Source organism: Malus domestica, chromosome 16 (genome assembly GCF_042453785.1).
Source record: "Malus domestica chromosome 16, GDT2T_hap1".
In the NCBI taxonomy this organism is placed as follows: Eukaryota; Viridiplantae; Streptophyta; class Magnoliopsida; order Rosales; family Rosaceae; genus Malus; species Malus domestica.
The window spans coordinates 34,604,214-34,676,302 of record NC_091676.1 but is presented as its reverse complement, the minus strand read 5'-3'; the positions used below and the strand labels follow the sequence as shown (position 1 = coordinate 34,676,302).

At 38.0% G+C, this 72,089-nt stretch overlaps 1 protein-coding gene and 1 non-coding gene across 2 annotated transcripts; one reads left to right on the top strand and one right to left on the bottom strand.

The window, feature by feature from the left end:
- Positions 1–23,473: 23,473 nt before the first annotated feature.
- Positions 23,474–24,151, bottom strand: LOC139193129 (uncharacterized). The gene has a single exon (XM_070816103.1). It carries the CDS (start codon positions 24,149–24,151, stop codon positions 23,474–23,476), a length of 678 nt encoding a protein of 225 aa, XP_070672204.1.
- A 14,752-nt stretch (positions 24,152–38,903) lies between these two features.
- On the top strand, positions 38,904–39,010 carry LOC114822370 (small nucleolar RNA R71). Its single transcript, XR_003770446.1, has one exon. It is a non-coding gene; the product is annotated as a small nucleolar RNA R71 (small nucleolar RNA).
- Positions 39,011–72,089: the final 33,079 nt, after the last annotated feature.

Sequence of the window (72,089 nt, the reverse complement as noted above, 5' to 3'; positions counted from 1 at the left end):
CGTCTGTATAGCCTTCCACTCGCAACTCTGATGCTCCTCCATATACGAGGAACATGTCCTTTGTTCTTCTTAAGTACTTAAGGACCGTCTTGACAACTGTCCAGTGTTCTGATCCTGGGTTAGATTGATATCGACTAGTAATGCTCACAGCATATGCGATATCAGGCCTTGTGCATATCATGGCATACATGAGACTCCCTATGGCAGAAGCATAAGGAATACAACTCATTTGCCGTATCTCTTCAGGAGTCTTAGGTTCCATGGATTTAGAAAGATGAATTCCATGTCCAACAGGAAGAAAACCTTTCTTAGATTGTTCCATCTGGAACCTACTTAACACCTTATCAATGTACATAGATTGGGATAATCCAATTAATTTTCTGGATCTATCACGATAGAGCTTTATCCCAAGTACATAAGATGCATCTCCTAAATCTTTCATGTGGAAGGTTTTGGACAACCACACTTTTACAGAAGAAAGTACTGCAGTGTCATTCCCGAATAGTAATATGTCATCTACATATAACACTAGGAATACTACTGCTTCCCCAACGACCTTTTGATAAACACAATTGTCGTCTTCGTTTTGGGCAAAACCAAACGTTTTGATTTCAGTGTCGAAACGAATATTCCAGCTCCTGGAGGCTTGCTTAAGTCCATAAATGGACCTTTGAAGCTTGCATACCTTAGGCTTTTCAGACTTGGACACGAAACCCTCGGGTTGAGTCATATAGAGCTCTTCCTCTAGGTAGCCATTCAGAAAGGCTGTCTTCACGTCCATTTGCCATATCTCATAATCATGGTACGCAGCTATAGCAAGCAAAATCCGAATGGACTTAATCATGGCTACAGGAGAGAAGGTTTCTTCATAGTCAATCCCTTCTCGTTGCCTGTAACCCTTGGCTACGAGTCTAGCCTTATAAGTCTCCACGTTCCCATCAACGCCTATCTTCCTCTTGAAGACCCATTTGTTTCCAACAAGTACAATACCTTCTGGAGGGTCTACAAGAGTCCAGACCTGATTTTGATACATGGAATCCATCTCGGATTTCATGGCCTCTTACCATCTCTTTGAATCAATGTCGGACATTGCTTCAGTGTAGTCCCTAGGGTCCTCCTTTGTTTCATTGTCACCCAGAAGGTACAATTCATCAAAGTCATTGTCTAAGCCATACCTCTTAGGTGGCTTATTAACCCGTTCAGATCTACGTGGAGCTAGGGGTTCAGGAACAGGGTTGTCAATATGTCTAGTGCTCGTTTGTGGTTCATTATTAATCTCATTAATTTCCATATGTTTGCTTATAGTTCCTTTGAGAACAAATTGTTCTTCAAGAAACATAGCATTTCTGGCGACAAAGACTTTCTGGTCGTCAGGATGGTAGAACTCATATCCCATAGTTTCTTTAGGATATCCCACAAAATAACATCTTACTGATCTCGCTTCAAGCTTAGTAGCTTCAAGCTTCTTGACATATGCTTCACAACCCCAAATCTTAACATGTTTAAGACTTGGCTTTCTTCCATGCCATATCTCATAGGGCGTTTGTGGAACTGACTTGGAAGGTACTCTATTAAGCAAGTAAGCTGCTGTATATAGAGCATATCCCCAGAATGTTACTGGTAGATCAGCAGAACTCATCATAGAATGAACCATGTTCATCAAGGTTCGATTTCTCCTTTCAGAAACTCCATTAAGTTGTGGAGTTCCTGGAGGAGTCCACTGTGATATTATTCCACACTCTTTGAGATAATCTAGGAACTCATTACTCAGATATTCATCCCCTCGATCTGATCTTAGGGTCTTTATCTGTTTCCCAGTTTGCTTCTCAACTTCATTCTTGAATTCTTTGAACCTTTCAAAGGATTCTGACTTGTACTTCATAAGATACACATAGCCAAACCGAGAGTGATCGTCGGTGGATGTGATATAGTAGGAGAAGCCTCCTCTCGACATAGTAGACATAGGTCCACATACGTCAGTGTGGATTAACCCTAGAATTTCAGTGGCACGCTCTCCTTTTCCAGTAAATGGAGATTTGGTCATCTTCCCTTTCAAGCAACATTCACAAGTACCCATCCGGTCATTACCTAATGGGTGGATGTATCCGTCTTTCGACATCTTGTGAATCTTTTCAAGGTTCACATGTCCAAGTTTAAGATGCCACATCTTTTCTTGGTTAACTTCTTCTCTAGCCCTTTTGGGTTTTGAGGTATTCCTGCTTGCAATACAGTGCATCCCACTATTCGTCTCTAGGTGAAAAAGTCCCTCTATCATATTACCATGAGAGATAATACGACCGTTCAAGTATAAAGTGCAACTCATTTTGTCAAACAATACTGAGTGCCCATCTCGTAAAAGCTTAGAGATGGAAATCAAATTCTTTATACATGAAGGAAAATATAAACAATTTTTAAGTTCCAGGACTTCCCCAGAGGGTAGGTTAAGCATGTAGGTGCCTGTTGCTTTTGCAGAGATTTTAGTGCCGTTTCCAACTCGCACAACCATCTCTCCATTGCTCAGTGGCTTGCTCCCCACTAGTCCCTGCATCGTATTACAGATATGTTGACTAGCGCCTGAATCAAATATCCAGGAACTGGAGCTCACTGTAAAAGAACTCTCTATGACAGAAATAGTCTCTTCAAAAGTTCGTGTCATAAGGCTCGCAATGTGCACCCTGTATTTCTTCTTCCAACGTTCATCCTTTCCACAATGAAAGCATGTTCCTTTGGATTTCTTTGCCTTCTTCTTATGCAACCTTTTCCTTATCATTGCATTCTCACTCCCACTGTCCCTTTTGAAACCTTTTTCAAATTTACAGCACATGTCAATCATCTCTTTCAAAGAATGATCGAATCTATTCACTTTATAGTTTACAATAAACTTAGTGAAATCATCCGAGAGAGATGCAAGGAAAAAATCTTGGGCCATTTTCCCATCAATGGAAGTTCCTAAACTTTTAAGATTTCTAAATATCTTTTCCACCTTTTGTCCATGTTTATGAACCGATGCCCCCTTTGCCATCTTGGCATTCATTAGACTACAAACATTTGAGAATCGTACATTACTAGTCTCAATGTCATGCATCTTATGCAAACTTTCAACCATGGCACAAGAAGTGTCCATGTGCTTATGTAGCTTCATAAGCTCCTCACTAAGTGAAGTAAGGATTAAGCATTTGGCTTGTAAGTCATCCTCATAGTGTCTAACATAATTTTGACACTCCTCCTTTGAAGCTAATTTCGTAGGAGGTACATGAGGAGGGGATTGCTTAAGCACATACAATATGTCTTTCACCTTTGAGACATTCTCAATATGGCGATACCAAGCAAGGAAACGTTGGCCCTTAAGGCCCTTTTTGTCAAGTATAATGGTGGGTATAATTTTAGGCATGTCGTTCACTACATAACATAACAGAAATCGTATTAGATTGTTTGTTTAAAACTATTTGATTGGGTCTTTGAATCAAATAGTACCACCCACTATTTTTGGCAAATTCCACATCCCTCAATAGAATTCGAGAGTTATATTGAACTCTTAGCGGGTTATGGGAGACTCACCATTACCAAGCCCACCTCACGATGATACGATATTGGTTAGCAAAAATAATGATGAGAGAATAACGCATTATTCATTTACAACTTTTGTAATTACCCATCCGATTGGCCTCTAGAGAATGTTGCCTCACGATGATACGATATCGGCTCCATTGCACTTAGTTAAGTTATTCCCACCATGCTTAGTTTGTGAAGGGGTTCAAGAATAGCCTCACAATGATATGATATCGGCTATCCTCGTTGCCTACACTCACCTCATCATATGTATATGGATTCCTCCTGGATGTAAGCACATGCTTTGTACTCCCCCATGATAGGGTGAAGCCGGTGCATGAGTCACAAACGCTTGGAGCCCACCACGGTGGAAGGCCTACGAAGAGATGTTCAAAACATCTCTCGCTTATCAACTTAATATTTGTTTTGAGGGAGTTGTTTTGGGCTACATCAAAACATTTTAATCACATTAAAAGAACTTGGGCCTATCACAACTATTGGTCCAAGTCAATATGAATTAGTAGCATATAATACTCCCACTGTTTCGTTGAAACAAGCGAGACTATATGGAACTACTAACGAATGCATTGCATCCTCATATGGACTATATAGTCATATTAGGTTTTAGGATGATTATGAACCGATTGATTTGATCCAACACGAGCCTTGTGTTGGACCTTGGGTTTAAGGTAGATAGTTGTTGATTTTAGTTACGCGTTTAATCTAATTAAACCGTTATTTCCTATTGGGCGTTGGACCCAACTATTCCATTTTGCATACATATAAACAAAAAGGAATACATGAAATAATAATAAGGGCTTATGCCCTTTTACAACATAAATCAAATGATGGACTTATGTCCATTTACAACAAATTGAATTAATCAAATTACATTCAAATCTACACTACTAAAACCCAAACATTCATAATGTATATCGGCCAATCACATAGCTCAATTATAGTGGCCTTTGGTTCATAATCACCCTTTTCTTAATCAATCAAATTAACTAAGAAAACAACTTTAAACAATTGGTTTTTGGATCCATAGAATTGATTTAAATGGAACTAAATGAAATGAAAATCCAATTCTCATTTAAAGAGACAAAACAATTTTGTTCTCATCCTTTTGGGCCAAAAGGAAACTATGACCACAACATTTGGGCCACAACGTAAAAACGTAAACTTTTTGGGCTAAAATGCAAATACACAAAAGTATCTAAAACTTTATGTAATTGCACAAAAGGCCCCAAAAATAACCCCACTTGGGGTGGCCGGCCATTTGGGAAAAATTTGAAAAAAAAATCTAAAAAATTTTGCTAGTGGTTTTTGGTGGGTGAGGAAAAGGATGAAAGTGATGATTTGTTTGAAAAAATAAAGTCTATGACTAATTATGACAAATATTAAAATCATTTCATCACATCTCACCAATAACCTCAATCATCAAAATTTAAACCAAAACTTTATGAAAAACATAAAACTTTTGAATCAAAACTTCAAAACTTTATGTTCTTGGCAAGAACTTCAAGAACATTGAAGAACACTCATGAAAACTCATAATAGCTCCATGAATGTTTTCACTTACCAAAACTCAAATTTTCACCATTCAAAAGAGGGCTAACATCCTAGGGTACTTAGGGGTTCCAAAAGTCACTTTAAAACCATTTTAACAAGACAAACATGAACCCAAAAAATCACCCTTTGGATTTGGCCGAATTTCCCAAAACACATGGCACCAAATTTTAGTTCCAATATTCATGCTTAAATGAAATACATCTACAACATTTGAGATGCTAAATTTTCTAGCAAAATTTATAAATTCAAAAGCAAGAACAAAGCTTGTAACATTTACAATATTTAAATCACAAAATATGAAAGTCACAAAACCCAAAAGGATTCACCATAAACTAGGCCTAGGCTCTGATACCACTTGGAGGAAAAATTTTGTCCTAGCTAAGAACAAGTATGAACATTTGAATACATATGCATACTATTAACTCATTAATATAGGCATGCATCCAAAAACAATTCAATAAAACCCATGACTTTCAAAGCCTAGTATATGGTGAACCAAAATAAACTCTTTAACAACATTAAAGAGAAAGAAGAATTTAGTGATTCTTTACCCTTGAAGCTCATCCTTGTTTACACAAGGGATTCACCCAAGTGGAGGGCCTTCAAGTCACCTCCAAGCTCCTTGAATCCTTCTTGTGTTTTCCTCCCTTTAGTGCTCCTTTGATGATTTGAGGAAAAAGGATTTGTTCTCCAAAACACCAAAAGCTTGATGTCTCTAAGTCTCTTCACCAAGGTTGTATCTTGTGAAGATGATATGGATGATTAAAAGAAGAAGAGATTGCTAGATGTTTCTTCCTTTAATGGCCGGCCTCTTGGAAGAAAATGGAGAACATGTTTTCACCCAATTTCAACTAGAAAACCCTTGAAGCTATAAAGTTGAATTTATACTTCATTTCTTTGGTGAGTGGCAAACTTGCAATTAAGCAAACTTTGCCCATCCAACCCTAATGGCCGGCCTCCTTGGTGTTATTGGGCTATTTGCCCATTTTGTTTTAGTTGTCATACAACTTAAACATAATGGGCCTTTTGGACCAAAACGCTTTTGGGCCCCGAAACCCAAAACCAACATATAAGCCCAATGCGAACCTTTCGTATAATTAATTAACTAATTAATTAATCTTGACCATTCTTCAATTAAACCATTTAATTGCTTATCCATTTCATTTGATTTCTTCACATACATCCTTACTTGGTGTACGATCCATTAGGTTCTAATTAGCGAGGCAGTGGGCGATGTTACTCTTAACTATCGATTGTGAATTGAAACCACATTTCAATTCTCCCTTTTATTGATTAGTATTTGCTAACCATTAGGGCTTCCACAAACCATGGTTGACACCTAGCAGCATGTCATGGTTACCCAAGCTAAGTAGAATTGGTTGGAGAACCTATCCAGTTACAACTACAATGCAATACGGTCATTCTCTAATACAATACTCTTAATCACATTGTTTAAGTGATAGTTTGTTTCATGTCTACTATCCAATGTGATACTTTCTTATATGATTCCCTTGAATATGATTTGGAACATCCTTCCTTTAGTCATATTCATTTGCTTTGGCCAAAGACTTTAGAATCATATCTTAGAGTATTCTCCCTCCACCATGGAAGGTTAGAGATCCCTTGTTGTACATTCATATGCCTACATGACTAGATAGCTTGACCCCAACAATGCCGTGGACACTCCGAGGGAATGCCATTGACAGGATCAAAGATCAAGGACCTAACCATTAGACATCTATGATGCCTCAGGTCAAATGACTACTTTGCATATTGCAACCTTAGAGTTCTTACATGACATGTATGTTCGAACTCTGATTTGATCGTAGTTCAGTGTACTCGATTACTCTTTCGAGCACCTATGTGTCTGTCTTAGTGTCCAACACCAAATCACTTGAGACTAGTCATACTCACGCTTGAGTCAACATAACACATACTAACCTTAGCGGATTGTCAATGCCCAATTGGCAATCCTATGGCTAGGAACGTTTTAGGAATGAACATAAGAGAAAGGTCTCGATAATCTAACTCACTTAGATCACTTATCTCCTAGAACAAATACATTCCTTGGATTCACTTATTGCTTAAACACATGATACAATAAACAGTGATTAACAATAAGATTTGCCCTCCATTAAACATATAAAAGTTTAACATAATAAGTATTCCAAAAAGCTATTACATCAAATGAGTGGCTTTGTGGGCATACTTCCAACATAGGGAAGGGCAAGGTTCGCTATGCAATCGTTGCAGTTGACTACTTCACAAAGTGGGCCGAAGTAGAACCATTGGCAACCATTACTGAGGCAAAAATAGAAGACTTCGTATGGAAAAACATCCTTTGCAGATTCGACATTCACAATGCAATAGTCACTGACAACGGGTGACAGTTCGACAACAATAAGTTTAGGATGTTCTACTCTAAGTTCAACATCAACTTATGTTTTGCCTCCCCAGCTTATCCCCAGTCTAATGGACAAGTTGAAGATATCAACAAAATAATCAAGCGAACTTTGAAAGCCAGCTTGGACAAGGCTAAATGTTGTTGGCCAGAATTTGTACCTCAAGTTCCTTGGTTATACCGCACTTTGTATCGGACATCAACATGAGAAACCCCATTCTCACTTGCTTTTGGTACAGAGGCAGTTGTCCCAGTTGAGCTTGAGCAAGCAACATTTCGAGTCCAGAACTACGTGTAAAGCAACAATGACAAACAACTTACCCTCAACTTAGATCTAGTCGAGGAACATAGAAACCAGGCTTACTTGAGGAATGTCGCCTACAAGCAGCGCATCTCCAATTACTATGACTTAAGGGTCAAACCTCGTTCTTTCAAAGTGGGGGACTAGGTATTGAAGAAAAGATTACTCTGCGACAGAGTCCCGAGTGAAGAAACACTTAGTCTAAACTGGGATGGACCGTTTGAAGTTGTTAGCATCAGTCGCCCTGGCTCCTACAAGCTTAGAAGCTCCGATGGCAAAACCTTTGGCCATCTATGGAACGCTGATCACTTGAAGTACTATTACAAGTAAACTCACATTGTACATGTGTTAAGCTTCAGCTATTCGGCATCGTATGTAACGAAGACTATTTGGCATGAATTCAATAAAGAGGTGATTTAGACAACTCGGTCTTAATCCTCTTATATTCCTAGCAATGAAACACTCAGGTTCAAAGCTTCAACATGAATGCTTCCAGCATGAAACAAAGTCTAAGTATATGTCAACAAGACTATACAAATAAACGAACAGCTTCACAGTATATTCGTTCAATCATACATTGCAACACATTCATACATAAGCCAACTGTGCTTTGAAAGGGTTCAACATACTTTGTGTTATTCGACACTTGCTACAATATGCCTAGACACCTTGCCCTTATTCTTACCAACCAGGTGATGAAATGTAAAGAAGATCTTCATGCCACCAACCAGGTGATGACATGTACAACCCGTACTCTCATTCATGCCACCAACCAGGTGATGAAATGTACAACCCGTACTCTAATATCATTTGGCAACTTGCCACTCATGCCACCAACCAAGTGAAGAAGGAACTCATCTTCATGCCACTAACCAGGTGATGAAATGTACAACCCGTACTTTTCTTCATGCCACCAACTAGGTGATGAAATGTACAGCCCGTACTTTAATATCATTTAGCAACTTGCCATTCATGCCACCAACCAGGTGAAGAAGGAACTCATCCTTGTGCCACCAACCAGATGATGAAATGTGATGAAAGGTGATGAAGGAACTCACCTTCGTACCACCAACCAAGTGATGAAAGCAACTCACCATTCATTCCACCTACCAGATGACGAATGGTACAACTTGTACATGTGAACTTCTAGCATTCACAAATAATAAAAAACCCTCAAGCTTGACAACTCAACTAGGGCAACACTTATGCCCAACAAGAGTTATAGTCACCAACAAAGTCTTATTGTAAGCCAACAACAACTTCAGTACATGGTATACGAAGATTAAGTTGTTCAGCCCTCTTGCATCTGCTTCAAACATTTCCCCTCTGTAATAATGCAAACACTACAACTCGTAGAAAGCTTCACACACTCTTGATCAAGATAGTGTGAAGCAAAACCAATTTATGGTGCCAATAAGAGCTTCATCAATGGAGGGCAACCACAATTCTCAAAAGCTTCACACACTCTTGATCAAGACAGTGTGAAGCAAAACCAATTTATGGTGCCAACAAGAGCTTCTTCAGTGGAGGGTAACCACAATTCTCAAAAGTTTCACACACTTTCGATCAAGATAGTGTGAAGCAAAACCAATTTATGGTGCCAACAAAAGCTTCATCAAAAGAGGGCAACCATAATTCTCAAAAGTTTCACACACTCTTGATCAAGCCAGTGTGAAGCAAAACCAATTTATGGTGCCAACAAGAGCTTCATCAATAGAGGGCAACCACAATTCTCAAAGCTTCACACACTCTTGATCAAGACAGTGTGAAGCAAAACCAAGTTATGGTGCCAACAAAAGCCTCATCAAAGGAGTTCAACCAAAATTCTCAAAAGCTTCACACACTCTTGATCAAGACAGTGTGAAGCAAAACCAATTTACGGTGCCAACAAAAGCTTCATCAATGAAGGGCAATTACAACTTGTAGAAAGCTTCACACACTCTTGATCAAGAATGTTCGAAGAAAATTCAATTTATATGGTTCATCCAAACCTTCAACTACTACAAGGTATGGCTTATATCACAATCTCTTGCTCAACAGTGTGGAAGCAAAATTTGTATATGTTGTCTCTCACACATTTTCAAATTTCTAGTTTCCCATAAAAAAAAAAAGGAAATTAAACAAAGCTTCATCAATGGAGGACAACTACAAATTCTCAAAAGCTTCACACTATCTTGATCAAGATAGTGTGAAGCAAAATCAATTCATGGTACCCAACAAAGCTTCACCACAAAAGTTTCACTAACAAAAGCTTCATCAATGGAGGACAACTACAAATTCTCAAAAGCTTCACATTATCTTAATCAAGATAGTATGAAGCAAAATCAATTCATGGTACCCAACAAAGCTTTACCACAAAAGCTTCATGATAGGAGCATATTTATGCGACTGAGTTAGCTTGTTCTTATGGACTGGATAACACATGCATGGAGCAAGGTGGATGGACGAAATTGAAGACTAAAGAGGCTAGGAATGTGTTAAAGAGAAAGAAGAAGTAGTGTAAAAAGGATAAAGAGCTTAGCCACAAAGGGGTGTCACTCCACCATTCACCTTTCCATCATTACCGTGCACCACCATTGCACTCCTTTGGATTCCTATGCGGTGCATCATCATCCATGTTCCCTCCATTGACTCATTTGTTGCATTATTCCACTTCTTTTCCTTTGTCTACCATGTGCACAATATCCTTTCACCTCCTTGCACCCATTGATTCACCACTTACTCGCCTTTCCACCCATGCCATGCATCATCACCCTTGTCCCCTTCATTATTTCAGATTTCATGCATCATTACATTGAATCATTGCACTCAATTGCTACACCATTCCTTGTTCCCTCCATCATTTCAGATTCATGCATCATTACATTGAATCATTGCACTCAATTGCTACACCATTCCTTATTCTTTCCATCATTTCAGATTTCATGCATCATTGCACTCAATTGCTACACTACTCCATGTTCCTCTCTATTGCCATGCACATCCTCTATAAAAGGAAGTGTGTGTAACATAAATTGAGTTCATACTTGGTTAGATCATTCACTCCTATTTCAACACAACCTTCATCCAAACACATCCATTCATCTTCACATCCATTCCTCCATACAAACAAACCTTCAAACACTCACCAACACCTTGTGCCGTAGCAAAGGAAGGGAAGGAAAGTGCTTGGACGTGCTTGCTGTCCAACTTGGATCGTTGAAGCGTTTAGGTATTTTCTTTCTTTTGTTTCTAATGTTTAAATTCATTTCCTTTTGTTTTGTTGTAAATATGAGTGGCTAAACCCCTCTTGGCTAGGGGTGATTTCAAAGCCATGACTACGTTTATTGCAATATAATTTGATAAATTCCAGTTATGAACTCTTGAATCGTGAATGCAATTGGCTTAACTATTTGATTGATAACTTATTTGTATTTGTTAATTAAGGGTCGACACTTAATTGGCATGCATAAATCCGTTGCTAGAATATAAGGAAGTTTCACATAATCGTTACAAACTTATATTCACATGTAGTGAAGGTCGCTTATAAACGATCGCGTTAAGTTCAATTCCTAGCATAAGCGACATGATGTCATAGTTGCAAGTGATTTATCAATGCTTATGATTTTCATTAAATGTAATGATCTTTGATTGTATCTCTATTATGATGTCATGTAGGGAACTTTTGAAGAATGTTTTGGGTTGTCAAATGATGTCATCCAATCCAATGAAACAAGGAAAATCTGAGAGTTAACTAGTGATGTCAGGGTTAATTTGGAGCATTGTCATTCATAATTCAATGTAGTAACTAGAAATTAAGTTATTTGTATACATGTCATGTGTGGAGAAAAAGCCTCTAGCTATCCCATCCATCATCTTATTTCTCAAATTTGTTTTACAATCTGTCTAGTTTTTCATACTTGTTTGTTTGTTTCAACTTCGTCCAAAACTCAATCCCCCTTTACTTTAGAGTGTCTAATTAGTTAGAATCTGTTTTAATTTGTGTTTTTAAATGTTTTGATTCAAGTAAAAGTCAATTTTCGTCCAAAGTCATTCCTAGAGTCTAGTTTAAGTTTATTTAGTTGTTTTAAGCTGTTTTGAGTATTTTAAGTTTGCTTTGAGTCTTGTGAGTCTTGTTAAGTATTTTTAAGTTTAGTTTTATGTTTTTGAGTCAGTTTAGAGGTTACTAGCAAGCCCTCCTAATCCCCGGTCTAGAACGATCCCTACTTATACTTATACTACAGTTGTCAAAAGAGGGTTAAATTTGTGTGTTAAGTTAATTTTCGCATCACTTCACTAACAAAAGCTTCATCAATGGAGGACAACTACAAATTCTCAAAAGCTTCACACTATCTTGATCAAGATAGTGTGAAGCAAAATCAATTCATGGTACCCAACAAAAGCTTCAACTCCAAAGCTTCACCTACAAAAGCTTCACCCATAAAAGCTTCACCCATAAAAGCTTCACCCATAAAAGCTTCACCCACCACAAAAGCTTCACCCACCACAAAAGCTTCACCCATAAAAGCTTCACCCATAAAAGCTTCACCAACAAAAGCTTCACCCACAAAAGCTTCCCCCACCACAAAAGCTTCACCCATAAAAGTTTCACCGACAAAAGCTTCCCCACCATAAAAGCTTCAACTCTAAAGCTTCACCCACAAAGCTTCAACTCTAAAGCTTCACCTACAAAAGCCTCACGCACAATATCTTCACCTACAAAAGCTTCACCCATAAAAGCTTCACCCATCACAAAAGCTTCACCTACCACAAAAGCTTCACCTACAAAAGCTTCACCCATAAAAACTTCACCATCAAAAGTTTCACCCACCACAAAAGTTTTACCCACAAAAGCTTCACCTACAAAGCTTCAACACAAAAGCTTCACCTACAAAAGCTTCACACTATCTTGATCAAGATAGTGTGAAGCAAAATCAATTCATGGTACCCAACAAAGCTTTAACCTCAAAGCTTCACCTACAAAACTTCACCTATAATGCTTAATATATATATATATATATTTTTTTTTTCTTTGAAAATTCAAAAATTCAGAAATTCAAAAATTCAAAAATTCAAAAAAAAAAAAAAAAAAAAAAATTGCCTAGGCCTCATCTTCTTTGGGCCTAACAACTTTCATAACAAATATATATGAAGGATGAGTTTTGGGCTACCACTTAAAAAGGAAAATGGTGAAGTTTTGTTACTTTGGAAACTTGGCTACTAGCAAGACACCTCCTTCGTCAACTCCCTTGACCGGACACTTGGGGGACTCCTACCATATGCTACTGCACCTTGATACTCGGAAGTCTCACGACCACTCAGTGACTTGGATTTTTTCAAGTCTCCAACCGAGAAGTTTTCCTCACTCGGGAAATTAAGGGAGCACTACCTCAACCTACATGCTTCACTCACAAAGCTTCAACATACAAGCATCAACAAAAGGAAAAATTCAAAGAACTTAGTGAAGAAGGCCTTGGTGTATTTAATACAATACGTTGAAATGAATAAAGCTTGTTTATTGATATCTCCAATAAGTTACAAATATGTACATATACATGAATCAAAATAAACAAACAAGAGGGAGCCTTCACAAAGGTTGCTCAGGAGAAGTCTCAGCAGTCAGTAGAGCCTCAGAAAGAGGAGGCACCAGAGGGTGATTATTCAGAGCCTCAGTATTAGGCAGAACCCCAGACGGAAGAGGCATCGAAGGTTGATCATTTAGAGCTTCATTACGAGGTACAGCCCCAGAAGATGAAGGCAATAAATGCATTTGGAACAAACCCACAAACCTCTGATGATCAAGTAAAATCTGACCATCAGATTCTTGCAGTTGGTCGAGCTTCCTCTTCATGTTTGTAGCATAGTCATGTGCGAGCCTGTGCAACTGTTTATTCTCATGCTTAAGCCCTTTGATCTTCTGTTTGAGATTTATCACTTCAGCCGCCAATGATTCAACTTAGCGGGTTCGAGCAAATAGGTGTTGGGCCATATTAGACACAGAACCTGCACACTGAACACTGAGAGCCAGAGAAACCTTAACAGCCAACTCATCAAACCGTTTGGAAAGTAGTATGTTATCTTTGGGAGTGAGAAGGTTCTTGGCCACCACCGCAGCGGTCATATCATTCTTCATCACAGAGTCCCCAACGGTAAGAGAACCAGTAAGGGATAAGAAGGATGGGCGCCATATGTTGTCTTGAGAAGGCATGGATGCCTCTTCACCAAAGTTCAAGTCAAAACGACGGTCGGATGGGCCAGACATTCTCAGAAATGATGAAGGGGAAATGAGGTGCAATAAATCTTTGAAGTAACGGGAAAATTCCTACAAGCAATAACTCTCTGAATGTACTTCTTGCACACAATTGGTGCTCTTATAAAAGAAAGGGCAATAGTATCGTTGGTTCAAAAATCGAAGAGGCACTACTCTCCGGATTCCGAAGAGGCATCGCTTTCCACACGCAACATTAGCTCCTCGGGTACCACAGTTAACTTTACCAAAGATCTCTGACAAAGTTTAGACACATAAATTTTGAAGGTCCAACTACCCTACTATTACCCACAAGGGTAAAGGAACACCACCACTGCTTGATAACTAGAAAGTCAAAATGTGTGTCAACCTCCGTGCTCTGTGGCAAGGCAGATTGGCAAAAATGCCCAACCTTTACTCACATTAGAGAAAACATTCCCAACAGGATTACGTGCTCAAAATTTGAAGAGGCACCACCCTCCGAATCTCGAGAGCCAGACTCCCAACATGATTACTTTCTCAAAAATCGAAGAGACACTGCTCTTCAAATCTCAAGAGTCAGAATCCCAACAGGATTGCTTTCTTAAAAATCGAAGAGGCACCGTTCTCTAAATCTCAAGAGCTAGATCCTCGACAGGATTGCTTGTTCGAAAACCGAAGAGTCACCACTCTCCGAACTTTGAGAGACAGATTTCCTTGGATAAAGCTTGTTTGCAATCTTCACATGAAACATCAGCTTTCCAGATACCATAGACCACTTTTTCAAAGTGCTCTGACAAAGTTAAAACACGTGAAGCTTGCAGCTCCTACTACATTGCTATGACCAAGAAGGGTAAATGAATATCACTACTACTTGTTGTTAGGGAGACTTCTATATATGTCGACCTCCATCCTCCACAGCCAGGCAAACCTGCAAATAAAAAAAATGCTCAACTTTTCTTCACATCCGAGAGGGCACTCTCAGCAGAGTCTCTCGAAATACTCAGCTTCTTTTCCCCCTGATAATACCTCTGCAAAGAAGCCACACTAGAGCAAGAGTATCTCATATCATCAGGGTTAAAAGCAAGAGTCTTCCATATCATACTTTTTCTCTATCTTTTCCTTTGGCCTTGTCCTTACCTGCAAGACAAGGAGAAAAAGAGCAATCAGTCAGCACTTGGAATCAAGCTTCCAGTCAAGAACTGACTACCTGGAACCCCTTGCCTGATTACTTACCTGACATTATTCTCAAGTACTCATCTTCAACATCTTATGCTTCCAGAGAAGATACCATATCTGCTTAAGGAACAGATAGGTTAAGTGAGAAGGATACAAGGAAGCATGTGGAGACAAGCGTAATAGAACACGTGCCGATACATCCACTACTTTATCAACAGCAAAAGTATCCCATATCATCAGGGTTGAACGTATTCTAGATTTGATGGACTTGTTTTGACCCTCAAATTCTTGAGTCGGCCTTATACTCTGGAGGAAACCAGAAAACCTTCCAGCCCAGTTCAAGAATAAGCTTGTGGAAAGTTACTTTTTCAAAAGCAAAAGTATCTCATATCATCTCTTCTCCATTTGCTTCTCCTTATCCTTGTTGTTGTTTACGACACAAGGAGAATGAGAACAATCATGCGGGAGCCGAAGTTGAACCTCCGATCCAGGTTGCTTGCTTGGAAGTCTGATTGCTTACCTTGTCTGTTACCTCATTCGGCAAATCTCCTAGCTCGGCGACTTGGGGGACTCCTTGTGTATCTTCATCGGTTAAAGATACCACCCATGGATGAAGGAAAAGTATTTCCAGAGAAGATACTACATCTACATATGAGACAGATAAGGCAAGTGAAAATGATACCACACTTCGGTACTTAGAAGTTTTGTGATTACTCAATGGCTTGGATCTTGCAAGTCCCCAACCGAGGAGCTTCCCTCACTCAGGAACTTAGGGGATCACTATTTGTACCATACTTGACCAATCCCGAAACTACTGAGCACCGGTCAACGTTATACTGTCAAGGATCCAAAAGAGTCTAGGAGGTCAATCACAGCACGACACGTGTCGACATCAAAGGCCAATCATAGCACGACACGTGTCAACATCAAAAGCAATCACAACACGACACGTGTCAATGTCAGAATGAAATTAGAAACTCTCTTCTATAAATAGAGATCATTCTCTCACAATATTTCCTAATGTCAGTGGTACTAAATCATTCACTAGTACTCATTAAAGGAGAGCTTGAACCTATGTACTTGTGTAAACCCTTCATAATTAATGAGAACTCTTCTACTCCGTGGACGTATCCAATATGGGTGAACCACGTATATCTTATGTTTGTTTCCCTGTCTCTATCCATTTGCATACTTATCCACACTAGTGACCGGAGCAATCTACCGAAGGTCACAAACTTAACACTTTCTGTTGTACCAAAGTCCTCACTGATTTTATGCATCAACAAAATTCGTATTTAAGTTAAGTAGGTTATAAAATCAATCATCTCAATTTCTACTTTACAATAATTAATTGGAATTTGGTTTGTTTTGAATTATTTAATAATCCCTGTGGAGAACAACCTTGCGAGATTCGTTTATACTACAACAACCTTGTGATTCTTGCAAGTATAATAGGAGTTTTTAACCCATTCACATTCAACAGCGATAATCAAACTAGGCTCTGATACCACATGTAAGACATATATTCAACACAGTCCATAGATCACATATATGCTATTGAATCACGAAACACAAGAACAATATTACAATACAAGAACAGAGAGGAAACATACCTGTAGAACTCGAGGCAGAAGAAGAAGCCATTGCAGCCTTGGAACTATTAGCGTTATCCTCTTTAGCAAAACACAATTGCTCTCCAAATAATAGGTCTTTGGCACGAAATGAGCAGATAGATTGCAAGAGCAGTGGCCAATGTTCATATATATATATATACACATATCGAATGTCTTCCAAACTTATTCTCCTATTAGAATCAGCATGGGAAACAATCTCCCAAAAGATATCAACAAAAGTGAGGACTCCAAACCAAATACATGGTTAAGTCCGAATCTTGCGACAATTCTCAATACCAGTAATCCCAAAAAGAACAGGATTACTTCAAGCTTATCAAATAAGACTTTTCCATATTGAATTCATACACTATAACCGGTTCAATATGTCAAACTCATAATCATACTCCAACAGGCAATTGATGTTAAAGTCATGGATACTTTAATTGTCGACGTGGTATTTGGTCTACTTATATTAGTAGATTTCTGATAGCGATTTTACCACTTGTAAAACAAAGGGTTAAACCATAGAAAATTCTTGCAAGAGAACAAGTGTTTGTAGTATAGAATGGCTCAAGTAAGGTCGATCTCCTCAGGGACCGATATAAACAATTTACGAGTTTTTGTGTATTTACTTATTTAACTCTAAGAATTACACTAATTTGACGAAACTAAAAACTACTGGATGTGAATTAAACAAATATCTAAAATGGGAATTTGCTTATAGGAACAATGATTCAACTTAACAAAACAATTAAAAATATAAACTCAAGATAATACAATTAATTTAAGAAAATTAGATTGACAAGGTGCTAGAGTTCAACCTTTACCAACAACACTCCTACGTGGCTCTTCCAATTGCTTAAATAATTGAAAATACCTATTCTTTGAAGGTTGGATTTTCCTTATGTATGTTTTACTTGTGACATTCAAGCTAAAACGCATACCACTACATGCAATTTATCCATGACATTTGGATTAAATATAAACATGAATGATTCATTAATCTTGATGAAAATCCTTTTGTTAAACCATGTAATCCCTAAGAGTATGATATTTACCTTAGGAGAAATTACAATCCTCAATCACAAGAAGCATAACCAATTTTAATGTGACATTCGTTCAAAATTGCATCTAATGACTTTTCTAAACATCCTAATGGTGATCAAGCATCAAGGTACATAGATAGTTTAATTTAGTGATTGAAAATATCAAAGCAAGCATGTAACAACACTTAAGCAATTGAAAGAGAAATCTATGTATTCATGTTGCGGCTCATGGCCTCACTCTAGCAAAATAAATTAGTTACACATACTTGTATTAATACATAAGAAATTATCCATAAAACAAAATAACAAAGAAAGAAAACACCCAATTTAGCAAGACGAGCTCTCCGTTGCTCTTGACTTCTTTTCCTTTCTCCCGTGCTCCTAACTTCCTCTGCTCTTCCTCTCTCTGCGCATTGCCCTCTGCTTTTTTTCTTTTTCCGTGCGCAATGCACTCCTCTCTCCTCACTGCTCGGTCTCGCCTGTCTGCTCTCCTATGCTCCCTTATATTATTTCCCCTTTTTCCTTTCTGCCGTGCTATCCCCACTGTCCTCTGTCCTCTCTTTCTTCTTTTTATTCTTTCTTTTCGTCAGTCCTCATCTTTGCCGTGCCTTTTGTCTGTCAGTCACTCTTATTTTTTTTTTCTTTTATTCTTCTTCTGTCACTCTATGTGCCTTCTTTGTCAGTCTCCATTATGTTATTTCCTCTTTTCCTTTCTGCTGTGCTATCCTTGATGTTCCTGCTTCTTGTATTCTTTTTTCTTTTTTTTTCTTCTACTCCTCTCTGTCTGACCGCTCTGTCTTTCCACCCCACTGTCCCTGTCCCGTGTGCCTTTCTTCATCTTTTCTTATCTTTTTAATTCTTTCTTTTTTTCTTTTCCTTCCACTTTTCTTGTCTGCCATCTTTTGCTTTAAACAATAAGGCAATGATCCTTTCAAAACATCACCCCGTGGAGACAAGCTCCACTTCCATTTCTCTTATTTGTTTTTATTAATTCCTTTTCTCCATTTTGCTTGAAAGTGATCCTAAAATAAATTTAACTGCACATTAACACAAGATAAGGTAAAATGCCACAATTTTAACACAAAAACATTACAAAGACTTTAGAAATGGATGGTATAAATGCATGAAATATATGAGTGATCAAATACCCCCAAACTTACATTTTTTCTAGTCCTCGAGCAAAATAAAGAAAACAAAACACAACCTAAACCTTCCAACGTTTGCCTCAGGGATTTCCAACGCACATTACATGTTAAAAATCATTATTCCCACATATTTTAGTTATCTTCACACTTGAGCACATACTTAATCACAGTCACCACTTATAAGTTCACATTTAACCAATTAAAATGATGTTTTTAATGTAGTAACATGCCTTAGAGAATTTGCTCAATTCCTTACAAGATACTCTCTATTTTCACACATTTTCTGACTACACACCCTACACTTGTTATATGTGAGAAGATTGATGTAAACATGAAAACGAACACTCACATATATGTATAACAAAGAAAGCGATTTTTTGGAGTTATTAAGCATGTTTTAGATATGATCTCATGAATGGAATGCTACTACTTAGATGCAAGAACCAGTGACACCATATGCTCATACCAATTCCAAACTCCACATATTGAAATGCATGACACTCAAGATGAAGTTAAGGGTTGTAATGAGGTTTAAGGGTAATGGCTAACAAAGAAAGGATAGGGATAACAAACGTTCTTAAAGCGATAGCAAGCAAAGCAATGAAATAGACACTTGGAAATCACTTTAGAATGCAGAATCAATTTTTAATTACAAAGGGAAGATTGATGCAACACTTAGGGTCGAATTCAATGCTTTGGACCCTTTCTTCAACAAACAACACTTTAGAGCTCTTTCTCATATATTTTTCTTCTTTTCATTCTATTTTTCACGAATTTTTCTTTTCTACCCGTGCGTTATGAATGATTTTGGCATACACACACACAAGAATCACTTCCCCCACACTTGTTTTTCTGCAAGAGTTCAACAAAAGGAATTCCTTCTAAATTATGCTTTACTATGCTTCAAGAACAAGGGTATGGATGGTCCTAATCTAGGCTAGGTGAGGATAGTGTGGGTAACAAAGAACATAGGTTACACAAGGCTCAACGGGGTTAAACTTAAACACATAATGAACAGGATAGGCTTTTTGGCTCTTGGCTCACTAAACAACTTCATCTTGAATATGTGTTATGCAAATCAATAACATGCTTTAAATGAAATAGGCATGAGTTCTAGCATTTGGAACTAAATGATGAAACGCCTTCTAAGTAGCAACCAAGCAAAGAATAATGAGATCATGCAACGACTTAGAAAACAAGGATAGACAGATTATTAACTCTCCAAATAAACGTTTAGGCTCTCTCACAAGGTTGTAGCATTCATTTGAGTTCCTTCTTTCAAGCATGTTACAAAAACTGATTTTTCCTTTTATGATTGCATGTGAATTCATAAATTATAACCACAACCAAGCATACACCAAAGAGTAAAAAAAAATTTCATCCATGTTTTTAACTCTCTTTAACAGTCATGTAATTAAAAATCAAATCCTCATCATTGTGTTGGAAGGTACCCTAAGGCACAAATAAACATACAAAAACAATTATTCAAATTTTTATGAGATTTTCGGATTTTTATGTCAAAACACACTGAAACACTCCAAAACAGCTTAAAAACACTTAAAACAGCAAGGAACAACACTAGAAGTAATGGGTGATAAACTCCTACGAATTTCATGCAAAACAATGGTTACCCCCCCCACATTTAAATCAAACATTGTCCTCAATGTTTCAAGCATAAACTCCCACAAAAAAACAACGAATAAACATGACAAATATGGCAAAGTAAAAATTAGACAGAGTAGAGTTTAAGAACGCAAATCTGGTTTTGGAGATAGATGATCTTGTTATCTTTCCACAGCTTTGATCTCGAACTGGTTTGGAATTCTGAGCGAGGAATATGAAAGTTCCTTGGTTTCAAATCAGACTCCTTCTGCTGGGTTGATTTGATTGTGCAGTCTGCATTCTTCTCTGCTTGTTTCTTCTGCACGGTGGGCAGGCACGAGGTAGAGGTGTTGGTCTGTTTCTTTCTTCAATCTTTCCAAGTGCCCACCTCTTGCTTTCTTTCTCCTTGTCCCTAGCTGAGGATGAATTGGCAAATTGTCTCCACATGCTTCGAGGTATCATTTTCACTTCCCTTATCTGTTCCCCAGGCATATGTGGTAGACGAAGAGGAAGCAGAAAATGATGAAGATGAGTACTCGAGAGCAAGGCTAGGTAAGCAATTAGGAAGGGGTTCCAGGCAGTCGGTTCCAGATCGGAAGATTGATACCAAGTGCTGGCTGATTGCTCTCTTTCTCCTTGTTCTAAAACAACGACAAGGAGAAGGACAGGGAGAAAGCATGATATGAGATACTCTTGCTTTCAACCTTCATGATATGAAATACTTTTGCTTTGGATGGGTTGTTTGCAAAGGTACCCCAAGGAATAAGGAACACTGAGTGACTCGAGAGGGTTTGTTGGAAAGGCATTCTCGGAGATGATGGAAGGTTATGTATGTCTACCTTGCCATGGAGGGTGAAGGTCGACATTTATAGGAAATAATAACCGGTACTGTTCTTTCACTCTTGTCGGCAACCGTTGGATGATTGAACAGTAAACTTCACGTGCTTTCTACTTTACCAGAAATCGTCGACAGATTGCCCATGATTTCCGTAAGCTGAGTGTGCATGTGACAGATGCTGACACGTCTGGATAAAGCAGATGCCTCTTTGATATCTGGAATCGGTGCTTCAACAAACTGCCCGTGATTTTCGCAAAGCTGAGTGTGCATGTGAGAGATGCTGACACGTCTGGAAAAGCAGATGCCTCTCCGATTTCTGAGCTCCGTCGAGTGCAGAGGTTGCATGTGACGAGTGTGGACAAATCTGGAACAAAGGATGGCCCGTGGTTTCTGAACAAGCCCAACTTTTGAGAAAGCTAGCGCCTCTTCGATTTTTGAATTGGCCTCTTTGAATTCTGAGCTCGCCTCTTCGATATCTGAAATCCCGTCGGGTGTTGATTTTTATAGAGGCACGCAGTTCATTTCAAAGCACACTTGAATTTGCGCTTGTATAAACTCCCTTCTTGCACTTCTAATATCTTGACTTGTCTGATCTCTTCTTTCTTCAACACCTTTGAAAATGTTTGGCCCTTCCGACTGTCGTTTTGACTTGAACCTTGGTGAAGAGGCAGTCCCGCCTTCTCCAGACAACATATGGCGCCCATCCTTCATATCCCCTACTGGCCCCCTTACCGTTGGGGATTCGGTGATGAAGAATGATATGACAGCTGCGGTGGTGACCCAGAACCTTGTCACTCCTAAAGATAACAGACTACTTTCAAAACGGTCTGATGAATTTTCTGTTAAGGAGTCTCTGGCTCTTAGTGTGCAGTGTGTGGGTTCTGTGTCCAACATGGCCCAACGCCTATTTGCTCGAACCCGTCAAGTTGAATCGTTGGCGGCTGAAGTGATGAGTCTCAAACAAGAGATTAGAGGGCTCAAGCATGAGAATAAATAGTTGCACAAGCTTGCACACAACTATGCCACAAACATGAAGAGGAAAATTGACCAGATGCAGGAATCTGATGGTCAGATTTTACTTGATCATCGGAGGTTTGTGGGTTTGTTCCAACAGCATTTGCCTTCGTCTTCTGGGGCTGTACCGTGTAGTGAAGCTCCAAATGATCAACCTCCGATACCTCCTCCTTTTCTGGCCCCGCCAACTGCTGAGGCTCCGCTGACTACTGAGACTTCACCTAAGCAGCCTTTGTGAAGGCTCCCTCTTGTATTTATCTGCTTAATGTTCCTTCCTTTTTTATGAATGTAAAAATACCTTGCATAACTGTCAGTGTTTCAAAAATAAACCCACACCAAAAACAATTAAACAAGCAACAAATAAAAATATCAATCATGGCAAAATAAAACTACAGAAAAGGGAAGTTTTTTAGAAACGCAAATCTCATCATTGAATTGAGAAGTAGCTACAAACAACAACAAAAATGAAGAAAACAATTTGTTTTTTATTTTTTTATTTTACGAAGAAGTAAACTAACGAAATATATTTCCACCCCCAAACTTAATTATAGCATTGTCCCCAATGATAATGAAAGGAATTTTGAACAATAAACATAAAAATGGAAGGAAAGAAATACAAAATGAAATCAATACACATAAAGAAAAGGAAAGAACACACCAATTTGTGTAGGCGAGGAGAGCAGCAGTAAAGATGCATTTTTGTTCCATAATAGAATTCCAAATCATCCCCAAACTTGTTTCAACACGTCCCATTATGCATAACAAATGTGTGAGTAACCCGTGAGATTAAGAAACTTTGCAAGAAGTGGTGGTAGAGATTTGCAAAATCATTACCTGCATAAGGAAGCAAAAGTAGGACTTAAACACACAAACCAGAAAACAACATAAAAATAGAACAAAAACATTTAAAATTATTCAAACTAAAGATGAAAGATAGAAAGCTTGGGTTGCCTCCTAAGAAGCGCTTTAGTTACTGTCTAGAGCTAGACATTCTGTTGGCAGTTTGATTCAAATAACAGGTTCCTTCAAAGTGATGGAATCCTTGGCAAGATCATATGGAGACTCCTTGTATAACTTCAAGCGATGTCCATTAACTTTGAAGACAAAACCAGTTTGCATGTTTTGGATATCCACAGCCCCATGAAGATGGACCTGTACAACACAATATGGACCATTCCAACGTGATTTGAGCTTTCCTGGGAATAGTTTCAATCTCGAATTAAAAAGCAAAACCTTCTGACCCGGTTGAAACTCTTTACGAAGGATGTGAGCATAATGAAATTTCTTGGTCTTATCCTTGTACATCTTTGCATTCTCATAAGCATCATTCCTTATTTCTTCTAGTTCATTCAACTGCAGCTTTCGCTTCTCTCCCGCTGCTTGGTAGTCAAAATTGAGGTGCTTAATAACCCAATATGCCTTGTGCTCAAGTTCCATAGGTAGATGGCAAGCCTTCCCATACACCAAACGAAAAGGAGACATCCCAATTGGTGTCTTATAAGCTGTCCTATATGCCCACAAAGCATCAGTAAGCTTTAAACTCCAATCCTTTCGAGATGAACTGACAGTTTTCTCAAGAATCCTCTTGAGCTCACGATTAGATACTTCAACTTGTCTAGATGTCTGTGGATGGTATGGGGTGGCTATGCGATGATGAATATGATACTTGGCACAAAGGGCAGCCATGGTGCGATTTAAGAAATGCGTACCTTTGTCACTGATGATAGCACAAGGTACTCCAAATCGGGGAAAAATAGTATTCTACAAGAAACCGAACACCACAGAACTTTTGCATGTTGGAGAAGCTATTGCCTCGCCCACTTAGAGACATAATCAACCGCTACCAAGATGTAAAGATTGCCATGTGAAGAAGGGAAAGGTCCCATGAAGTCTATACCCCAAACATCAAATAGTTCAATCACCAAAATACTTTGTTGAGGCATCTCATTTCTCTGAGAAAGATTTCCAACTCTTTGACACTTATCACAAGTTTGGCAGCATAGGTATGCATCTTTGAATAAAGATGGCCAAAAGAAACCACTCTGTAAGATCTTGGCCGCTGTCCTTCTTGGTCCAAAATGACTGATAAGCTCATATTTATATATATTTTACATCAAATTCACTTGTCTTTTCTTAGTTAGTTCCTTATATTTTTGAGCTATTTACTTTGTTTTTGTGTTTAGTAGGATTTGTCAAGCAAAGAAAAGAAAAATAGCACAAGTTGGATATTAAGTGACAAATTCGTCAAAACTGCCTGTGCAGGTCAGCTGACTTTAGAAGCAAGTTGCGAACAGCTCAGAATGAATTAGAGAATGAGCCTTATATTCTTAGAAAGCTACGGATGTCTATTTTCTGGAGCATTTTGCGGATTGTTAATATCATTTTTGTAGAAGAAGTTATGGCCGTTTTAACACTGAAAGGTTTCCAAGACGCTGTGCAGTTTGTAACTGCATTGAAGGCAATAAATCCAATAAAACTTGCAGCCAAGAACAAGCCAGCTGACATCTCCTCAAATATCAGATAAAATGCAATTAAAGATGAGGATTAAGTGGGAGTAATTGGCATAAAGGTTGCCCAAAGAGTTACAATTGTTTTACAATTTCCTCTCACTTATTGTCATCACTAAATGGCTGTTAGTGGGGTGAGTTATGGAGCAGAAATGGGGCAGCAAGCATGGGCATAAAGGCTGCAGGTTGCAGCAGCAAAGGAGAGTTCTTTAGAGAAAAAAAGATAGAAAAAAAAGGAAGGAAAGGAAGGAAAAAAAAGAGCAAGGCTGCTGCGTTGAGAAAGGAAGGAAAGGAAGGAGGAAATCTAGGCATTCTCTTCTCTCGGTTTTATCTTCTCAAACTCATGTCTTTCTTTTGGTTTATTTTGAGAACTATGTGTAACTAATTTTTTAGAGGTTAGGGGCTGTTTTGAAGCCCTGAATATGATTGCAATTTTGTTATGACATTTCGTTAAATTATTTTTATGAATGGATGAAACTTGGTTCACTACTTGTCTCATTGATGAATTCTTTATTTGTTTTCTATGGATGCATACGTAGTAAGCATATATAGGATTCTAATGCTATGAGTATGTGTGTGCCTGCCCTTGTCGAATGAGGACCTACATATGTTCTAAAGTAGTACTTGTTAATTGCGATTAACATGTGAACCAATTTCTAGGATAAGTTGTCGTGATGACTCAAACTCTTTTCGTTCTTAATGATTTCTACTTGTTAAATCTATGAACACGCCATTCTAGATTGCATGCTAGGGACTAAGTTAAGTTGAAAACGCCATTCTCTTAACATACTACGTAAGAAAGAGTAATAGGTTGAGTTCTAACATTGAGCCAACTTGAGCATCTTCATCCGGAAATAAAAGAAATTTGAATGAAACATAACATGTTTGCATGATTATTTGGTGGTGGATAGCAATACCCCTAACTCGTTTTTCTTAATTTGTGAACTACTTAAAATTTGTTTCTATCCTGTTTTTTTTTTCGATTTAATTTAAATAGCAAATCAACTCCAAAAATCCCAAACATTTGTGTGAGTGTAGCTTTGTGTGTCTAGTATCTACATATAAAATTTCGTAGACTTTAGATATGTATAAGTCAGTCTAATAATTATTTTCCGGTGGCTGGTCAGTAGGGACAGCAACCCAGTTTTTGTGACAGTTTAGGTAGTTAGATAAAACAATCTTCTGCGGGAAAGACCCTTATTTTCATATGCTACAATTGACAAATCTTAGTGTTAATAAGGAAAATCAATAGGACATTTGTGTGCTACTTTGTGGTGTGCTTTTAATCCTATCAAATTTTTGGCGCCGTGTCGCCGGGGATTGTTATTTTTAATTACTTATTTTAATGTTGTTTTCTCTTCTTGTCTCATTAGTGTTTTTGTTTTTGTTTTTATTTCAGGTACTCTTCGTAGTATATGCGTATAAGGTCCAAGAGCATTGATCTAGGTTCGTATGATCCTGAGCTTGAACAAACACTTCGAAAGCTTTAGGGAAAAATCAAGCCGAAGCGTGCATCGGTGTCCTTACCACCATCTTCTCCACTACATTTGAGTTCTGAAGAGGAGGAAGAACCACAAGAAGGCATGGCTGATAACCGTACTTTGAGGGAGTTGGCAACGCCGAATACGGATCAACAACCATTGTGCATCACCTATCCAAATGCAGACGGAGGATTTGAGCTCAAGTCTGGCATGATTCACTACTTGCCTAAGTTCCATGGCTTCTCAACAGAGGATGCCAACAAGCATCTCATGGAGTTTCACGTGGTATGCTCGGGAATGAGACCAGCAAATGTGGATGAGGAGCAAGTCAAGTTGAGGGCATTCCCATTTACATTAGAAGCCAAGGCAAAGGAGTGGCTTTACAATTTACCTCCGGGATCAATGAACACATGGAACCAGGTGAAGCAAACATTTTTGGAGCAATATTTTCTGGCCACAAAAGCTGCAAGCATAAGGAAGGACATATGTGCAATCCGACAACAACATGGAGAGCCATTTGGAGATTACTATGAGCGATTCACACATTTGGTTGCATCTTGTCCTAATCATCAAATTTCAGAGCATTTTTTAATACAGTATTTTTATGAAGGATTATGTAGTACTGATCGTGTAATACTTGATGCAGCAAGTGGAGGAGCATTCATGGACAAGACATCAATAAATGCTAAGGCATTATTAAAGAACATTGCTGGCAATACACGACAATTTGGAGGGAGAGATGAGCTACCTCTTAAGAAAGTTAACGAGGTAAGTGCTAATTCTAGTATTGAATTACAATTAGCTAACTTGACTAATCTTGTGCAACAGGTTATGGTGGCTCCAAAATAGGTGTGTGGTGTATGTTCAATGATGGGACATGCCATGGACATGTGCCCTTCGTTGATGGATCAAGGTGGTCTTAAGCAAGCTAATGCGTTAGGAGGATTTCAAGGGCAACAAAGGCAAAAGTATGATCCATTTTCCAACAACTATAACGTAGGATGGCGCAATCATCCACACTTAAAGTGGAACAATCAAGACAACGGACAATAATCTGTTCCCAACAACTATAACCGTCCGCCTGGCTTCTTTAAAGCAAGACCGCAGGCACCATTTCAGCCTCAACAACAACAAGCTCCAAGTAAGTCTCTTGAGGATTTAATTGCTTCTTTAGCTAACTCTACTCAATCTCATCAACAGAAAACATACAAAGCAATTGAAAACCTTGAGCGCCAAATGAGTCAGTTAGCAAGTTTGATGGGGCAACAACACCAACCAGGAAGGTTGCCTAGCCAAACCGTGGTGAATCCAAATGCGGAGCAGATGAATGTTGTGACTTTAAGGAGTGGAAAAGAAGTTTTTGAGCAGCCGAGGATGCAAAAGAGGACTAGAAAAGACACAATTGAACAAGGGGAGCTACAAACCAAGAATCTTGAGCAAGATGAAGCTTCATCAGAAACTCAAAAGTCTCATAAAGATACAGAATTGAACAAAAAAGATTCTAATAAGGTAAGTAAAGAAGTTCAAAATTCATTTAACTCATGTGTCCCTATTCCTTTTCCTCGTAGGTTTATGAAGTCTAAGAAAGAGCAAACTAATAAGGAAATCTTGGATACTTTCCGGAAAGTCCAAGTGAACTTACCTCTTTTAGATGCCATAAAACAAGTGCCCAAGTATGCAAAGTTCCTTAAAGAGCTTTGTACGAACAAGATGAGATTCAATGATCAAGAAACTGTGGCATTAAGCGAGGAAGTATCAGCTGTTTTGCAGAGAAAGCTGCCACCGAAGTTGAAGGATGCCGGTAGCTTTACAATTCCATGTGTAATTGGAGGGAAAGAGTTTGGGAGAGCATTGTGTGATTTGGGGGCATCCATTAATCTGATGCCATATTCAGTGTATGAGTCATTGAACCTTGGAGACTTGAAGGAAACAAAGGTAGTAATCCAGTTGGCAGATCGTTCAAATAGATATCCCAAAGGCCTATTGGAGGACGTACTTGTGCAAGTGAATCAGCTTATTTTTCCCGCTGACTTTTTTGTTCTTGAGATGGAGCATAACCCTATGCCTACTGCACTTCCTCTTATATTGGGAAGACCATTCCTTAGAACGGCGCGTACGAAAATTGATATCTACAATGGTACCTTAACCATGGAAATTGATGGAGAAAGTGTCAAGTTCAAAATCTTCAATGCTATGAGGTACCCTAGTGATTTAGAATCTTGTTTGTCTATTGATGCGTTTGACTATTTTGTGCAGGATTGTTTTAATGAAGGTGTGGGACAAGATAATTTAGAAAAGGCATTAGTGCATAGCATTACACATGGAAATTTTAATTATTCATAGCACATTGAAGAAGAATTAATCCAAATAGTGGCCCCTCTTGAGTCTCTTTCGCCAATTCGTGGTAAGTGTTCTTCCTATTTTATTTCTCTTCCTACTTCTGACAAAAAACTCTTCCTTCTGTGATTCAGGCACCTAAATTGGAGCTTAAACCGATCCCTGAACATCTGAAGTATGCATTTTTTGGAGAGGATGAAACATTACCTGTCATCATATCATCACAACTCACAGCAGAAGAGGGGGAGAAACTGATCCGGGTACTGAAGAATCACAAAACTGCCATAGCTTGGAGCATTGCAGATATCAAAGGTATAAATCCAGTTACATGTATGCATAGGATTCTGCTGGAAGAAGGTGCAAAACCAACTAGGGAAGCTCAACGCCGTTTGAACCCACTCATGATGGAGGTCGTTAAGAAAGAGGTTATCAAACTTCTTGATGTTGGCATCATATATCCTATCTCGGACAGCAAGTGGGTGAGCCCTATTCAAGTAGTTTCGAAGCGATCCGGAGTCACAGTTGTTAAGAATGAAGCTAGTGAGCTAGTGCCTACATGTGTGCAAAATAGTTGGAGAGTCTGTACAGACTATCGGAAGATAAATAGCACCACACGCAAGGATCACTTTCCAGTTCCGTTCATTGATCAAATGTTAGAAAGGTTAGTTGGTCATTCTCATTATTGCTTTCTTGATGGCTATTCTGGATATAATCAGATTGCAGTTGCTCCAGAGGATCAAGAAAAGACGACTTTCACATGTCCATTTGGCACATTTGCATATCAAAGGATGCTGTTTGGACTTTGCAACGCCCCCGCCACATTTCAAAGGTGTATGGTAAGTATCTTTTCTGATATGATTGAGAAAATAATTGAAGTGTTCATGGATGATTTTTCAGTTTATGGTGATTCTTTTGATACATGTCTACATAATCTGTCCCTAGTTTTAAAACGTTGTCAAGAAACTAATCTAGTGTTAAATTGGGAAAAATGTCATTTCATGGTTTCGCATGGATTACTTCCAGGGCATATCATATCTGAAAAGGGAATTGAAGTTGATAAATCTAAAGTAGAACTTGTTAGTTCTTTACCCATCCCTACTACTGTCAGGGAGGTTCATTCTTTTCTTGGACATGCAGGTTTCTACCGTAGGTTTATGAAGGACTTCTCAATGATTTCTAGACCCTTGTGCCGTTTACTTCAAAAGGATGTAACATTTGATATGAATGAAAATTGTGTGGTAGCATTCAACAAGCTTAAGGAGTTGTTATCCACGGCTCCTGTGATCATGCCACCAGATTGGAGTTTACCTTTTGAGTTGATGTGCGATGCTCCAGACTATGCTGTTGGTGCAGTTCTAGGGCAGCGTGTCAACAAAGTGCCATATGTCATCTATTATGCATCTCGAACACTCAATGATGCACAATTGAATTATTCAACAACAGAGAAGGAGTTTCTAGCTGTTGTATTTGCTTTAGAAAAATTTAGATCTTATCTGATTGGGACTAAAGTTATTGTGTTTTCTGACCATGCAGCTTTGAAGTATCTACTCACAAAAAAAGATGCAAAACCACGACTCATTCGATGGATACTTCTGCTTCAAGAGTTTGACTTGGAGATCAAGGATAAGAAAGGGAGTGAGAATGTTGTAGCAGATCATCTTAGCCGACTTGTGCATTCAAACACAGAGGAAGATCTCATCCCTTTACGTGAAAGTTTTCCGAATGAGCAACTGTTTTCATTAAAGATTACTAACCCTTGGTATGCAGATATTATCAATTATAAGGTCATCAAAAAGATTCCGGATGATTTTACACGTGCTCAAAAAGATAAGCTTGTCAAAACCGCCAAATACTACGAGTGGGATGATCCTTATTTGTGGAAATATTGCACTGATCAATTGATTAGAAGGTGTGTCCCCGAATCTGAGTTTAAATCTATTCTAACTTTTTGTCATTCTTATGCATGTGGTGGCCATTTTGGAGCAAAGAGGATAGCCCTGAAGGTGTTAGAGAGTGGTTTTTATTGGCCTAGTTTGTTTAAGGATGCGCACGAGTTTTGTGCAACATGTGATCGTTGTCAACGAACAGATTTTATTAAGGGTAACATCTTTGCAAGATTTGGATACCTAGAGCAATCATTAGCGATTGAGGGAGTCATTTTTGCAATCGAACATTTGAAGCGTTGCTTAGGAAGTACAATGTCACACATAAGGTGTCTACACCTTATCATCCACAAACTAGTGGTCAAGCAGAAATATCAAACCGTGAGGTGAAACAAGTTTTGGAGAAAACTGTGAGTCTTAGTAGGAAAGATTGGAGCACGCGCTTGAATGATGCATTGTGGGCTTATAGGACTGCTTATAAGACTCTTATTGGAATGTCCCCATTTCGGTTAGTTTATGGGAAACCATGCCATCTTCCAATAGAGTTAGAGAACAAAGCTTATTGGGCGATCAAAGCCTACAACATGGACATGAGTGTTGCTGGACAACAGAGGAAGCTTCAATTGAATGAGTTAGACGAAATCCGGAATGATGCATACGAGTCTAGTCGAATATACAAGGAGAAATCAAAGGCATTTCATGACAAGATGATATCAAGGAAGAGCTTTTCCATTGGACAAAAAGTTCTTCTATTTAATTCTCGCCTTCGGTTATTTCCAAGTAAACTTCGTTCTCGATGGGTTGGTCCATTTGTTATAACTAATATTTTTCCTCATGGTGCAGTGGAAATCCAAAGTGCAAAGACCGGAAACATGTTCAAAGTGAATGGACATAGACTCAAGCCATATTATGAGTCTTTTGCGGAGCATGATGTGGAGGTTGTACCCCTCCAAGAACCATCTCCCCTTGGATGATTACTCTTGGTACCGTCCGGCTGCGGACGTAAAAGCAAGCGCTTATTGGGAGGCAACCTAATATTTCTTTCCATTGTCTTTTTTTGTCATTTTCCATTTTTCATTTTCTTTTCTTAATTTTCTTGCATGTTGAACTGAATTATTATTTTTTGTTTGTAGGAACCTATGGTTATGTCCACCTTTGGAGTTTATTGCAGAATTGCAGTTTGGGGGTCATCACTTGATTTTACTACAAATTTGGGAAGTTTTCAGTCCAAATGCTTTATTTTGTTTCTGTTTATTTTATTTTATGCATTAATGTGTTTTTTTTTGACATTGGGGACAATGTCCAGTTTAGGTTTGGGGGTAATGATTGAAAAAATGACCAAATTGAAAATTTTCGTACCTTCGACTAAGAACTGGATTGATTTGTTTTCTTTAAAAAAAAACCAAAAAAAAAAAGACATTCAGAAAATGTGAAAATCCAAAAAAATATTGCCTTATTTTCTTTATCATTTTGAAGTAGATTTTTGTTAGTTTCCCGACCCAATGATATAATTGGATTGAATTTGAACCATGGTGATCAAGAATTTAGTAAGCATGTGTTGTGTGAAATTCCTTATTCTCTTGTTAGCCTTGTACATGTTTAATCATCTTTGAAAAACCAAATGCACATAGCTTTGTTGATGTGAAACTAAAGTATGACTTAAAACTTCGCATGTGAATATAGTGACCATATACAACCTATGTGAGTTTTTGAGCCTATTGAAAGTGTGTGCATTTTTCATACACTCATATTCTTTCATGTGTGATGAACTTATGTGAATTACATCTCTAGAACTTGCTTAACGATCTTTTGAAATGTTTGTCATTGATTGCATGAACTTGAAAATGATAGAGGCATTAGGTTTATCACCATGGCCCAAATAAGCATGTTTCCTAAAGAAAAATGATATCATTAGATTGCCAATTTGAGCCGTATATGTTGAGCCTTTTATTTCTTATTACCAGATATGTCTCCCCTTATACCTTAAACATTTTTCCTTACCCTTTCCAAGCTAGCTAGTGAGCAATGTGAGATTGTCTTATGAGAAATATTTGTGAAGTACTTCGAAAGAGTCTGGCAAAAGAATAAGTGTGGGGGTATTTCATGTTTGTATTTAGTTATGTACGAAAATTAGATCAAAAAAAAAAAGAAAAAGAAAAAGAAAAGAAAAATTGTATACAAAGCAAATAAAAGTTTTTTTTTTTAAGTTTCAGTTTAGAGGTGTGGTTGGAGGTATTAGTAGAATGGTTGGAGAGCTTGAGTTCTTATAAATCTCAACAAGAGAATTGCTTGCAATGTAGCTTGGAACTTGTGTTTACCTATCCCTTCATTTCTATAACCCTCTCCCTAAGCCTCATTACAACCAATAAAAGTCCTCTTGATTTAAGTTTTGCAATTATGATTGTGGAGATGAGATCTTTATGCAAGCTTATGGTAGATCTTTCACATTTGATTCTTTGAGCGAAACACGTTAAACTAAACATATGTGTGATTGAGTGTATGTCCCGTGAGAAGATCACTAGTTAGCATGTGGTGTTTTAAAAAAAACTTGAAATTGCATTAGCATGGCTATTACACACACTACACTTCATGGATGATTAAAAGGTTACTGCTAACATTTGAATAAGGAAGATGAGCTTGGATTAGCTTGTTTGGTGCTAGCTAAGGTTCTTGATGATTTGTTTTCTTGAATGAAATTTTATGAGGGTCACATAGGGGGAAGCTATTGTTTTTCATGTTGCTACTTTTTCATATTTTCTTCATTTTGCTCAAGGACTAGCAAAAGCTAAGTGGGGGGGTATTTGATAAGCTCATATTTATATATATTTTACATCAAATTCACTTGTCTTTTCTTAGTTAGTTCCTTATATTTTTGAGCTATTTACTTTGTTTTTGTGTTTAGTAGGATTTGTCAAGCAAAGAAAAGAAAAATAGCACAAGTTGGATATTAAGTGACAAATTCGTCAAAACTGCTTGTGCAGGTCAGCTGACTTTGGAAGCAAGTTGCGAACAGCTCAGAATGAATTAGAGAAGTTATGGCCGTTTTAACACTGAAAGGTTTCCAAGACGCTGTGCAGTTTGTAACTGCATTGAAGGCAATAAATCCAATAAAACTTGCAGCCAAGAACAAGCCAGCTGACATCTCCTCAAATATCAGATGAAATGGAATTAAAGATGAGGATTAAGTGGGAGTAATTGGCATAAAGGTTGCCCAAAGAGTTACAATTGTTTTACAATTTCCTCTCACTTATTGTCATCACTAAATGGCTGTTAGTGGGGTGAGTTATGGAGCAGAAATGGGGCAGCAAGCATGGGTATAAAGGCTGCAGGTTGCAGCAGCAAAGGAGAGTTCTTTAGAGAAAAAAAGATAGAAAAAAAAGGAAGGAAAGGAAGGAAAAAAAAAAAGCAAGGCTGCTGCGTTGAGAAAGGAAGGAAATGAAGGAGGAAATCTTGGCATTCTCTTCTCTCGGTTTTATCTTCTCAAACTCATGTCTTTCTTTTGGTTTATTTTGAGAACTATGTGTAACTAATTTTTTAGAGGTTAGGGGCTGTTTTGAAGCCCCGAATATGATTGCAATTTTGTTATGACATTTCGTTAAATTATTTTTATGAATGGATGAAACTTGGTTCACTACTTGTCTCATTGATGAATTCTTTATTTGTTTTCTATGGATGCATACGTAGTAAGCATATATAGGATTCTAATGCTATGAGTATGTGTGTGCCTGCCCTTGTCGAATGAGGACCTACATATGTTCTAAAGTAGTACTTGTTAATTGCGATTAACATGTGAACCAATTTCTAGGATAAGTAAGACAACGCCAGTACTTACGATGCCTTGTGATGACTCAAACTCTTTTCGTTCTTAATGATTTCTACTTGTTAAATCTATGAACACGCCATTCTAGATTTCATGCTAGGGACTAAGTTAAGTTGAAAACGCCATTCTCTTAACATACTACATAAGAAAGAGTAATAGGTTGAGTTCTAACATTGAGCCAACTTGAGCATCTTCATCCGGAAATAAAAGAAATTTGAATGAAACATAACATGTTTGCATGATTATTTGGTGGTGGATAGCAATACCCCTAACTCGTTTTTCTTAATTTGTGAACTACTTAAAATTTGTTTCTATCCTGTTTTTGTTCGATTTAATTTAAATAGCAAATCAACTTCAAAAATCCCAAAACGTTTTGTGAGTGTAGCTTTGTGTGTCTAGTATCTACATATAAAATTTCGTAGACTTTAGATATGTATAAGTCAGTCTAATAATTATTTTTCGGTGGCTGGTCAGTAGGGACAGCAACCCAGTTTTTGTGACATTTTAGGTAGTTAGATAAAACAATCTTCTGTGGGAAAGACCCTTATTTTCATATGCTACAATTGACAAATCTTAGTGTTAATAAGGAAAATCAATAGGACATTTGTGTGCTACTTTGTGGTGTGCTTTTAATCCTATCAATGACCACCACATGCATAGTGGTGAGCAAACTTCAAAATGCTTTCTTGTTCTTCTAAGGGGACACACCGACAAATGATTTGATCTTGGCAATGCTTGAAAAGGTATGGCTCATCCCAAAAGTAGTGTTTTACAGTGGAGAGGAACTTCTTCCCTTGTTGGTAGCTGAACTCTGATGGTATTTCTCCAAATGCCAAATAATTTGCGATGTCAGCATACCATGGTACTTGATGAGTTGCTCGTCTGGAAAGCTCTCTTGCAGGGGCAATGAATCTGCCTCATCAGTGCTTGCATTTACTAATCTTGAGAGATGATCCGCCACAACATTCTCACGTCCCTTTTTATCTAGGATCTCCAAATCAAACTCTTGCAAGAGAAGGACCCATCGAAGCAATCGTGGTTTGGCCTCTTTTTCAGACAGTAAGTACTTGAGAGCAGAATGATCAGAATACACAATAACTTTAGCACCAACTAAGTACGATCGAACCTTTTCAAGAGCAAATACCACTGCAAGTAATTCTTTTCTGTAGTGGCATAATTCAGTTGAGCATCATTCAAAGTGCGGCTGGCATAATATATAACATGGGGGAGCTTGTCACGTCGCTGACCAAGGACCGCACCCACAGCGTAATCGGAAGCATCGCACATGAGCTCAAAAGGAAGGGTCCAATCTGGAGTTGTTATAATTTGGGCTGATGTGAGAAAATCCTTCAATTTGTTGAAAGCATCATGACAATTTGCATTAAAATCAAAACAAGCATCTTTAGCAAGTAAATTACAAAGAGGACGACTAATTTTGGAAAAATCCTTGATGAATCTTCGATAAAAACCAGCATGTCCCAAGAAAGATCTCACATTCTTCACAGAAGTTGGTGGTGGTAATTTGGCGATCACCTCAATCTTTGCCTTGTCGACCTCTATTCCTTTGCTTGAAATTAGATGTCCTAGCACAATGCCATGCTTAACCATAAGACAAGTTATCCAAACCAAAGATTAGTCTCCCAATTTAACACAAGATTAGTCTCCCTGCATCTTTCCAAAACCAAAGACAAGTTATCCAAACATATATCGAAAGAATTACCAAAAACAGAAAAGTCATCCATAAAAACCTTAACAATATTTTCAACCATTCCAGAAAAAATACTCATCATGCATCGTTGGAAAGTGGCAGGGGCATTGCACAATCCAAATGGCATTCGTCTGTATGCAAATGTACCAAAAGGGCATGTAAACGTTGTCTTCTCTTGATCCTCTGGGGCAATTGGAATTTGGTTGTACCCTGAATAATCATCTAAGAAACAATAGAAAGAATGACCAGCTAGTCTCTCGAGCATCTGATTAATGAATGGTAGCGGAAAATGATCATTTCTAGTGCTGTTATTGGGCCTTCTATAGTCAACACACATTCGCCATCCACTGGTCATCCTTGTAGGCACAAGCTCGTTGTTATCATTCTTCACCACAGTAATACTAGCTTTCTTTGGAACCACTTGAGTCGGGCTCACCCATTTACTATCCGAGATTGGATAAATAATACCTGCATCAAGCAACTTCATCACCTCAACTCTTACAACTTCCTTCATGATCGGATTTAGACGTCTTTGAGCTTCAACAATTGGTTTAGTCCCAGCTTCCATAAAAATTCTATGCATGCACAAAGCTGGACTAGTGCCCTTTATGTCAGCAAGTGTCCACCCCAGAACATCTTGATACTTGCGAAGAACTCTTAGTAATTTGTCTTCCTCCGTGTCATTAAGATCAGCAGTAATAATAACAGGCAAGGTCTCATTCACCCCGAGATGAGCATACTTGAGGTGGCTCGGTAGTAGCTTGAGCTCTAACTTCGGAGCTTGCTCACTTGAAGGAAGAAGGGGCTGCTTAGGTACTCCAAGGCTTTCATAAACATGTCGCCACCTTGGATTATGAATTGGTGCACTATCCAATGCAGCAATGACGTCCACCACATTTTCTTCCATAGATAAAGTAGCATCATGGTTGGTGAGGCAAGTTAATAGCTTATCGTTAGATGATCGTGAGGCAAAGTTTGCATGCACAATCCCATCCAAAACATCAACACGAAAACACTCTTCAGGTTCGAAAGGACGCTTGACAGCTTCAAAGAGTTTGAATACAACTGACTCTCCTTGCACTCTTAAGGTTAAACTACCTGCTTCCACATCAATAAGTGTCCGGGCGGTGGCCATGAATGGTCGGCCTAAAATGAGAGGCACTTCCTTGTCTTCCTCCATGTCAAGTACAATGAAATCAGCTGGAAGATAAAATTTATCCACTTTAATAATCACATCTTCCAGAATACCCAAAGGATATGTCACGGACCTATCTGCCAATTGAAGACTCACAGATGTGGGCTTGAGTTCTCCTTCACCTAATTTTTGAAAAATAGAATAAGGCATAAGGTTAACACTTGCTCCTAAATCAATCAATACTTTATGAAAATCAAGACTACCAATAGTACAAGAGATAGTGAAACTCCCCGGATCTTTCTTCTTGGGTGGTAGCTTATGTAAGAGGACAACGCTGTATTGCTCAGATAAAATCACCTTCTCGTATTCCAAGAACTTTTTCTTTTTAGAACATAGCTCCTTCAGAAATTTGGCATATGATGGGATTTGTTTAATAGCATCTAATAGAGGCAAATTAATTTGAACCTTAGCCAACGTCTTCATGAATTCAATGCATTGTTGATCCTTGGAACGTTGTTGCTGCCTTTATGGAAATGGCAAAGGTGGCTTGTATGGTGGCTTGTCAGAAGGTGCAAATAAACTACCAAGGCCTTTTTCCTTGTTTGCATCAAAGTTGGGTTGAGATTGCACTTTGTCACTTGCACTAGGATCTGGAATACCTATTACAGAAATAGCCTCTGACCGAGACTTTGCAGCTAACGGTGCACTTTCAGTAAGCTCTTCTTCTTCCACTTCGGCTTCATGGTGCACCACTTCTCTGTTGTCATAGCTCTTGCCACTTCTCAATGTCCGTATTACTTTGCAATGCTCCATCCCTCTTGGATTTTGCTCAGATTGGCTCGGGAACTTTCCTTTCTCTCTTTCATTAAACATGGTAGCAAGCTGTCCAACTTGAGTCTCCAAATTCCCCACTGATGCCCTGAGATTCTGAATGCTAGTTTGTGTGGATTGGACAAAACTGTTGGTGCTATTAGAGAGAGCGGACATATGTTGAGCTAGCTGTGACATTTGGTCTTCAAGAGATGGTTTCTTAGTCTCACTAGTTGATTGGTAAGACTGTTGGTATTGACGTGGCTGTTGGTTGCCACCCCAACTGAGATTGGGATGGTTCTTCCACCCAGGATTATATGTATTGGAATAAGGGTCACTTCTGGGTCTAATGAAATTATTCACCATATTCACATGCTCTTGCACAAGCTCAGGGTAGCTATCCTTGTTGGGGCATTGAGTGATGTCATGAGTTGTCTCACTACAAATGATGCACGCTTTTTGGGCATTGGGCATGGAAGAGACCTGCATTAAGGCAGCAAACTTGGCATTAAAATTCTTTTCCATTTTAGCAATTTGAGCAGAAACATTAGGAGAACTCTGAGAAATCTCAAAAACTCCCTTCTTTTGTGTTTATTCTTCTGTCCATTGTTGGGATTCAGAAGCCATCATATCAAATAACTCAAATGCTTCCCTTGCTGATTTTGACATTAGTGACCCTCCAGCAGATGCATTCACTTGACTCTTGGTGGTGGCATTGAGACCATCATAAAATATCTTCATTTGAAGGTTAGAATCAAACCCAGCATGAGGACATTTTGTGTACATCTCATTATACCGTTCCCAAGCTTCATGGAAAGACTCGTTTGGCTTTTGAGCGAAAGCCAATATCTCTTTCTTGAGTGCAAGAGTCTTGGAAGAAGGAAAAAACTTATTGAGAAATTTTTCTTGCAATTCTGTCCATGTTGTAATGCTATTGGCAGGCAGAGAATGCAGCCACGCCTTGGCTTTGTCCTTCAAAGAGAACGGGAACAAGCGTAACTTGATAGCTTCAGAAGAGAAACCTCTGATTATGGTGTTGTCACATGCCTCAATAAAATCAGCCAAATGCATGTTGGGATCACTGTTTGGCAACCCATGAAAGGATGGCAATATGTTGAGGATGTGAGGTTTGATTTCAAAGGTTGTCCCATCTTCCACATCTGGATATATAATGCACCTTGACACTGCATTGATTCTCGCTGCCAATGAATTCCTTAAAGGTTGACCTACTGCAGGTAAGGCTAGGGCCATGTGTGCAACTAGTGCCAAAGGTTGGAAAATAGATGTGATGCTCTCAGGATCACGGAACATATCCTTAAGAAAAGTATCACCAAGGTTGGAATCTTGTGCTAAATATTTTTCTCTAGCTAACTTCCTTGCACTTCTCTCTGGTTCAGGGTCGTAAGGAATAAGCACTTGATTCTTGGGCCTTGTTCTAATCACCATATACTACACCTGAACAAACAACAGAAATATTAAGCCACAATAAAAATAAAAGTAAAATAAAATAAAACTTAACAGAAACTAACTAAACAACAAAAAGGAAAAGAAAGTAAGTAAACCTAGATGAATCAAAAACACAATTTATGCAAATTGGCAACCACTAGTTAGTTAAACAAAGACAAAAATCTCACACCACACATCCACTGCACTAAATCAAAGATCGCAACTCAACTAAATTAATTGCTATTTTTTTTTAATTTAATGATTAATAAAAATAAGACTTAAACATAAGCATAAGAAAAATAAACACAAAAGCTCGGGAACTGTTGGCATAGTCCCCGGCAACGGCGCCAATTTCTTGATAGCGATTTTACCACTTGTAAAACAAAGGGTTAAACCATAGAAAATTCTTGCAAGAAAACAAGTGTTTGTAGTATAGAATGGCTCAAGCAAGGTCGATCTCCTCAGGGACTGATATAAACAATTTACGAGTTTTTGTGATTTACTTATTTAACTCTAAGAATTACACTAATTTGACGAAACTAAAAACTACTGGATGTGAATTAAACAAATATCTAAAATGGGAATTTGCTTATAGGAACAATGATTCAACTTAACAAAACAATTAAAAATATAAACTCAAGATAATACAATTAATTTAAGAAAATTAGATTGACAAGGTGCTAGAGTTCAACCTTTACCAACAACACTCCTACGTAGCTCTTCCGATTGCTTGAATAATTGAAAATACCTATTCTTTGAAGGTTGGATTTTCCTTATGTATGTTTTACTTGTGACATTCAAGCTAAAACGCATACCACTACATGCAATTTATCCATGACATTCGGATTAAATATAAACATGAATGATTCATTAATCTTGATGAAAATCCTTTTGTTAAACCATGTAATCCCTAAGAGTATGATATTTACCTTAGGAGAAATTACAATCCTCAATCACAAGAAGCATAACCAATTTTAACGTGACATTCGTTCAAAATTGCATCTAATGACTTTTCTAAACATCCTAATGGTGATCAAGCATCAAGGTACATAGATAGTTTAATTCAGTGATTGAAAATATCAAAGCAAGCATGTAACAACACTTAAGCAATTGAAAGAGAAATCTACGTATTCATGTTGCGGCTCATGGCCTCACTCTAGCAAAATAAATTAGTTACACATACTTGTATTAATACATAAGAAATTATCCATAAAACAAAATAACAAAGAAAGAAAACACCCGATTTAGCAAGACAAGCTCTCCGTTGCTCCTGACTTCTTTTCCTTTCTCCCGTGCTCCTGACTTCCTCTGCTCTTCCTCTCTCTGCGCATTGCCCTTTGCTTTTTTTCTTTTTCCGTGCGCAATGCACTCCTCTCTCCTCACTGCTCGGTCTCGCCCGTCTGCTCTCCTATGCTCCCTTATATTATTTCCCCTTTTTCCTTTCTGCCGTGCTATCCCCACTGTCCTCTGTCCTCTCTTTCTTCTTTTTATTCTTTCTTTTCGTCAGTCCTCATCTCTGCCGTGCCTTTTGTCTGTCAGTCACTCTTATTTTTTTTTTCTTTTATTCTTCTTCTGTCACTCTATGTGCCTTCTCTGTCAGTCTCCATTATGTTATTTCCCCTTTTCCTTTCTGCTGTGCTATCCTTGATGTTCCTGCTTCTTGTATTCTTTTTTCTTTTTTTTTCTTCTACTCCTCTCTGTCTGACCGCTCTGTCTTTCCACCCACTGTCCCTGTCCCGTGTGCCTTTCTTCATCTTTTCTTATCTTTTTAATTCTTTCTTTTTTTCTTTTCCTTCCACTTTTCTTGTCTGCCATCTTTTGCTTTAAACAATAAGGCAATGATCCTTTCAAAACATCACCCCGTGGAGACAAGCTCCACTTCCATTTCTCTTATTTGTTTTTATTAATTCCTTTTCTCCATTTTGCTTGAAAGTGATCCTAAAATAAATTTAACTGCACATTAACACAAGATAAGGTAAAATGCCACAATTTTAACACAAAAACATCATAAAGACTTTAGAAATGGATGGTATAAATGCATGAAATATATGAGTGATCAATTTCATTCAAAACTGGCTTTTGAAATTGGACCCTTGTCAAATGACCCCTGGTAAATGTATGTACATAGGTAATATATGTGTGTGTGGAGATGAATTTTTTTGGCACCCCTCAGAAATTAAGTTTCCTATGTCTATGCACCTTTTTGCGATGCGCCAATGCCACCCTTGTAAAAGAGCTCTCCAGCTATTTTTGTGAAAGCGGATGTGATTTTTAATTTGCTATATGGCTTGTTATATTAACATCCCGTATATTGTTAAATACATATATTAACACCCCGTATATTATTAAATACACCCAATATTTGTTTTGTCAATCAAAGCTTATTTTAATACACCCCACATACTTAAAAGAAAGGAACAACCTTTCCAAGCTCCCATTTTCTAAAGATTCACTGAAAAAAGCTAAACAGTGCTTTACGCGGTAAATGTGATTTATTCTCCTCGAAAAAATGTGGGAAACTGAAGAAAGTTGAAATTCCATTATAAAACCAATTGGTAATATGCAAAGTAACTCAACCTCTTATAAGCCTTTGGATGGTTTGACCCCTTACCAATGTGGGGCTTTTGTCCTCACATTTTCTCATGCCCCCTCACGTATGGCCAAGGACAAAGCCAGAGATCTGTATGAGCAGGGGCATCCTTAAACAACAAAGTCACAATTAAAAATCTCAAGAATTTATTGAACAAAACACTAATATATTAATCCATAAAGTTTTTCATACAACATATTACAATATTCTTCGAATCGTTTTCATGTTTTGAAAGCGTTGCATAACAATATCATTACCAATACCATTAAATATCTCTTTATATAAAAATAATCATGTTATCATTCATCCATTGATTTCTAAATTAGAAAGCTAAATTCTAATTGAAATGTCAAAAACAAATTAATGAAGTGAAGTCATATAAAATACCTTGTGGAGTAAAATTCTGGTGTTGAATTTTGATAATTGATTACTTGAACTCCAACTGTCTATAACACTCCAAATTCAATTGAGTTTTGGTTGAATGAAAGGGGAGAAAAATCTAGAGAAGTTGAGGACTGGAATTGCTTTGCCGTACGCGGTGGGATGAGTTTTGTGTGGATTAACGACCTAGGGTTAGAAAAATGGGCGACACAATTAAATTAATTGTTAATTAAATTGTCATTAGGTAGTGCATTTGGGATCCAAAAACGGAAAACTAATTTAGTAATTTTTTGAATTGTAGTTTAATTAGGGTTGATTATTGAGAATTGGAACGCAACTATACATTTTTTTAAAATGAGTGGGGGCATCCGCCCCCTAGGCCTACACTAGCACCGTCCTTGCGTATGGTGAATCTTCAAGCTTAACAAGTGGACAACTCACAAGGGGTACGTGGAGAATGTGCGGCTATTGGACTTCATATGTAGGTCAACCTACTATAATACTATATTAATAGATGAACATCAATTCAAGAATTTGATAATCAAGGAAGAAATGAGAAATGTTAGAAGAAGAAAACTTAGAAACTTATTTCTGTTTCATTACAATTGTATATATCAAACCTTACAAGAGAGGGAAAATGCTTTATATACTACAACTTTAAAGCTACCAAGCGTAACATATAAGCTATTTCTGATGTGTCACATACACTCAATACCCTCCCTCAATCGAAACTGGGAAGCCCCAGTTTAAGATTGCCAGAATGTCTGAGAAAGTTAGGTCCAAGTAACCCTCTTGTGAGAACATCTGCAACTTGGTCATTTGTAAGAACATATTGAACTATCAAATCTCCCTTTTTTACTCTTTCTTCAATGAAATTAATGAAAATATGTTTCCAAATGCTTAATTCGAGAATGCTGCACAAAGGAAGAGGAAAGCACAGAGTATGGAAATAAAGAAAGAGGAAAAAGAAAGAAAGAAGTATGGAAATGAAGAGAGGAAGGCACTGAGGAGAAAGAAATAGAAGCAGGAAGACATTTATAGTTGTTAAGTACATTTTTACTCGGCGGAGGTTCGTTGGGCAATTACTGTCATTGGATTATTCTACACCTTTGTGTGGATACGTGACCCTTTGGAATTCGGAACCCGTGTGTGGATAAGCCTGACACTTCAGTGTGGGGAATTGCACTTATAAGGGTTTAGCTGACAGAGGTTCGTCGAGTAACAAGTATGTCAGTATATATTTAGGACCTATGGTCGTGGGTGGATAAGTGGATACTTTGGAAATTGAAATTTTGACCACATATTACATGTATGTACGACAGAACTCTGTCAGGAAGAGTTTAGTTAAACACACACACACACAAACACACACACACACACACACACATACACACACACACACACACACACACATATATATAGATATATGTTGCAGTTCTATCGGATTAGGAATGTGATTGTGTAAATCCTAGTATATAGTTTAATTCCTATTAGAAATGTAATCATATTGGGGTAAAGATTCTACCTATCCTACTACTATAAATAAAGGCATAAAGGGGTGATACAACACACACCTCAGAATTAAATCTCTCTATTCTCTCTCTGTAGCCGACGACCCCTCTCCTTCTCTGTCCTTTATACAATTCAATCAGATAGGCCTATAACACGTTATCAGCACGCTCTTACCAAAAGCTAAGGAACTGAATGATGGTAGGAAGAGACTATCTTCTACAAATTCAAAGGCTTTCAATTGTTTTCTGCCAATCAGGTTCTTCTAAAATAAATTAAGATATTTGAAAAAACCTTGAAGCATGAAAACATTCCCCATGATGCATGAACTCCTTATATTTATATTTTCCTTCCAATTATATATATCGTATATTTGTTCATATATTTTGTCAATATATATATACATAATTGTTCATGTATTATGCATTTATGCTATGTAGAATTGGGAGTCAAAGAATCAAAATTAATTTAGAAGCAATTAGGGTTTTTTACCTTAGAATTCGGAAAAAAAAAACACAAAAAACTGGAATTTTTACGGCACCGCCGCAACACCACTGTGGCACAACTGTCAGGACCACTATGTTTGCCTGAAGCTCAGTCGAGTAGACCACCTTGGGATGGCGTCGCTCCACCGCCTTAGACTTTGCACGCAGCCTTTTAGGCTTGCTGCATCTCTTGGACCCAACCAAGCTTCAGCTTGGGTTGTTTACTACATAGGCCTGCAGCCCAGGTCTAAACCTAACCAACACCCATATGCTAGACACATGCTGGGCTTGTCCCTAACATGAGCCTGAAGCCCCGACCCATCTATAACAGTCTCATTGGCTTAGTGGGTTTGTATTTGACGCAACCCGCAACCCGCAACACCAGAAGCCAGCCCAGATGGTTGGGCTTGTCTCTATGGCCCAAGAACTGAAACCAACTCTGGCTGGGGTTTCCTTGCACCCCCACAAGCCATTGCGTTTGCCCCCTGTGCATTGGTCTTTGCCCATAACACCAGCAGCTTGCTGCTGCACTTCCCATCACTCGGCCTGTGGCCTGAAGCCATGCATTAGGCTACTTTTTATAGCCACCCGAGCCTAATAAACCCTATAGGGCTTTGCCCTACTCACGGCACACATGCCCTTGTGTTTGGGCTATGGTTTTTCGAATCCAATGTTATTTTTGGCATTTTAAATAATTTTAACCCGCATGTTATAATTATTTTTACTTCTGCGATCAACTCCAAATGGTCTCGATCTATTGAATTAATTAAAGTGACCAACAATCCACTAATCTAAAGTAAATCCAAAATTATTGGTCTGAAGTTCACTTTTTGGCATTAACGATTCAATAAATCATTTCGTCTCTTTGAAAAGACGTTGACTATCTTTCATAGTCTCGAAGCACTCACACTTGGGTTCCTGAAGCAATCTACAAATCCACTACACTTTATTATATGTTGTATTTTGTGTTCTTGCAGGTACCCATATATATAAACTAAACGTTCATAACTAAATCAAACCTTTAGTTTTGAATTACTGCCTTTGAAACCCGAAGTTTTCATTCAAAACTTACCACATGAAACCTGTAACTTTCATGCATAAATTAAACCAATACATGTGTATAGAACCTGAATGTTCTACGATGTATGTTTATGGCTTTCCATATGAGTACCGCGCAGAGGAGGATCCACGAACCCTTTGGCTCGCTCTGGTGGATCGTTTCGATCGCCAAAAAGACAACTTCTTGCTTGAAGCAAGACATGATTGGCAGCATCTACTCTTCTAAGACTTTAAGTCTGTGACTGAATATAACTCTGAAGTTTGTAGAATCCGATCACTACTTAAGTTTTGTAACGAGGACTTAACCGAACATGATCTTTTGGAGAAGACCTATTTGACCTTCAATGCCACCAATATTGTCTTGCAGCAATAATATAGGGCACAGAAATTCACCAAATTTTTGGATTTGATATCTGTTATACTTCTCGCTGAAAAGCAGAACCAGTTTTTTATGAAGAATCATCAAGCTCGACCTATTGGTTCAAACGCTGCGCCTGAAGTGCATACGACAAATTCTAGTAGCCATAACAGACAAAGATCCCATGTGGCCATGGAAAAAGGCAGCAAGCTCCACCACGAGCCTAAGGTCCATCATACAGAGGCCCATCCAAGGGAGGAAACTTGACCCAAAAATGCCAACCCCTTGCCCTGAAGGCCCTAAACTTCAAGAACAAGGGAAACGCTATTGTTCAATCGGATTCCATAGAATTAGACATGTGCTACCGCTATAGATTAAGGGATCATTGGTCACGTGTATGCCGAGCTACCCCTGAGGCCATTACCAAGTATCTTTCACGTTATGAGTCCAACTTTGCACATGTAGCAATCCCCGAAGTTGCTACTACAACTCTAAAGGTTTCAGATTTTCAGGAGGCATCCGTTCCTATGGAAGAATAAGTTTTAGATATGTTTTTAGGGTGTTGAACCCCTAGTGGCCGAACTCACTAGGAGTGTCTGAACCCCCTCCCCTAAATTTCTAGGTTTATGGTTTAATTTTCGGACAATTTTTCTAAGTCTTTGGAATTATTTGTTTGGTTTTGGTTTGTTTTGAAATTTGGACAATTATTTTATGGATATTATTTCTCGAATTGATTAACTAAATGAATGGAATTATATTTATGCATGTGACCGATTCAATTAATTCATGGTATGACTAGTGGGGAAGTTAGTTGTCTGGCTGATAGTGCAACTACGCACACCATATTGAATGAGAAACACTATTTTTCGTACCTAAGAATGCACCTCTGACAACCCTTTCAAGCTCATCCAACCTGATAGAAGGATATAGAAAGACTTGTATAATGTTGTCCAATGGTACCAAATTAACCATTAAAAAGGCACTCTATTCTCCACGTTCCAGAAGAATGTTACTTAGTTTTAGAGATATTTGAAATAATCAATATCATGTTGAAACCACTGAAGAGAATGGTTCTGAATTTCTTTGTATCACTTTTTATGAATACAGGTAGAAGTGTATTCATGAGAAGCTAGAATGTCTCCCGAGTGGGTTGTACATACCAACATGTGGCCGACCCTATGGCTGGGTTCTAGGACACTCTCTTGTTTTGGCATGATCGAATGGGACACCCCGAATGAGATATAATGCACCTTATCCTCAAAGCATCTCATGGGCATCACCTAAAAGCTTATCACGGCCATCCGCTTTGCAAAGCATGCTCCTTGGGGAAGTTGAACATTCAACCCTCACTTACAAAGATTATTCACGACACCCCCTAAATTTCTTCAGAGGATTCAAGGGGATATTTGTGGACCTATCCAATCAACATTTGAACCATTTAGATACTTTATGGTGTTAGATGATGCATCGAAACAATGGTCACAAGTTTGCTTGTTGTCCACATATATTGCTGCATTTGCTAAACTTCTAGCATAAATTATTAAGCTAAGGGCTCACCACCCTGATTATCTGATCAAGTCGATTTGACTGGATAATGTTGGAGAGTTTACGTCACAGACCTTTGACAATTATTGCATATCTGTTAGGATTGAAGTTGAACATCCTGTACCCCATGTTCACACCCAAAATGGACTGGCAAAAGCTATCATAAAGAGCCTTCAAATGATAGTCCAAACTTCGGTTATGCAAACCAATTTGTTGCTATCTGTCTGGGGTCACGTAATATTGCACGCAGTTATGTTGGTCCGCCTAAAGCCCACCACTACTCAACCTCATTCACTGTTACAGTTGGTTGCTGGATACGAGACTGACGTCTAGCATTTACATGTGTTTGGGTGCGCAACTATGTGCCAATAGCACCGCCACTACGTACCAAGATGGGTCCTCAGAGAAAAATGGGAATCTATGTCGGTTATGATTATGGAGATCTCTTTACTGCATGCTTTGCAGATTGTCACTTCAATGAGACAGTCTTCCCGTCGTTAGGAAAAGATAAGATGACTAACGTTCCTGTAGAAAACCACGAATTGTCGTGGATTACTCCCACTATGTCTCATTTAGATATTCACACACCTCAGTTTGAAATTGAAGTGCAATGTATTCTAGATCTTCATAGCATTGCTCAAAGCATGCTAGACACTTTTACTTATCTAACAAAGGTGATGAGATCACATATACTTGCTGCAAACACACATGCAAGGATAAATGTACCAAACGTACGCTATAACACCGTCGTAGAAGGCTGAACCATCCTTAAGGGTGGGGCGGCCACACCTTCCACAGGACAAGGTACACTAGCAATTAGCTAATCACCTGCTCCTACCATGAAGCGTGGCAGGCCTTCTGGTTCAAAGGATTCACAATCCTGGAAGAGGAAAACGGCACAAACTAGTGACACTATTTTGAATTCGACCATTGCTTACTCATCTGTTCCATTGTATGAAGTTATTCTAGATTACGGTGATGTCTTAGATGAGACATACCGGCCTCTCGAGAATCGTGAGATTTCGATTCATTACGCTATTTTGGATGAGGTTTGGAATCGGAATGAGATGATTGTCGATGATGCATTCACATATACCGTTGCTTCCGACATCATGCTTAGCGATGACATTGAACCACACTCCATTGATGAATGTCGACGTAGAATGAATTGGTCAAATTGGAAACAAGCAATCCAGGTCAAACTTGATTTGCTTGCGAAACGTAAAGTGTTTGGGCCTGTAGCTCCTACTCCATCACATGTGAAGCCCATAGGCTACAAGTGGGTTTTCGTGAGGAAGCGCAATGAGAAGAAGGAAATAGCATGATACAAAGCACACCTCGTAGCACAAGGTTTCTCTCAACGCCCTGGGATTCATTACGAGGAGACGTATTCCCCCGTAATAGATGTCATAACGTTCTGCTACCTTATCAGTTTGGTAGTTTCTGAAAAACTGAATATGCAACTTATGGATGTGGTAAACGCATATCTCTATGAGGATCTAGATAAGAAAAGGTACATGAAATTTCTAGAAGGACTTCCATTGACTGGTTCAAATAATTGTAAACCACGGAACACTCCCTCGATTAGATTGAGGAGATCAATCTACAGATCGAAACAATTCGGGCAGATGTGGTATAATCGTCTGAGTGAATATTTGATAAGTCGGGGTTATGTGAACAATGAACTATGCCCATGCGTGTTCATTAAGAAGTCCCATTCTGGATTGGCGATCGTTGCCATTTATGTCGACGACATGAACCTTATTGTAACTCCTGCAGAGCTTGAGGAAATTGCAGAGCACTTGAAATCGAAATTTGAGATGAAAGATCTTGGGAAAACTCGATATTGTCTCGGCTTGGAGATCGAGCATTGTTCAGATGGAATCCTAGTACATCAATCGAACTACACCCAGAAGGTGTTGCGTCGTTTTAATGAGTTTAAAGCGAAGCCTTCGAGTACTCCTATGGTCGTTCGGACTCTAAATGCTAAACAAGATCCCTTCTGTTCGAATGAAGATGGGGAAGAGATTTTGGAGCCTGAAGTTCCATACCTAAGTGCAATTGGTGCTTTATTGTACTTGGCTCAATGCACTAGACCTGACATCTCCTTCGTTGTTAATCTTTTGGCTAGATATAGCAACACACCTACACGCAGGCATTAGAATGGTGTTAAAGATATTTTTCACTACCTCAAGGGTACGACAGATTTGGGTTTATTCTACAGCCATGAATCCTCGAGGGAGTCGCCCCCTCCTTCGGTCCTCGGGTTAATTCTCGCCTTGTTGGTTACGCAAATGCTAGTTATGTGTCTGACCCATATAGGACACGTTTTCAAACCGGTTATGTCTTTACCATTGAAGACACCGCTATATCTTGGAGGTCTACCAAGCAAATGCTAGTTGTGACTTCTTCGAACTATGCTAAGATTCTCGCCCTGCATGAAGCCTCACGAGAGTGCTTTTGGTTAAAAGCAGCTATGGAACATATTTGAAGCACTAGTGGTCTTTCTTTTGTCGTTGACCTTTCTACGATGATCTTTGAAGACAATGCAGCATGAATCAAGCAGTTAAAGAAAGGATACATCAAGGGAGACAACACCAAGCACATAGCACTGAAGTTCTTTTATTCTCACCAGCAGCAATAGCATTAGAACATCGAAGTTAAGCAAATCCGTTCCCAGGATAACCTGGCCGATCTTTTCACAAAGTCATTGCCCAAGTCTATTTTTCAAAAGTTCGTCCAAGGAATCAGTATGCGTAAATTATCTGAGTTGAATTGCTTGTAGTTCTCTTATTTGTAAGTTATGTCTAACTCAGGGGGAGTATCCTGAAGCATACTCACTTGATCTTAATGTGCACTTTTTCCTACGACTAGGAGCATTTTTCCCACTGGGTTTTTGCTACCTAACGAGGTTTTAACAAGGCACCCATGCTGGGATGATTATACTCTGTTGAGTTCACTACTTTCGTCTTGTTTGACGTTTGTTTTAGACATTATGCATACTTCTCACTTTTCTCCTTAGTCTATGGATTTTCCCCATGCCTTGGGTTTTACCATAGCGAGGTTTTGTGAGTTTTACTACCAATGCATACTTACTTTCTTATATTTGAGACTCGTGTTCACTTGTTGTGCCAACGACTTCATCAACTGTTCTACCTCATCTGCTGAAGATCTGATGCGACGTTTTGTTTGAGTATTTACACACTAAGGGGGAGTGTTGCAGTCCTATCGGATTAGAAATGTGATTGTGTAAATCCTAGTGTATCTAGGAGTATCTTGTATATTCCCTTTAGTAGTTTAATTTCTATTAGAGATGTAATCCTATTAGGGTAAGGATTCTACCTATCCTACTACTATAAATAAAGGCATAAGGGGGTGATACAACACACACCTCAGAATTAAATCTCTCTCTCTTCTCTCTCTGTTGCCGACGGCCCCTCTCCCTCTCTGTCCTTTATACAGTTCAATCAAATAGACTTACAACAATATATATATATATATATATATTATAGTGATAATGTATATTATGTAGTCTCCCTATTTTATTTTTATATAGATTCTATACTCCAATTCAATTTGATATCATATTATAATTCGAATTATGGTGTTTTTACGTAACCGTAATGAAAATAGGAGGAATTGAACTGAGGATGGGCTGGAATGAGGAGAAGTCAGAATCGGACTCATGTTGAATCTGTTTACTTAAATGTTCTGAAATCGAAACAGAAATGACACTAATTCCATAAAATTGTTTACTAATTTAGCTGAATCGGAATATAAACCAGTATGATTACTAAAATGCCCTTGTCCCAAATCAAATATTTTATATACTCTTTTAAAGAAATTTGATATAATACATAATAGTAAGAAAAAAAATAAATTGCTTTTTTATTTCATAGACACACTAAAATGCGTTTGTTTATTTTATTTATTTTATAAATTTAAGTATTTATTTTAATATTTAAATTTTCTTGCTCAAATTGTAGTTTATTCTCTTCAACATATGCATGGAGTTGTGCATAATGTAAATGAGCATGAAGCTATGCATAATGTGAATGAGGACATAATAGGAAGAAAAAATATATTCCTGATTCCCTCACCCTCTTGGAATTCAAATACCTCATCTATCCAGGGAATCCCATTCCTCCAATTTTAGGAATTGCATTCTTGTTTCGGGTGGGGTCCACCACACTATTGATTCCCCAGTATTTAGTAAACACCAGAGTAATCCGTAATTAAAATTCAATTTAGTTTTTTTGTTTTTTTTTATTCTCATTGCCCTTACATAAACGCACTTTTAGAGTTTTCAATTAGAATTGGACTTTTGAATTTTGTAGCGTTAATATCAACCTTTAAGCAACACAAACATGTTTAATGAGGCAGATCGTGGAGATTTAGTGCTTTTTCTATACTTTCATTAAGCAAAATGTAAACTTTGTTGAACAAAGACTCATCCATAGGGTTACAACTTTATAATCGATTTCAAAATATTGAGAATAAAAATTAAATTAACATGATACCAGTTAATGACAAGACAAATCTGATTTAGAGTAATGCCTATTGCATTTGTTGGGGATTACAAAAAAATTGAAAAAGCCTGACTGTGAACTCACAAGGAAACACTATTAAAACCAATTCCACTTGAGCTTTTGAAAAAAGTCTGAGCCATTTTTCTTGAATGACCTAGCCTTAGGAATTAAGGCTTTTCACCCGTTACGATGCCTCCTCTGCATGTACTCCCTAGACCTCCATGAACAATAGTCATGCCTTTGCTACTGGTGTTTTCTTATAACCTTGTGCAAAGTGGTGAAATGGTAAGGTTTGGTAAGTGGGAACAGTGGGTCTTGAACGAAAGAAGAATGAGAGAAAGGAGAAAGATGAATAGGAAGACATGGAGTTGAAAGAGGAAAATAAGGGTATGGAGGAGAAAAAGGAAGAGGAAACTTGTAAACTAATGACCATGTATTTACCAGACTAACACACCCGTCGGGTATATATAAAGCAGATGTCAAACAAAATTTATAGCGGTGGACATTTATTACATGTCATTGGTGGACTTTTGACCATCGACAAAATACTTAACCGACAAAAGTTCTTTGTCGGGCAGTAATTCATTTCCTAAACAGCGATTAGACCCTCGTCGGGCAAACATTTTCCATCTTCGCATCAAAACTTTACCCGACGACCTAAACTTTGCCCTATGAATATTTGTCGTTGCATAAATCTTTTCAGTCAACCCAATGTGTTGAACGGTTTCGCCCTACGAACTACAATTTCCATTGGGTAAATTTGCTTTAACCGATGAAATTTTGTCCATTGCGTAAAATTTTGTAGGGCAAGCTATATTTTCTGTTAATGATAAGTGTTAGTATTCCTAACTTTTGTTCAAGTATATTATAAGAGGGATGCGATATATCTTGTGTATCAACACTTTCTTTCTTGTTATAATGTTTTTTGTAAGTTATATATGGGTTTGAACAACATTTGGGGTTACCTTATCCTTTTGTTTGAGTGAAACAGTTTTTGATACGTATACATGAATGGATTATAAAATGGAAGGTGATGATGCAGTTGGAGCTGTAAAGATTGAACTTATTCAAAGGGCTAGTTTCTTCTAGGTTGCATATTATTGATGCTACATATTTTGTAGCAAACAGCTCCAAACTTGAGGATGTGCATCAGTTGTAAGAGGAACAAAACATATCAGTTTGTTTGTTTGTCAAAACTTCCAATTGTGCTGTAATTGACAATTTATACTAATTAATCTAAGTGTTGGGAGTTTAATATGTTTATGATGATTATTGTTATCTTTCTATTGTATTCCTTACAATATTAATTTAGATGTTATGAAGTGAGGTCTCCTTAAAATGAATTGGTTGAATCATCTGGATAGCTAAGAACTTCATTTCCACATGTTAGGTTTGAGTGACAAATATTTTATATTTAATTTGGATTTAGTGACCAGGGGTGGATTCACATAGGGACCCGAGTGGAAGAGGCGGCTTTGTGAGGAGGAAAAGCTACAATCAGTGGCGAAGCCAGGAATTGTTTGCAGTCACCGAAATATCCACAAGAGGATTTGGACTACCCGAAATATTTGAATGAGGATTTAAACACTATTTCTTGTTTGTATTGTGCTATTGCATAACTGTATAACGAGCAATGTTCTAAAAAATGCTAAGCGCTAGTCAGGTGGCGGACATGTCCTAATGCTTAGGTGAGGACCAAGGCGGATTTGGATAAGTTTATTATATATCGTATAAATAAGTGTCTATTTATTATATAGCATATAATATCTAAAAACATTGACTATAAAATCTATAATATATAAAAATATTGACAAATTTTCTTTATTACTTTGTTGTATTTGATGATAAGAGATAAAAATTCAAATGATTACAAGTTCGTAATACTTTACAAATTTTTTTTTTTTTGGGTTCATATGAATTTTTAATGAATTTTAAAAGAAATAAGAGCATCTCCAAAGGAGCTGCCAAAATTCTAGGTGGAATGCCACAGTACATATCCAACCGAAGTGTTATTTGCTAACTAGATTTGAAGGCTTTGTTGTAACATCCCACATCCTCCAGGGGAGTGGATCCTGTAAGCCCTATATGTATATTCCCATCTCTACCTAGCATGAGGCCTTTTGGGAGTTCACTGGCTTTGGGTTCCATCAGAACTCCGAAGTTAAGCGAGTTCACACGAGAGCAATCCCAAGATGGGTTACCCACTAGGAAGTTCTTGTGTGAGTTCCTAGAAACAAAACCATGAGGGCATGGTCAAGGCCCAAAGCGGACAATATCGTGCTACAACGAAGTCGAGCCCGGGATGTGGTGGGGGCTTGGGTCGGGATGTGACATTTGTGATTTGGAGGCAAATTTGACATCAATGTCAAATTTTTTTTTTTAATTCATTTTAATTATGAGTCCCTTATTCCACTAACATTTTGACCAATAAAATTTTTGATTCGGCATTTTTTTAATAACTACAACCATTTAAAGCTCCATTTAAATAATAAAATAACATTTGACAATTCGGTTGGAGAACAGAGAATTTGACATAACACTTCAGATTGTCACATCAACCATCAATTATAATTTGACATTTCATTTGGAGATGGTTATGTCAAACAAGGGGCCAAGAAAATATTGGAAAAGTGGGCAAATTAATCAAACAATAATTAAAAAACAAAACAAATCTCAATATAAATCAAAACATTAAATAGCAAGCTATGTGGCGAAAACTGGTATCTTAAAAAACAAAACAAATTGGGTCATTTTGAAATGGCACATGAGGTGGGGTGGGATGGGTGAGAAAGAAAGTCTTTCTTCTTCCTCTCTCTTCTTCTTCGTTAGAACTTGAACAAAACTCCATTTTTAGAAGCTGTGAAATGCAAATCTACATTCCTCCTTTCTTTGGCCTGGGTATTTTGAAAAAAAAAAAAAGAGAGAGAGAGCCCGCACGCAGGGAAACCTCGAAGGCCAAAAAACCAAATAGACATTTTTGAAGGGACCAAAGGGGCGGAACCACATTTTCTAGGCTTGATTTTCGATGATGAGAGGGGAGGCCGCCTCTCCTTGCCCCTACATAGATTATGTGAAAAGCCGTCCCCGAATTTCACTACTTAAAATTACGTATTTCGTATTCTTAGTTTCGATGCGTTTATATTTATGGCGTATAGTTTTTTTTTTTTATAAGTAAAAGGACGAAAACGTTCTAGTGGATTAAACAAAATTCTACGAGGTCGTATTTGATCCCTACATATTTTTCCACTTATCTTTACATATTTGGATAACACTCGTCGATACAAACGCGTGAGTGCAAACATAATGTAGTTTGGAGTTATAACGAAGAAGTTATAAACAAACAAAGATAGGGGGAAAATTATCATTTAATTATTATGAAGGCTCCAGATTTGCCAGAGTAGTGATATAGTGCCACATGTATGGCCAGGATGGAATTATGAGAAGGGAAATGAGGGATTGGGCGAACGAATCGGAAAGAGGGGAAAATGAGTGAACCAATGGGAAGAGAGCAAAGGAGGGAAATGAGAGAGATGAGAAACCAGCTAACTTGCTTTCCCTCTTTTCGACCCGCAACCCGACCCGACATAATCCATGATTCCTGACGCCTTTCATGGTGATTTTTCGGTGAATTGAAGCTACTCACCCCCTAGAATCGACCTAGCATCCTATCCTCTTCCATTTCCACTAAAAAAACCAATGGAATTTGGCCTTGATTTTGTGAAACCCGCATGGTGGGTGCGACAGGTTCTTGGTGGCAATTCACCAAACCTGAAGCTAACTCCATCAACCACCACCACAAATAGACTTCCCTCAACCTCAGAAACAAAGACCAAGCAGTGGTGGAGGTGTCGGAGATTTTTTTGGAGTCGAATCAAGTACACCAATTTCTAAGGTTCCGACGAATTGACGTAATTTAGGTATTTCCTGGCCGAATTGGACTTCAACCCAGGTATGAAAGTTTTTCCTCTCATTGAGTTCTATTTTCCTATAAAATTTGGTAATTTTTAGAGTTAGTCGGAAAATTGGGTTTCCGTTCGCCAGAAACAACTACCTTCAGCGGCGCGTGCGGTGGCGCGTGGCCTATGGGCCGACAATGCCTTTTTAAGCTAAATTTGATGTCCTTATTGCAGATTTGATATCCGCTTAATATGATTTGATTGTTTGAACTTATTTTCATTATGGTACGCCACTTGATCACTATATGAATCGACGATCCGACTGTTGGATCGTCACCAAACTTTAATGCATTATAGAACGTAATATTTGAGGACCTTAGGAACTTATGGATCGGGAATCTGACATACTGATCTTCCTGAATTGAAGTTCTAAATTTGTAAAACCAAACGTTGACCACTACTTAATTTTAGCTATTGGCGGAGATCCAACTGTTAGATAGTTCCTAAATTTTAGGATATTGTTCTAAAGGATTAATGAGACTCTTGGGAAGTTATGGATCAGAAATACGTGGGTGGATGTTCTCAATTGAATTACGTTGCGTTGTGGACCCCACCGTTGACTGAGAGTTGACTTTTGGTCAACATGCTTTGAATTGTTCTTAAATACTAAAATTAGTACTACTAGAGACTAAGTAAAGTCTAGTGGGCCTACATTGGTTAGTAAGTGACTTTAATATATGTGATATGTCTATTACCCTGTTTTCGTATTTAATATCCTTTGCAGATTTGACTTGGTTTTATAAATGTGATTTCCATTCAAATATATTTTTATATTTGGCCATTGATCTATTGTTATGAAATGTGATTCGATTTGTGGATTGCAAATATTTGTGAAATGTGATTTGATGTGCATATTTGAAATGTGGTTCTATTTGCATGATTGGTATGATGTGATGAAATATGAGGGCTAGTAGTGGACTGTTAACCCATTGTCATGGGGTTTGTTACTTCAAAGCTTGTTTCATATCTCATTTCATGGTTTCATTTCTCGTTCTGTTGACCGTTCTAAATTGTGTAACTTGATTCATGTCTTGTTTCTTCGAGTCGTTAATATGTTCCTTAGACTTCTGCTCGTTCCGTTGAGTGATCCGAAGCTGGGTTCCGCTGGGGTTCCGTTGAGTGGTCCAGTTCCCTGCTCCTTCTGAATTCCATTGAGTGGTCTGGAATCCCTTGTGCTCCGTCTGGATTCCATTGAGTAGTCCAAAATCGTATCCTGCCTTGGATTTCATTGAGTGGTCAGATATCCATTGTACTCTGCGATTCCGTTGAGTGGTCTGGAATCGTATCCACTCAGATTCCGTTGAGAGGTTCGCAATCCCTTGTACTCCGTAATTCCATTGAGTGGCCTGGAATCGTATCTTGGCTTGGATTCTGTTGAGTGGTCTGAAATCCCTCTTGGTATTTTTGTTCCGTTGAGTGGTCCGGAACCCGATGTTGTTGGAATTTGTTGAGTGGTCCGAAATCACATTTTTTCGAGATGTAGGCTTCGGCTGAACTGTGTCGATCTAGCCCTGCATTTTGGTGCATTATATGTGTTATTGATTGATGTGATTGTGGAATGGTGTTGGAAAACATATGTGTGTGTGAATGGCATACCTATGTAAATGGAAAGATGACAACTCTTATTTGGCTTATGGTTGATGTGTAGTGTGGTACTCTATGTTTTCTGCTAGGAAGTGCTTTACAAAAAGTTCAGAGTTTAACAAATGGTGAACTACAAATGGCTTTATGTCGTCGGAACGTGTGTAGGCAGTCTAACAAAGAGGTTAGATGCAACCGTAAAGTATATGAAAAATTACTACGCAATCCGAATCTTGAGTTGTGCTTTGTTCATATCCTGGAGGCGGGGTATGTTAGATATACGGGTACTTGGTGACATCACATGTTGATCCGGGATGCATATCGGGATCGGGGTGTGACAATGTTTTGTGGTATCAGAGCTTAGGTATTAGGTTTAAGTACCTTTACCTATGGATGTTAATAATTGTGTCATGGAATTGGTATTGTCTTTGATGACATGGCTATGTTTATGATTATTTTTTGTGTGGTGAATTGATGTTTGGAACTGTCAAACTTGAGGTTAGTTTAATCTGAGAATATATGAAGTGTGAACGCCATTCAATGCATTGTTATCAGTGGAATTATTGCAGTGTTGAGTATGTGGGGGTGACAATCGAAATTTTGAGGACAAACTTTTTATAAGGGGGGAAGGATGTGAAAACCTATCCCCGAATTCACTATTTTAAATTACGTATTTCGTATTTCGTATTCTTAGTTTTGACGCGTTTATAATTATGGCGTATAGTTTTTTTTCGATAAGTAAAAGGACGAAAATGCCCTAGTGGATTAAACGGAATTCTACGAGGTCGTATTTGATCCCTACATATTTTTCCACTTATCTTTACATATTAGGATAACACTCATTGATACGAAAACATGAGCACAAACAAAATGTAGTTTGGAGTTATAACGAAGAAGTTATCAACAAACAAAGACATGGGCAAAATGGTGCCACGTGTGTGGCCAGGATGGAAATATGATAAGAGAAATGAGGGAAATGAGGGATTGGGAGGACGAATCGGAAGGAGGGAAAAATGAGTGAACCAATGGGAATAGTGGAAATGAGGGAAAGGAGAGAAAGGAGAAACCAGCTAACCCGCTTTCCCTCTTTTCGACCCTCGACCTAACCCGATGGAATCTATGATTCTTAACGCCTTTAATGGTGATTTTTTGGTGAATTGAAGCTACTCACCCTTTGAAATTGACCTAGCATCCTATGCTCTTCCATTTCTACTAAAAAGCCAACGAAATTTGACCATGATTTTGTGAAACCCGCACTGTGGGTGCGACAGGTTCTTGGCAGTGATTCACCAAACCTGAAGCTAACTCTGTCAACCACCATCACCACCAATAGACTTCCCTCAACCTCAAGACCAAAGCCCAAGCAGTGGTGGAGGTGCCGGAGATTGTTTTGGAGTTGAATCAAGAACATCCAATTTTAGGGTTCCGACGGATCGAGGAAGTTTTCAAGTATTTCCAAGCTGAATTGGACTTCAGCCCAAGTATGAAAGTTGTTCCTCTCATTGAGATCTATTTTCCTGTAAAATTTGGTAATTTTTAGAGTTAGTCAAAAAATTAGGTTTCCATTCGCCAGAAACAACCACCTTCGACGGCGCATGCGGCGGCATGTGGCCAGTAGGCCGACAATGCCTTTTAAGCTAAATTAGATGTTCTGATTTCATATTCGATATCCACTTAATGTGATTTGATTGTTTGAACTTATTTTCGTTATTGTACGCCACTTGATCATTATATGAATCAACGATCCGACCGTTGGATCGTCACCAAACTTTAATGTGTTATGGTACGTATTATTTGAGGACCTTAGGAACTTACGGATCGGGAATCTGACATACGGATCTTCCTGAATTGAACTTCTAAGTTTGTAAAACCAAATGTTGACCGCCACTTAATTTTAGCTATTGGCGGAAATTCGACCGTTGGATCATTCCTAATTTTAAGACATTGTTCTAGATGATTAATGAGACTCTTGAGAAAAGTAATTTCACGTAGGCCCAAAAAATCTCAGAGACAGTCTTGCCAAGTGGTCCTAGGACCCTTCGAAGGTCAGAGAAACATATAGTCAAGGTCTTTTAGGTGTTGGGGTGAGTCAACTATTTTGTATCTATTGTAGGATTATAATTTCCTTATTGTTAAGGATTTCCTTGTACATTTTAGTCAACTTGTTCTTATGTGTGTGTGTGTGTGTGTGTGAGAGCCTCCTACAACTTGTAATTTGGATTATGCTAGGGGCGGATCCATATAGGAACCCAAGTGGTCCTAGGACCCTTTCAGAGGTTGGAGAAACAGCTTGTGAAAGTCTTCTTGAGATCTTTCAAATATCTAGTACATAATCATTTTGTGCCAACCAAGTGTTTGATGAAAGGTGCCGTCGGTATATCTCAATAATGTGTCGAGATTATTTGTCAAAGGGCCTTGATAGAATTCACTAGGGTCACTTGTAAACATGGATAAAACTACATAAGGCCTGGGGGGCATCCACCGCCACTCAGTGTTTTGGGTGAGGAAAAAAAATATTGTAACATGACAATTAAAATTTTGATTTTGGTTCAAGCTATTCACGTTTCCTAACCTAAACCAAACTCAATTGAAATGGGGGTTTTCATAAATACATTGGATTCAACTTATCAAGTATCATAATTTGACACAAAAATTTTACTCCGCAAAGTATTTTATATGAATTTACTTCATTTAATCATCTGGGGTATTACAATTTAGAATTTAGCTTTCTAATTTAGAGATTTTTTATTGTACTTGGTCCTCAAGAATTTAAAACCCATTATTTTACTTGGTTGTTTTAGGATGCCCCCAATCAAAAAATTCTCTAGCTCCATTCTTATTTCAAAATACTCGACATAAGTCAACACACGGCATACGAGCATGTTGGCTTGGCAAAGATTAGAATTCTGATTCCACCACTGTTAACTGTTGACACATGTTATCACTCTACCACTAGCAGCAAAGTCCACACCCATAATTTTCTTGGCGTTGAAAATACGTTTATAAATTATAATTAATGGGACAGGAAAACTCAATTCAATCGATGTAATGTTCTTTTAAATTCTTTGATCCTTCTAAAATACCTTATACAAATGCAACAGGAAGGTTGTCTTTTTCCCTAGTTCAGTAGATCAATATTTTATCTTTCTTGAAGCTCAAAAATTTCATATGAAATCCAAGTGCATTCAACGGCCCAATTTGTCACATACCCGCGCAGAGAGCAACCCGACCATTAAAAGCCCTACTAATTAACAAAACAGATATGCCAAGATCGAACCTCGCCAATTATAAAGAGCAATCATGTCATAACAAAGTCTTTTGATGATCAACAACTAGAATTTGATAGCAATCATCCATGCAACGTGCATTTTTACCATGTCAAACTCTCACTGTAAGAATAGTGTTATAGAAATTCAAAGCATGTTTGGTACGGCCAAAGAGTGCTTAAGGTGCTACATATATTGTTTAGGGTAATAAATGATGATTATATGGATAAGGGAATAATGACATTCTTCTATGCATCTTGGGAGAAGTTATTGTCTTTGGTTGATGTGGAACTCTTAGGACATTGTTGTGGTGTTGAGATGTCTCGGAGAAAGTGAGTTCCATGTGGAGGAAGTGAGAGCTTACCATGGGTTACGAGGTTAGTCAGTGGCACCTGTTGCCCCATGGAGTTGCTTCCCTTACCTTCCACTAACTAGTAGAGATGCTCAAAGCAGCGGGGAAAAACTAATTCCTCTCAAATCAACTTTGCTCCAAAACTGTTAAAAAGTGTTATTTTTCTTTATTACAAGCAATACCCTCTAGGTAAAATGGTAAAGCATGTCGAGTTCCATAAGCTTTGTTCTATCCCAAATATAGAGATTATTGACAAAATGACCATATTAGTAATGAAATTTCCCAGAAAGTTTGCTTCTCAAGAAACATGTTTTCAAAAAATATAAATCTAATGTCTTGGATGATTGTCTTCAACCTTCAAGGTATGGAGCACTTCCCCAAGATGGCATCAATCACCCTCCACATTCACCCTTATAATATTCTTCCTTCTCGCATGTCGTAGAGCTTCTCCAAACGCAGCAGCCTCAGCTATTTGGCGCTGGTGGAAGCCATTTGATATATGCTTCTAGCTTGTACCTGAAGTTCAGCATGGGTTGTGACAAGATCAGACATGATAAAAGGAAAATTGAAAGAAAGTAAATGCCAAAAATGCAAAAGTAATCAAAGTAAATTCATATCATTTCATTCATAGTCTTTGTACATCATAAAGGGGTTTAAATACATTCAATAATAGTTAGGGTTTGAGATGTAAATGGGCGTAATGATATTACATATGTAATGGGCTTAATGGATAACAATACCAATAGGTGGTTCAATTCTCACATGCGCTAAATATTTTCCAATCTAAGAGGAATTCTCTCCTGCTTACGCGGGTCGAGTGTATTATCTGGGTTGATGCTTACGACCTATATTGACAGTGTGTTGACAACATATTGACAATATACAATAATATGGTGGAGATATGTTGTCAATACACTATCAATACGGGTCCTACACAACCCGTGTCACGACCAGCGAGCGCAGAAGAAAATTTCTGTCCGATGTAAAGGCCATGCTTTAAAGAGTTAAATATTTTTGGAACTGGGCTTATATGATCGAATTTTTCATACAAATGGGGTAAGTTTTTGAGTCGCAGAAAGACGACTAATTTCAAGAACACGATGGTAAAAATGTCCAGCTTTCTCATTAATCATTATGCACAGAATTGTAGCAGGTCATAAGTTCACCAAACACAAGGATCTATAGTAAATCGATAGAAGACTAGCCTAGTTTCATAAGACAGTGCACAGTCAAAACCCTAACGAATGTTCTGCAGAAAACCTACTTCATAGTTCATAGACCCAAGATGGGTTAAAATGGGCAAACTCGAAACATCGTTGCCAACAACATGACTAAAAACATCTTCAAATTCTCATTCTATTGCTTTATTAGACTTCTCGTGATTCCGAATAAGGTATTGAAGCTTGAAGTCATCATTCTTCATGACAGTACATCCTTCTCTTCTCTTCAGAGCAAAATAACTCACTTGCAAACCACAACTACAAAAGAGGCTATCATTGGCAGTATAAAAACCAACAAGAAATCCCAATTACTGTCAGATTTTTGGTAAAAATCCAACATCAAATCCAACATCAAAGAGTGCAAAAAAAAAAAAAATTTAACATAAATATTCTTATATTACTAAATATTATCAGTTTATGTTATATTTAATATTGTTAATCTAACAAAAATGCTTATAAATATTATTCATTTCCATTTTCTCATAACAATCAAGTGACAAAATTAATTAATTTGACTAAATATTTATTAATTTAACATAAATCGTAGCAATTTATCTAAATACTTAAATTAGAATTTTTAAATAAATAAACTTGTGTATTATACAATTTAAAAATTAAGGAATTTAGTGATAGAAACCTAATGGAAGAATTCCGTCGTCGATCAATTATTTATGTACTCAACCAGCTCAAATAAAATCCCTACAAAATTAAATTGTAAATAAAAATTAAACATAAGAGGAGAAAATAAAAATACTAGAAGCAAGAAAAACTTACTGTGAAGAGGAAGGAATTAATGAAGTTGGAAAAACAAATAAGAAAGATGGGAGAGAGAAAGAACAAAACACGGGGGAGAGTTTATAAATTGGAAGAAGAAATAAGAAAGATGCAAGAGAGGAAGAAGAAAACACGGGGTTTCAAAATATTTAAAAAAAAATTAAAATCCATATTGGCTACAACTGACACAGGCTTTGAAAATATTTAAAAACTTTCATTAGTGTCGAGTAGAAGCGACACCAGTCTTCTTTTAACCGAAGCTAACTTTATGTCGGTTACAAGCGACATTGGGTTTCAAAATATTTAATAAAAACTAAAACCAATGTCGGCTACAACCAACACTAGCTTTGAAAATATTTAAAAACTATCATTAGTGTCGGGAAGAAGCAACACAGTTTTTTTTTATGTGACACCACTATTAAAAAATATTAAAATCTATGTCGGTTATAAGCGACATTAACGGTTATGTCGGTTATAACAGACAGTAATTCTGACACCATATTAAGTAGGTGTCGGAATGTCTTATCCGCCACTATGTTACATAAAACCAACATCAACCACCGACAAAATAAGGCCCTTTTGTAGTAGTGAACCACTAAATCACTTCCAGGCTCTGCCCCAGGTACAGTCTCGACTACTTTCATCACTTCCTCAATGCTATAAGGTTCTGCAACTTTATTATTCATCCATGTGTCAGCATTCTTACTCAGCCATGCCAATAAGATGTTAAATATGTCGTAAAAATTTTGCAGCACCTCCCAATTCTCTTTCCTTTGTTTCTTAGCTTCTGTACTCAGTGAATGAGAATGAGAAGCTCTCTTTTTTCCTCTATCTTCAACACCTAGTAGCTTGACTCGTTTCATTAGAATCGCCACCATCTTCCAATGTAGTGACATCCATTCTTGGAAGCCAGGGACGAAGCCAGAGATTTGTGTGAATGGGGGCATCCTCAAACAACAAAGTCATAATTAAAAAGCTCAAGAATTTACTGAACACAATACTTATATATTAATCCATAAAGTTTTTCATACAACAGTCCTTTACAATATCCCTCGACGCGTTTTCATGTTCTGAAAGCGTTGCATGACAACATCATTACCAATACCATCAAATATCTCTCTCTTTATAAAAATAACCATATTGTCATTCATCCATTGATCTCCCATCCGATTTCTCAATCGATTCTTCAGAATTTTCATGCCCGAAAATGTTCTTTCAACGGTTGCAGTAGCAACTGGAAGAGTTAGTGCTAATGTCACAAGCAAGTAAACCAGCGAATACACCTTGTGTTTCTTGCATTGAACCATTTCTTTTGCAAGATCTCCAATCTCTTTTAAACCTGAAAACTCAATGTTATACCTCATATCCACAATGTAAGTCTCAAGTTGAATCTTAAGTATCACCAGCTCATTCATAAAGAAGTCTTTTAGATAAAACTGGACAAGACGCAATAGCTTTTGGCTATTAAAAGCAGAGAAGGAGTCGGTTGGACATAAACATGCCAAAGTGTGAACCCCAACGTGTTTCTCCAGCACGTTTCAAAGTAGTTTCTTGATTTTTGCCTTTCCCACTTGTAAACTCACCACTGTTTAGTGCTTTAATAACTGCAATAGATTGCTTCTCCAGAAGAAGATCACAACGCTTCGATGAAGCTCCAACAACATTTACCAAAATAGTAACTTTACTAAAAAGAGACTCAATTTGAATGTTCTTCTTTGCCACAGCTACAAGAGCTAATTGAAGTTGATGTGCAAAACAATGAATATAATAGGCACAACCACTTTCTTTCATAATAAGAGCTTTAAGACCATTGAACTCACCTTGCATATTGCTGGCCCCATCGTAACCTTGCCCAGGCAACCTAGACATGCTCAATTTATGCCTAGAAAATACCTCATCAATGGTTTCCTTGAGTGAGAAAGCAGTGGTACTAGTAACATGCTCAATGCCAATAAAACGCTCAACGACATGCCCATTCTTGTCCACATAACGCAATACAATAGCCATTTGTTCCTTCGTTGATACGTCACGAGATTCATCAATCAAAATAGAAAACAACGAAGTGCCAATGTCTTCAATAATAGCCTTGATCGTCTCAGTTGCACAAGCATTTACAATGTCTTTTTGAATATCTGGTGATGTCAATTTGTGATTCTCTGGAGCATTTTTCAAAGTAATGGCTTTCACATCCTCATTGTGGTTGGAAAGAAACTGTAGAAGCTTAAGAAAGTTTCCATGGTTGCTTGAATGTTCAGATTCATCATTACCACGAAATGCAAGCCCTTGTCTCAAAAGAAATCGACAACAATCAATTGATGCATTCAACCGAGCTCTATATTGAATTCGAGCTTCATCATGAGTTTTAGAGAAAAAAGACTAGATATGTTGCTTTTGACTCCTTAAAGCTTCAAAATTACTCCACGCTTGATTGTGTGCACTATTGACGCCTCCAATATGAGTTAGAAGTCTTTCTTTCTTCTTCCAGTTAGAAAATCCTTCGCCAACAAAGAAATCACCACCTGCTTGTTCTCCAATGTTTGGTTTAAAAAGGTAGCAACACAGACAAAAGGCAGCATCTTTTTCTACAGTATATTCCAACCAAGTAGGAAAATCATCAAACCAAGCAAGGTTGAATCGTCTTTGCGTGTCTCCATATTTCTTGTAAGGAAAATTATGGGTTTTAGGTTGTTGAGGACCAGCTAGCACATACGCTCTTCGTACTTGATCTCGAATATTAGGATTGTAATCCAAAATTTGAATTTGCTTACCAAGATCTAATGGAAGATTTGATAAAATAAATTTTGCACTATCATGTCCCCGAGTATCATTATTTTGTTGGAAATGTGCCCTAAAACCAATCATATGATGATACTTTACGGACATTTCACAAGTTAAACTAATGTAGTTTAAATATAAAGGGCAAAGATTATTGTTTTAAGCCGTCTCATATAAATGTTATATGCTTAAACGATAAGTCCAAGGAATATGTGATTGGGAGAATGCGATCTAAAGAAGTTAGATTCATGAGACCATTCTTTCGTAGACACATCCTAAACGTTCCTGATGATAGGATTGCCAATTGGGCATTAACAGTCCGTTAAGATCAGTATGTGTTGTGTCTTCTCTCAGGGAAAGTGACTAGTCTCGAGTCATTGGTGTGTGTGACATCAAGACAAGTACGTAAGTGCTCAATAGAGAATGAGTTCACTGAATACGATCAACGAAGAGTTCTCATATTCATGTCACATGAGAACTCATGGTTGGGATAATGCAAAGTAGTCCTTTGACCTGAGGCATCATAGTTATCTTGTGGTTAAGTCCTTGATCTTTGATTATGTCAAAAGTCACTCCAAAAGGAGGGTGTCCACGGCATAGTTGGGGTTAAGCCACTTAGCCTTGGAGGCAAGTGAATGCGCAACAAGGGATCTCTAACCTTCAAACTGTTTGAGGGAGAATACTCTATGATATGATTAAGAATCTCTGGCCAGAGTATGAATGAGATTTAGGAAGTCGTTCCAAATCACATTCAAGGTAATCATATAAGCACACGAATCACATTGGATAGTAGACATGAATAAACTATCAAACAAAACAATGTGGTCAAGAGTATTGTATTAGAGAAAGACCGTATTGCATTTGTAATCCTAAACTGAATAGGTTCTCCACCTCTTCTGATTAGCTTGGGTAACCATGATATGCTGCTAGGTGTCACTCATGGTTTGTGGAAGCCCTAAACGTGTATAATCACTAAAGGGAGAATTGAAAGTAAGTTTCAATTCACAATCGATTTGAAATGGTTTTAATCGCCCACTGCCTCGCTAAAGGGAACCTAATGGATCGTACACCGTGTAAGGAGATGAGTAAGGATAATTAAATGGTTTAATTATTTATGGCAAGGATTAATTAATATGTTAATTAATCAAACGAATAAGTTCGTTAAAGACCACGGGTTTAGTTATGGGCCTCAAGGCCCAATGGGCTTCGAACGTCAAGCCCATTGACTTAAGTTGTATGACAACTTAATGACTAATAATTCACAAAGGCCTTAAAAGCCCAATGAAACCCTTAAGGCCGGCCATTTAGAGATGGAGTGGGTTTTGGACTTATTTACAAGTTTGCCACTCCAATGAATTAAGGTATAAATATGACTTTATAGCCAAAATTCATTTAGGGTTTCTTTTGGAGAAAATTGGAGAGAACATGTCTCTCCCTTTCTCTCTAAGAGGCCGGCCCCCTTGGAGGGATTAGCTAGTAATCTTTCTCCTCTAAGGTCACTCATTTCTTCATCAATCTTACCTTGGTGTGGAGACTTAGAGGTTCTCAATTTTGGGAACTTGGAGAACCATTTCATCCATCCAAATCCATAGATCTAAGATGCAAGGAATGAAGGCCCTCTCTTTGGGTGATTAGCCTTTGCTTATGCAAAGAGGAATCTACAAAGGTATAATTTCTCAACTCACTTTGATTTGAGTTGAGTCTTGGTTCACCAATCTACTAGGCTTTGAATTTCATGGTTAATGTTTTGTTTTTAAGTGCATGCAAGCATGATTCCGCCTTTAATTGTTAATTGCATGCTTATACATGTTGCTTAAATGAACATGTTTTTCACAAAATTTCCTTCATATTTTTCTCAATAACTAGAGATGGCGGCACTGATATTTTTTTGAAAAACCTCTCCATGATGTTTCAGCCTACAAAGTTAGTCATATACCAATAACATATAAGGTTCATACGTAATTTGTAGAATTTATAGAATAAAAATCTCAATAAAATTCTTAAACTCTTAATCCTAGAGTATACTATACTAATATGCCTAATAACTAATCCATTTCTTCTTCTTTTTTGGGTTTCGAAAGGGGATGATTATGATTCCATTTCTGAAAAATGGATTTGTTTTTAGACTGTTAAGCCGTAGAATTGAGTTTTCTTGGAGATGTTGACAATGTTATCCATATTAATATATATGCTTTCTTAACCAAAAAAAAAATGCCTAATAACTAATCCATATCCAACCAAGGCAACAATTCAATTAACCAATACCAATAAGCATACAAATTATTCAACAAATAAACATTTAATTCAACTAATCATATGAATAAATGTATACCCATATTCATAGAATTCATAATCTCATTCATCAATAATCATATAATTCATATCAATAATCAATAATCAATAAGTCAATAACCATATTAGTGCATACCATATCCATATGATTCAATATTTCTAAACCAATTAAATAAAAATTCGTCTTAAATAATTAATTAGGGTTAGGAATTATAGATTTAGGAATTAAAAAATTTACCTAAATATATATATATATATATATATATATGTCGGCTAGACTAGAGAGCGGCTGGCTGCTGGCGTGGTTGGGAAGAGCAACTTTGCTCCTGTTCCTTTCCGTTTCAAGGTGTTGGTTGGGGGAAGACAGACAGAGCAGCACCAAGCTGCTATCTGATTGGTGCTGCGCAAAGGGCAACGAAAACAAAGGGAGGGATGGAAATGGGAGTCTGGGACCGTGGGGACAAGCGGCCCCCCACTATTACATAACTTTTTTTTTAAACATATACAAAACGACGCCGTTTCGTTTACATTTTTTTTAATTTTTTTTACCAGGACCAAAACGAAGTCTTTTTGGCCTGGTTTTGAAAAAAAAAAAAAAGATCAGGCTTCTGCAGAACCAGATGGGAGGAACCAAAAAATCGCAGTGGGGGCTTTGCTGCTACAGAACTAGATGAGTTTAAGCAACATGCCAACATCAGAAAACTCTCAGTGGGGGCATCCACCCCCCATAAGCCCATGGTAGCTCCGCCCTTGTTGGAAGCCCCTTTTCTCCAGATGAGGGGGCACAAAAATGTTACCGGTGGCAGTGGCATATTCATGAGCATCTTATCTAACTTCTCTTCTAGCTGAGGAGTAATGCCAACGTCACAAAATTTTGCAAAGTCTCTGTTCCCCTAATAAAATTTACATACGTATTGTTATTAATAATAAACTCATAATAGTGAAAAAAATGCAATAGCTCGTAAACCAAAAAAACATTTACACACCTGAATTTTATTTTCCTGCCATTCCTGAGATGCATCAATAGTTCTCTTAACAGAACTCCAAACCAAGATAGGTTTCCTCTCCTTTGAGTTTTTTCCATAATGTCCATTCAATTGTGCTCTGTTGAACTGTCTTCCAAGTTCTGCACTACAGTTTTTTTTATCAAATTTGCATATCCATCTTTATGCAAGTGTTTACCAGGACGCCTTCCTGCCTCCACCTCTTTGATGCAACAGTCACAGGATACAGATGTTTTGAGAGCATTCCAAACTGCCTTTCTCATAGTGATCCATTTCCCATCTTGTCATTATTTCGCTCTATATTGAGGGTGCTATATTGCTTTAGGTAAACGAATTTGAAGTTTTATTTTTATTTTTTAATACAAGAGATATAATACTTTAACTAATCTAAACTGATTTGACTCAGGTATATAGGATTGAGCATATTTTCTCACTGCAAGAATAAACTATGAATGAAGACTTAAAATGTACGCTGTTCATATTGTTGTACAAGAATATGGAGCCCTACAACTAGTTCTCATCTTTTGTAAAAAATGGGAATCCCTCACCTAAGCAACCTGTGATTGACTTCTATTGTTGGCATCATCCTAAGTGAAACAAACTTGCACATTTCCACCACCGAATCAGACGTATGTTGCTAACACTTAAATTATTGGGTAAATCTCAATTTACTACCCTCAAGTTTCGTGGTTTTCAACATTTGGTATATGAAGTTTTTTCGTTCCACAGTCATACTAAAGTATTAATTTTGGAACAGTCTCATACATCCGTTAGTCTGATTGTTAAGTTTTCCGTTAACTGATGACATGGTGCGCATGTTATTAAGGGGCCCACATGTTATTAATTATTTAACAATTAAAATTAATTTAAAAAAAAACAAAACAAAAAAGTTCTCTCTCCATCCTTTCTCCCCAGAACCCTTCATCCTCCCTTCCCTTCTCCCTAGAACCCCGTACATCGAGGCCGAAATCTCCAATTCCCCAATTTCTCAGCCCATCACCGCTAGAGTTTTGGCGGCGCTTCTGGCAAAGAGTGGGCTGAGCTCTGACTGAACAGAATTTCTCTTCTACAGATCCTTGTTTTTGTTACATTTCGATCTCGATTCTTTTCGATCTCCGCTGCATTTACATCTCGTCTACAAACGGAAAGGAGGAGGTGGTTGGGAGAGATCGAATGGTGGTCGATGGAGAACTAGACAGACGAGACGGAGAAGACGAGGTGGAGAGGTTAACACGGATCGAGGAAACAGATTGTAAATTTGTAATGGCGAGTGGTTGATATACGGTCCTGGTAGTGGTGGAAGAACGCTGACGTCGGGTAAATCCTGCCATTGGAAGACGCAACACCTGAACCGACAGGGAGATCCTGCCATTGGAAGCAACCTTCTCGGCTCGACGAAGCGATCGGCTCGGCAAAGTGATTCGACCCAAAATTGGATCTGGTTTCGAGGCGATGCATCGTCAGAGAATCGATCTTGATGCAGCTGAAGCATTGGAGGTGGAGGTTCGGCGGAAATCTCGAGGTTTCCCGGGAATTAGTTTCCGGCGAACTGGGGACAGGGATTTGGTTGCTAGCAGTTATAAGGTTTACATATAATCTTGCCTGAAATAAATTGAAACAAAACAATGGAGCTGAGTTTGGCAGGATATGGAAGTAATTGAAAAGGAATGATTGAAAAGATCGAGGTATTTGAGGTTGGGGAGGTCGGGTAAGAGCAACTCCACCCATGTGGGTTGCTCGGGGGACAGTGGAGAAGAAGGGGCTGGAGGTCTGGTGGAGAGAGGTCCAGCCGTGTGGAGGCCGAGCGACAGTGGGAGCCCGAGCGAAGGGGGGGTGGGGAGTCGACGGGCCTGTGGCCCGAGGGCTTTGCAATTATTTTTTTTTTGTGTCAGAGAGAGAGAGAGAGAGAGAGAGAGAGAGGAGCTTTTGCAATTTTTTATTATTTAAACAAACAAAAAAAACTATTATTTTAATTGCTTATTGCCAGGGGGAGGGTTCCAAGGGTGGAGATGTAAATGGCAATTACTGTTCATTAATGGTAGTTACTATTCATTTAAGGCAGTTACTGTTCAATAGGGTGGATTGAATAGTGGATTGCCAGGGGGAGGGCTCCATGGGTGGAGTTGCTTTAAGGCGCTGGTGTAGAGGTTCTCGGCAACCACTGAAGAAGGAAGATAGGTTCCGGGGAGAAGATGAGAGATATTTAACTGTTCCCATTCTAAATTTTGAATTTTGAAATTTTTTTTTGTTGAATTTTTAATTTTCACATGAACCTCTTAATGACAGGTGGCGCCCAGTCATTATCCACATGGATGCTATGTCATCAATTAACGGAAGACTTAACAGCCAGACTAGCATATATATGAAATTGTCCCAAAATTAACACGTTAGATATGACTCTAGGACGAAAAACAGGTCATATACCAAATGTTGAAAACTACGAAATTTGAGGGTAATAAACTGATATTTACCCTAAATTATTTTGTAGACATCGAAATTTCGGTAAAATAAATGTTGATCAAAAATTAAAATTTCAATGTTTATGTGTCACATAAATTTTACACATAACATGGGAATAAACGAAAAATCAAAATAAATCAGAAAAGTCATCAAACAGGACACGTGTCAACACCTGGCAGAGATGATTTATTCCATCTAATTATTTAAATCCAAAAAATCAAGTTTTGGAATTCTATAAATAGGAGGCCAAGGCATTCATTTTGGGACACCAATTCATAACCAATTCACCTCATATCAAAACCTTGAAGCTTTGAAACTCAAAAGCTCCCAAGCAAATCCCGAAGGATTAAGAAAGCTCTCT

Bases quoted from the DNA above. Each gene is read 5' to 3' on its own strand.
- LOC139193129 (XM_070816103.1), bottom strand. From the start codon at position 24,151: ATGGCTGCCCTTTGTGCCAAGTATCATATTCATCATCGCATAGCCACC.